At 34.8% G+C, this 56,254-nt stretch overlaps 2 protein-coding genes across 12 annotated transcripts in view; both read right to left on the bottom strand.

The window, feature by feature from the left end:
• Nucleotides 1-1,362: 1,362 nt before the first annotated feature.
• Nucleotides 1,363-48,935, bottom strand: LOC143236953 (DNA polymerase epsilon subunit 3-like). Of its 11 annotated transcripts, none has more exons than XM_076475676.1 (6): nt 33,903-33,993; nt 32,615-32,662; nt 28,147-28,264; nt 13,003-13,088; nt 11,377-11,495; nt 1,363-3,406 (listed from the first exon to the last, which is right to left on the bottom strand). In XM_076475676.1, exons 3-6 carry the CDS (start codon nt 28,210-28,212, stop codon nt 3,258-3,260), a joined length of 420 nt encoding a protein of 139 aa, XP_076331791.1. In that variant the 5' UTR covers nt 28,213-28,264; nt 32,615-32,662; nt 33,903-33,993; the 3' UTR covers nt 1,363-3,257. The 11 variants fall into 11 exon arrangements, with proteins under 11 accessions (XP_076331791.1, XP_076331797.1, XP_076331793.1 ...); XM_076475682.1 differs by having other exon boundaries at nt 28,147-28,217; nt 33,903-33,975; XM_076475678.1 differs by lacking the exons at nt 32,615-32,662; nt 33,903-33,993 and adding an exon at nt 48,792-48,935.
• Nucleotides 48,936-54,428: 5,493 nt separating this feature from the next.
• LOC143236330 (uncharacterized) overlaps nt 54,429-56,254 on the bottom strand; it is a 9,718-nt gene continuing 7,892 nt past the window's right edge. Inside the window, exon 4 of the mRNA XM_076474603.1 lies at nt 54,429-55,425. Coding sequence (XP_076330718.1) covers nt 55,237-55,425 — 189 coding nt within the window. The 3' untranslated portion in view covers nt 54,429-55,236. The remainder of the gene's footprint in view (nt 55,426-56,254) is intronic.

The raw sequence follows: 56,254 nt of genomic DNA, 5'->3' as shown, positions 1-56,254 counted from the left end.
TTAATAATTTGGCTGCTAATTTCTGGAAATTTAAGATTTTTTAAAATACATGTGCTTCATAATTAGATCTATAGCTCTTATTGCTTAATCATAGGTTAAATATTATTTTATCATATTTTATGTTCATTTTAACACTTTCTCTAAATAGTGTCTAATTTAAAATATATGTTAAAAATTATTCAGTGGAAAAAAAAGTTTTTCTCCAGTTGCATTGGTCATTTTACTTATCTGACAAGTAAAATCACTATTAATAAAATAACCAATCATATAGTTTTAAGAAAAACGAAAAACAAACCTCTTGATTCAAAACTTAAGTTCATGTATTTCCTGTCAAAATGTTGCTTATACAGTAATTATAGTAACTATCTTTTAAATTGGATGCTCCCAGTTTAAAAAATATATATACTAATGAATTTGAACTTCTTTTGTTTGTTTGAGGTAAAGCTAAATCATGAAGTATATGCAAGTTATAAAATGATACAAACATTAACCAATGTGAGAGATTCGTATAAATCTAAGAAGCAAACTATATCACTACAGTAATCTCACTTAAGTTATAAGATTAATGCAATTAAGAAATTACATTAATCTTTCAAGTACTATATTATTTTGCAAAATAATTTTGAAAACATTTTTGTTCAATGGAGATTAACAATATGTTGGCCGATAATAAACTGTAAATAATAGCCTAATATTCTGAAAAATCGAAATAATTATCAAAGAATAGAATTGTTTGCTTTATGCACACTGATTATGTATATTTATGTAATTTTTCTTGAGTTGGTAACCTGTGTAAAATCTAACTATTCTAACAGAAACAAGTAAAACTTGGGTGTAATACCTTTTATTTACTCTACGTCAGTTTTCCAGGGTTTGTGGAAACCAAAATATTTTGCAAACATCCACAGCATGCATATTTTATGTTCACTGTGGCTTCAGTATTCACCAAGTTTGTATTAAATTAACTTATTTCAGATGGTCAAAAGGAAATAGGTTGTAATATTCAATGTTCATTTATTGATAAACGAAAAAGAATTTGGATGTTAGTGTTTTTGTTTCTAAAACAAGTTAATTTTTTATTTAAATAATTTTAAATTACTTTTCATTATAGGGTCTACCAGGACCCCAAAAGAGTAGTTATGAATATTTATTACAGAAGACTAATGCAAGGTTAAGAACTTCAATATGGTTTTCCACTGCAGAGAAAATTCTTTGATCAGCTAAGAGCCAAGAAGCCACTAACATATCAAATGCTATGTGTTCATAACTAAAAAGAAGTTCCTCTTTCTACAGGTAGGAAATGTCCTTTGAGAAAGAAATATTCATACAATTAGAGTAGAAAAAATACACCCAACAAAGTTGAACAATCTTGATACCACTACCTCACATTTAATGAAAGATTTATCAATTAAAATAATAGATTCACATTATCACTACATTAAGATTTGGTAAATATTAATAACAGAAAATTTTAAGCTGTAAAAATATTTTTACAAAACATAATATTGTTATTTATACAAAATGTTTATTTATTCTACTTTTAGTACTTACAAAAAAAATAACTAACCTTGAAAATTTGGAGTAAAAGACACTAACTCTTGCTTTTCAAGATGACTTTAAAACAGTTATGCATGTCAAATTTATATAATGATTAATCAAAGTTAAAACAATCAATGTATTATTATACCTCTACTAAGGCTAAACAGAAAGTGTTATTTGAATCTTGCTTCTCAATACATGTGTACAAAAGACACACAAGATCGATAGGCTTGACTTTCTCCGAGTTAAACAGGTTACAATTAACACAATGCAAAGTTCATCATCCTGTTTGGCTGTCATTTTGACTGCCTAAAAATATTTTTCAAAAACTTATATGTTAAAAAAAATAAACAAATTGTCTTTATACATTCATCTTTAGTTTATTTATCTAAGGAATGCATCTGAAAATAACAAGACAATTCTGCACAGCCAGTGGGTTTGAGCTGTAGAACAGTTTACTTAAAACTATTTCACAACTAGTCTTCTGTTCTCTATGAAAGTTCTAAAATAAACTAAAGGAATCTATGATAAGATTAGAGTTAAATTATAATTTCAAACATGAAAAGCAATACAACGATGTTGAATGTCATTAGATAATGCAAGTTCATAAAATGGCTCATTTTATTACCTAATGCTGATATCAGGAGAACCAATAATTTGGTAAAGTCAAGGATCAGTAGAGTTTTCTATTCAAGTTGAAAGCATTTGGTCCATTAATAAATACAAACCAATTTCATAGTGCTTGCAAAAATATAACAAAGTTATGTCAATAATCATAAACTGTATAATCATTACAAACCTAACAAAATCCAAGTAAGAAAATTCTACACACTTTTCAACAAAGAAAAAAATATCATAACAGAATGACTTGCACTAGAAATAAATGTATTAGGTTTGCATTAATTTCATGTACTGCTACACTCATACTGATTTACTTATTGTACAAGTGTTATACAATAAAAAATAGAGACATATTTATGGATTAGGCTTTTGAAATAAAATTTACAATAAAAAGGGACTAATACTTGTCACAAAATTGGGAAAATTTCCAGTTAAATGATTATAAAAAAAAAAGTTTACTTAAAAGTATATATTTAATTACTGAATTTTAACAAACTTAAATACTTAAAATAATTTTATATTTCCTTTTTTGTTCTGAACCAACAAATAATTGTTAGCACATTTTTTTATTTTATTTTATTTTAGTGAATTTATGTTTGGTACAAGATAATGGTTGTAAATAATGGTTCATGTGTTACTGATAGCATTATCATTTCTCCAATAACTTTTATACATTACACATCTATATAATGCCTACGAAGTGAAAATTTCTTTTGCATTTCGAAAGTTTCTGATAGCGAATATTTCCTGAAGAGGGCCAAATTCAGAAAAATGGTCCAAAATAAAATAGAAATGAAAAACATTTTTTCATTGTCTTCATATACTGTTTTACACTGAATTGAAAGGGTCACAATGTTCTTATTAATAACACAGAAAAAAATCACGAAAGAACAAAAACAACCTAACTGAAATTTGTGCAAATACCCATCATCTGTATCAAAGAAATCTGCTACATGATATGATTACAGTCTGTATTCTGCTACATGATATGATTACAGTCTGTATTCTGCTACATGATATGATTACAGTCTGTATTCTGCTACATGATATGATTACAGTCTGTATTCCTGAACGTTGAATGAATACTTCATAAGTCATCAAAGCTCATCAGTGTTCTGATTTTCTTCCTCCTTCTTGTACACTTCCATTTCTTGCACATCATCTTCACTGTCAACAGTTCTATCAGATTCCATCTTCTTGTTTTTACTACTTGAACCACTCTTTTTAGCTTTTATTGTTCTTAAAGCTATATATACAAAGAATTACATAATTATACAAAATTATAAAACTTTTATCCACAACACTAACAAATACAATTATAAATGAACTTTTACCAGAAGATATGATAAAATTCTAATGATAATAATTACAATCAATAATAGTTTTGATTATGAGTAACAGGCACACTACAAAAACTTCCATAACAAGCTTTTAAACCAAGGACATCTTATGCAATTGGGTATATTTAGGAAAATCACCACTCCTATGCCCTTCAGAGAGAAAATGAAAAAGCAATTCATCTCTGGGCATATGCAAGTTTTAAGATTTTCAACAGGTCTTTATAAAATATTTCTAGTGATAACGTTCAGTAAGATTTAAATCCTAGGGACAGACAATTAGACTTTCATTGACCGTTAATTAGGAAAAACAGTCATAAAAATAAGCCAAATCTGAAAGATATTCCAATGAACATTTCCAAGAGATATTTCAGCAAATAGAAGATGGTACTTCCAATCAGGAGTATCTGCCTTCTTCAGATAACTCAAAGAAAGGTCACATTTGAGGATAGTAATAAGCCATTGTGGGATGGGCTGACCAGTGAATACAGCATTGTCATCCAAAGACAAACCCATTTATCCAACTGTGTCTGGATGCAAAGGCCAATAGGAACAATGTCAGACCCCATATTCTGAAAAAGCATGGCCCACTAAAAAAGGAAAACACGATCACAGTGAGGATGCTGTGGTGAGGATCAAAGTTCTAAAGACAGTAGCAAATGGTGGAGGAGGTTCATGACACTCATTGTACTAACTCTGGACTGGAGAAGTGTGGAAAGCCCCTGTACAGAGATGGATCTCTAGCATATAACATTGATCTGCTCCTCAATTGGTAGAAGTGAGGATGCAGAAGATGTTTAAATGCTCTTGTACACTTGATGTGTAGCTGCTTGACATGTGGAATGAAAATCAGCTTATAGTCAGACATAAGCCCCAAGAACTCTGCCTCAGTGACCATGGGAAGCACAACTCTTCCAAGACAGAGCTCGGGATTAGGGTGAACACCCTGTTTGCAGCAGAAGTGCATGCAAATGGTTTTAGAGCTAGTAAAGGTAAAACAAACTGTTTACTGTGGTCCACTTCAGTAAACAACTGAGGGCTGTCTGTAGCTGCAGCTCAATTAACCTCATGCTCAAATACTGACATGAGATGTGGAAGTCGTTGACATAGAGACTGTTAGAAACTGGAGAAGGAGAAATTCTTGATAACGAGAAACCCATTTGAAATAAAAATGGGTCTCACAATGGCTGGTATGGGTATTAACACTTTCACTGATAAGGAGAGAACAACATTTTGACCTTCCTAGGTCATCTTCAGGTTAACCCAAAGATGACCTAGAAAGGTTGAAACAGTGCTCTCTCCTTATCAATAAAAAAGTACTAATACCCATAACAGCCGTTCTGAGATGCACATAAAAGAGAGTTGTCTACTGATGGCATTAATCTTTATAATGAAAAGAATGACACTCAAGACAGTTTTGACAGATTCTATGTTCTTGTGGGAAAGAATGGGAATTTGTTGAACCCACAAGGACTTGAAATCGTCTGTCAATTAAAAATAAAAATTGGCAAATGGCCACACAACTCATAAGAATAGAGGTATAACAGGATGCCATATCTTCACGTATTATCATAAGCTTTCTCAAGGTAAAAAAATACAGAACTTAGATGTTGTCAATTTAGAAAGACTTCCTTAACTGATGTTTGAAATCGAATCAGGTGGTTCACTAAGAAGCGCTGTTATTGGAAACCACACTTGGTAGGTGAGAGGAGGATGCTTGATTTGAGGAACCAAACAAGACTAACATTAACTATTGTCTCTAAGATCTTACAGAAATAACTCCTCAAAACAACTGGTTGATAGCTTGAAGGAATTATGGGATCCTTCCCAGGTTTAAAGAAAAGGAGGACAACAGCATGGCACCAAGCATCAAGAAAAACATTCACTTGCTAGATTCAGTTAAAATCTATCAAAAGAATAGTAAGACAGGCAGGAGAGAGATAGTGCAGCATCTCACAGTGAATATCATCAGGTCTGACTAACATACTGCCAGACTGATGAAGAACAAGCTTGAGTCCTACTAGTCTAAAGGGGTGATTATACTCATAGAGACAATCAGCTAGAAAGGAAAGAGGTGATTGCTCTGCACTAGTCTCGATGGATAAAAAGATGGGGAATGAAGCAGAAGTGCTAGATGCACAAGAAAAGATTTTGTCAAGAGCATCAGTGATGCTCTGGAAAATAGCAACTTCCTGCCATCAGAGAGCAAGACTGAAAAGGTGACAAAAGTATACCACTCACTGATCTTGTCCCATGTAACTTTGGAACTGGTGGTGGAAGAGATGCTAATTGTGAATTTAATCAAAGATTCCTTTGGGTTTTGGCATCTTACCTGCCAAGCACATGTAAAAGCCCACTGGAAAGTTATGCAGTTTGAAAGTGTGGCAGGCCAGGTTCCACCACAGACAAAGATACCATGGAAAATGTGTCAAGGTTTTAGGAATAGACTGAGCAGCTGCTTGGACAATACAGTCAGTTATTGCTGATACAGTCATCTATCGATGGCTTACAGACAACGGCAGGATGAAGTTCCAAGAAAGCAGTGAACGAGGGCCAAGGGAAGCAGATCAGGTGGCATCAACCATCTCCAGTCTCTCCCAAAATAATAGGAAAATAATCATTGCTCTGTGGTTCACTGTCAATTCTCCAAGAAAAGTAAGGAAAAAGTGAAGGGGAGCAAAGAAAGAGATCAATAGCAGTAAAAGACTAACTAGTTGCATGAAAACAATTATAAACACCAATATTGAAGAAAGGTTGTGACCTGAGAGCACATTATATAAAGCGATCCCTTCCATCAATAAACACCTCCCCAGAGGGAGATAGCAACTGTTCAATAAAAGCATCAATGTCCAACTGATCATAGGTCTCTTCAGGAGACAGGTAGAGAGAACAAACAGTGATGGTACGACCCAAGGAACCACAGATGGCTACAGCTTCCAAGGGTGTATCAAGTGGCAAAGATAGAGCAGGCAAGACCGGGTCAACCAGCAATGCCACACCTACATGCATTCCTCCATTACACAACCCATCAGTGTGGTATAAAGAAAACTGAATAAAGATGATTATATTGGTAGGTTTCAAAAAGTTCCCTGTAAGGAAAGACACACAGGACAATAAGAATCAATCAGCACTTTGATGTTATACAGATTAGAAAGAAAACTTTGAGAGTTCCACTGAATTAAAGTGGCTATTTTTATTTATGCATAGGAGAATTGGGTGGAGAGCCCTTCTGTTTTCAACCACATAAAACTCTTTGTTCTCTTTAGTAGAAGAGGTCTATCGACCTCCATGGATCCTGCCCTGGGTTGGGTGGGCAGGACTCTCTTGGTAGATGAATATTCTAGTGACTGAGGGCATTAAATAATAATCATTTTGCACCTTAGGACCAAAGAAGAAGATGGACCTGAAAAAATGCCAGAAGCTGGAGCCAAAGGAAGTGGATCCAGAAAGTCACTGAAAGGAATGTCTGGGATAGAGATCGATGTTGATGGTGACTTGTAAACTCTCTTAACCACTTGAGGCAAAAGCTTGTTCACATGGTTTACAAACGACTCTGTTGGAGACACAAAGATCTGTTTGCATTCCCAAAGTATCAGTGGAATGGAGTGCAGCAACACATGTCCAAGATGGAGTGGTGGGCAGTAACTTTCAAGCCTTGAGATAAGAAATGTTGTGAATTGTTTTCAAATGCTGTAACCCTTTTTTCTACACCCACCTAGAGCAAGAACAAAAGTAAGAGGAGTGACAGCCACTATAATTAGCACAATGAGGATAAATTTTGCACTCATAGGCATTATGGCCCTTGCCACCACAACGAGCATACATCAAGGAGCCATGACACGATGTCTTCAAGTGACTGAATCACTGACATTGGAAACATTTGAGAGAATTTGGAATATATGGCCACACCTTGCAATTTAAATAACCTGCTTTAATGGTGGCAGGTTGGCATGGTGATGTAAACATCAAAATTAGGGCATTGGTCAGCAAAGATCTCTGTCTTGTGGACATTCTTCAAATCCTTCTCAACAATAGCATCTCATGATGTACTCAAAGTAGCACGAGGAGTAAGCTCAATGGATATATCCCCGATGGACTTCAAATGCAAGAGGAGTTCACTCCATTTTGGAGTGGATGTTTCAACTAATGTGTCCCCAGAACATAACTTTAAAGTGCCTTAGAAGAGCAGTAAGCCTCTCTAGTTCTTTCTGAATATAAAAGGGAGATTTGTCTGATAAAGAATGTAATATCAAAAAATAAGGTACAGGTGTTGAAACCATTGAAGATTGATGTTCAGAATCTTCAAGATGTGGTTGTTTTACTATGGTCTTTTTTTATTATTTCATTTTGAGTTGGAGATTCATAATAAAGAAAGAATATTTCAGTGCCCACTGACTTCATCCACAATGGAGCCCTAAAAGGGGATGCATAACAATGCCAAATAAGGACATTGCAGCAATTCCAGAGTTTGTGAGCACTATACCCAAACACCAGTATCAGACACAAAGTCCACAACACCCACTGAGAACATCCAACACTGGTACTCAGTTGACCCTAGCCCATGTAGACCAGCCGAGTGACCCTGGGGGGCCACCCTAAGGCTACCTGTCTACAGGAATTCAAGGCCAAAGTGGTATGTTAAGGTTGGACCCCTCAACCATCAGGATCCTCTCCTCCCCTTCATGGGTCACCACACACAGTAAATGTGGGTGGATGTTTAAATCCCAGAGGAGGTAAACTGAAAGTACAGAACTTTCTCTGGGAGGTCCCCTCACCATGTACAGGAATCCACACCGAGGGGTTTATCTGTAATAGACTAGGGAGAAAGAGCCAATAAACAACACTCATTGTCAATGCCTGTTCTACTCTAACAAAAAATAGTGGGATTGACCATCACATTTTATAATGTCTCCATGGCTGATACGATGATCATGTTTGGGAATGTAGTCACATAATCAGCACATATTGCTGCAATGATCCAAAAAATATATTAAGGTATGAAAGACTAGTGTGCCATTCAAAAGATTTACCATGGCCTATAGGGCAACTTGAAGATAAAGATATCTAATGGGGAGAGCTGAAATAGTACCATTTTGGAAAGATCAATACCTAATCCAGCAGATTACATGAGGGTGTGGTAACAGGTAGAAAGTGCCATAGAAAGAAATTTCCACATAGTGGTTATATCCTTCTTCACAAAATATAGCAAGGTGGACTCATGTTAGAACCACTGTCTACTACTAACAAAGGAATTTCATCATCAACCACATTAAATCTTGAATTCAGAAAACAGAAATATTCCTGATACAAACGAGTAGAGACAATGAAAAAACAAACAAGTCAAATCTTAAAGATGAAACTGATATAAATTTATGATCAAGCACAATTAAAGTTTCATAATCACATGAAGAATGAGTTAAAACATGTCTATGTACTAGAATACCAATCAAGAAAGTGAGGATTGTGCTGGAATGGTAAAGGAAGCTAGCTGCATTAGTACAGATTGTGCAGTATGACTGGTGTGCTGTTAACAAAATTTTTTTAGCAATGCTAAAAGGTTAAACTGGGATTGAGACAGCTTTGGGGTAGAAAGAGTACTACTAAATTGAAATTAACCATGTCATAACATACTTATAAAGAGAGTCAGGACAGTTTTGCACTACTTTAAGCATAATTACATAATTAAATTCAGTACTCTCTTAATTTGGTAAGGTCATACCTATATACAGACATTAAATATCTATCAACCACAATAAAAAAAAAATCAAATGAAACGGTGATAAAAGTTTTGATAACTTACAAACAAATATGAAATAAAAATCTAACTGCAAAACGTTTCAGTCAAGTGTCTTGATGAAAGAGCAGGTTGTAAAAGGTCGATCAATTATTAAATTAACTAACTACTTTGTCTATAAATCTGAATATTTGATGTAAAATATCTTGCAATTTTCAAAAGACCCTGGAAAAAAAAATCATAGTAGAAGACAGAGTTTACTTACATTTCTTTTTCCATGATTGTGCTGTAAACAATTATTTCTATTTTGTATCTACACTATTTGTTAAACTACAGATCCATAAAAAGGATAAGACTCCTTCAAAAGTGCAATCATTTACCATCAAGCTAAATAGCTGTGATAAAATCATTTGAGTTTTAGTACCATACTTTAAACATTATCTAGCCTTACATCTGGTATTGAGAACAGATTCTTAAACTCCTTTTCTTTTTAAAACTTTGAAATATTTATGTCACCTCATTAAAGTTTTAAGATATTTAAAGATATGATTAAAGTATATCTGATATTATATGAAAATTAACTTTTATTAATCTGTACTGTTGTAAAGGAAGCATCATTTCCCATCACACATACTGAACAGAACCTAGCATTCTCATATATTTTTATGACCCGAGATTAATATAGAATTTTTAGGGTAGGAATCAATTTCTTTTTGCTACAGTAATTATAAAATATTTTCATTAAACATCACTATCAGTATCAAAATTTAACATTCACTCAGTTGTGAACTTGGTAGTTTATATAACTATTATACAAAACATGTTTTAAATACAAGTTTTGACAATTGGGTATCTATTGCTGTGACAGTGAGTAAGCTATATAATCATCTAACCATTAATTAGTTAATTTATTTTCTAATTTCTATCTTCTGGCTATTCACTAGTTTTCATCTTACATATTTGTTGCTAATATGCTGCCATCTTCAGGGAAGTTCCAAGGAAGGACAATTTGTGTGGTATATGGTAGTGATCTGGATTCAATCCTAGGTTCTCTTGATAGAGAAACTATATATCCCGTCCACACAACTTATACCACTGGCATAAACCTTCTTGTGACTTCCCTGAAAATGGAACAGACTAGCAACCAAAATGTAGGATATAAGCTAATTAATAATTAGTATTTACTAATTTAGAAAAATGAAAATTACTTATTTATTAATAACTACGCTTATGTGTTCATATGATAATAAAAACAAGTTTTTAATTCATAGTAAAATGAGTACAGATAAAAAATTGTCAAACTAATTAATGTTTCTATGTGTATATTAGAGATTCATTTTCACAAAAAGTAAAACAGTTATCTTACAAACAAATCTACCCAGTTTTACTGAAAATTGCCATTTAAAATGAAAAATTAAAAAGTTTCCATTTTTCATATATATTCAAAAAAACAATAATCTGTTTGTGCATTTGCATGTTCTTTACTATGGAACATAATGAGATAAACCTCAATTCTAATTACATCAGTTATCCTTAGCTTTTTATTAAATGTGCTTAGATCTCTTGCCTAAACTTTCATTATGTTTATTATACAGTGCAAAAAGTCTTAATATATTCTGTAGCATTTCTACTAAACCAATGATTCTACAATAATAAAATGTTACAAAACACACCCAAGCAAAAGTAAATTATATTCAGCTTTAACTCTTTAATAATAAAGCACTGACCTCAAATTTTGATTGAACACAGAATATTTCCCAAGTAAATGAAACACATAGAAATCCTTATAAAAAACTAGCATATAACTGTAACTGAAAAATGAAGCCTTCAATGCTGATAACTTCCTAAGCCTAATCTAGAATAACTTAAAATTTGTTCAAAAGTTTCATTAGTTTCAGTAACCTATCTACAGAACTTGCACAACATGGTAACAAAAGGAAAAACTATTAGCTTATTGTGATAGGCTGCTAGTTGAATGTTAATTATTATTCACTTGTTGTCAGTCAAGATCAAAGTTTTGTCTGTCAAGAAATATATAACCAACGTTTCAGACGTACTGTCTTTAACTTTTAAATTTTCGATACTTAAATGTCCAAATGTATCCTATTATCTCTCTCTTTTTTTTTTAATTAAAACATTGTTTACCATTTAAGTTTTCTTGAAGGGGCTCCAAAAACATGTCAAATTCCATATCTTGTACTGCAGCCAAGACATCATTTCCTGAAAGTGTTTTCCTTTTGTCTTTAAGAGTAAAATTGTTGGCACTGTAACAAAGTCACAACACAAAAAAAAGCCACTTATAATGTTCAAACAGTCACTTTATCTTATTACTTACAGGCTTGGAACCATCAAACTAATTATACACATATAGAAAGTAAAATTAAGATAATAATTAACATATTTAACAGCTTTATAAACCAAATGAGAATTTAATAAGACAAGTAGCTTGTTTACAGGCTACTAGTAAAGGAACAGTTCTCTATAGCTACTGTTGGAAAGTGTTACTGTACCAAATTTAAACACATTGGATTTTGCAAAACAAAAACTTATGAGTTAACTAAAAGAAAATTTTCATAAATTAACATATTTTTGCTTTTATACTAGAAACTAATTATTATTGTTCATGTGTAGTTTTCAAAACTGATAACAACTGAGGCTACATTCCTATCTAGATTCTTTACTTATAGAGTTGAGTAAGTTATGAAAATATCAGTACCTCATTTTTTTTTTTATAAAAGACTTGGTTACATCAGTATATTTTACTTTTTAATAATGCAACCACTGAAAGATGATGGAAATCAATGTTGATCTCATATTAACTGTTCTTTCTTCATTTGAAAAATAAAATATTTATAACACATCAACTTATGCCAGAAAGTGATTCCAGTATAGTATCTAACACATAATTAGTTTGTGTTTTGAAAATACATGGGTGAACTGACTGAAATTTTAAAACATACCTGATGTGCACATATTTTGTTAAAGTATTCAAATGGTGTCATTGTTTTTCTCCACTTATATGAAAATTTCATCAGCATGAATAGAGCAGCAACAAAAGATTAACACATTTTTCAACTGAACACAGATACACAATATTTGCAAACACATGACACTAGCTAGAGAATACTCTATTTCCAAACATTATTTCAAAAGACACCATTTGGTGTGAAAAACTTTCAGTTAAAAGACCTATGATATTTAATTTTGAAATATGATCTTAAAACTTCATGAAGATCTAAAAGTTTTTAAATATTTCTAACTCACACTAAGTCCTTGTGAAAAAATTCTTTATGGTATATTTCATAAGTCAATGTTATCAGTAGCTGCAAAAAGTGAAAATATGTCTTACTAGCATATAAATGCCAGTTAACTTAAAAAACAGGCACAAAAGTTTGCAACTCAATTGAATAAAAACTGATGTATGGAAAATTAAAAACAATAACATTTATTTTGAAATATAACAGTAATATTGAAAACTTTCTTGAAAAACAAAAACAGTAAGAAAAGGACTTCAAGCTACTTGTAATAAAGTGATTATATTTCTTATGCATGAAAGAGATCATAAAACAATACAGTAACATTGGTTAACTTTATCATTATATAACTATTCTACAACCAAAAACACAATCATATTTTATGTTTTTTCTGGTTTCACAAATCTGAACAGGTTAGTTAGGGTGGTGTTGTTATAGAAATTTCAGTCTCTCTTTACCTTGATTTCAGATGAGATTTTTTCTGTTACAAAAATAAGTAAAAAAATATTTTACTCACCATGTTGTTGCATACAATACAAAAACGCTAGCTGCTTTCGAAAGGGCAGACTTTGCCTCCTTAGAAACATTTACACCCTCTGGCAGCTAAAACAGAGAAGTTTCTCAAGTTAGTCACTTCATAACTACATCCTAAAAATCATATGACACTATCAAATAACATACAGAAGACATTTTTAATGCAAAGTTAAGAAGTCAACCACTTGAAAACATATTTATCCTAAGCCAAGTAAAAAAAGAAACAATCAAAAAACAATGCCCTTTACAATGTAGATTCAATACAAATAGAGAATTAAGAAAAGATTTAATAATAACTGTTACATGCACTCACTAAATAACTACTGCATGAGTACAAGTTTTTATTAATGGAATAAAGCTTGAGTGATACTTATTGTAAATATTGTATTGTTATTAGTGCTCACTCATCACAGACATATGGCTATTAACTGCACAATACTAAGTATGTTGATATATTTAAATGTATATTATGAAATTGTATTTTCATGTCTTAGTAACCTTCCTCCAATTAGAAAGTACAACTACATGCCATGATCATATTCCACAGGTAATAGATAGGGTTTTAAGAAAGTGAAATGGCATTTTTTTAACCTTAACTGCATAACTAGAGGGAGTCTGTAAATACACTGCTTGTAGTAAAATACTTACCTGTCTGATTTATAAGACAGATATTAGAGTTTATTAGTAAAAATAACAAGGCTTTCATATGCTAAATGTCACATTGTTTTCAAGTAATGTTTTTCTCATTCATTTTTTTTAAATGTTGACTATCCAACATGCAAAAAAAAAAATTATTTTAAGATTAAAAATACTTATTTTAAGATTAAAAATACTTTTGTGCATCAAAAATTTTTCAAATTTCACATATCAAATCTTTATAACCTCCAGCTTTTTCTTTAGAAAAAAACAAAACTTGATATTTTTATGTTATTTTTAACAATTGTATCTCTGTACCAGTATCGCTAACTTTACCAACCTCATAACTACCATAAAAAATTAGAAAATATATATAAATTGTTTTTTATATTGTAGAATAACTACAAATTATAACATGAAAACATAAATGTTTAGTCTAAATATCTTAAATCTCATAATATTATACACATATTTTCATTATATTGACCTTTCAAGCATGCCTGAATAACATTATAGAAGTTGCAATGACATGCTGCATGCACACTAATGTTACTGAATCCAAGAATATAAAACTGACCTTTATAAAGTTACCTGACTTACCTATGTTCTAATGGACCAATATTTTGCAAAATAGTCATATTTCAATTATAATACATAATATATGTATATACAATACTACTCAGAAATGAGTTCTTAATCTTCAATTATTCTTCTTAATATGTAAACCACTAAATAAAGGTGTATAGAAACAATTGTCTCTTCCAGGTTCAAACATTTAGTTCATTTGCTGCTTGTCATAAGCTGCTAATCTTTATCAAATTTTCAGGTAGAGAAAGTAAAACAAAATAATTTTAAATTATAAATTACTATATCAATACAACTGAATTACACTAATTTATCAAATTTAGTAATTGAGCTGTATTTTGGTCTAAAAACTGATTTTTCAAACTCACTATTGTCTTATATTATTGTCTTGAATATAGCTTGAAAATATAGATACCCACACAAATATTTCATAGAGGCTGAGAAAACCAATAGGGGAACATTTGAGCTTTTCATTGGTTATAAACACACACATCATTAGGAAAAATAGGTGTATGTAAGCAAGCATTTTCAGAAATGGAAGAAGTAGGTGTGGCCAGATAAGTTTTTATTTTATATTCTAGATTGTAATTATTGGTAACTTGTGGATCTTATTCACAAGAAACTATAGCTCTACTAAAGTCAACAATAAGTTTTATAAGAACAATGAATATGACTGCTGTTTCTAATTCATACTATCCATTTTCTTATCCTTTCATGAATAGACCAGTTTCAAGTCACTATATATAAAGACAGATAAAATAGAAAGTTGTTAAAAAAACAACCAATTATGAGAATATTGATGTACAAAGGCCTAAATAAAAATTACAAATATTTGAATGTTTTTATATATATATATTTTTTATTTCCAAAGAGTAGTGGATTAATGTTTAAATGTGTTAATTGGCAACTTGCATATTTATTCAAGTAATTTTTGATGCCATATTTCTCAAGAGGTTTTATTACATTGTAAAAAGTATACCCAAACTATATTATGTTAAATAGTGTCTCAAGGAAACAAACAGTAAATGAGTTGTAAAACTTTTAAACAGGACAGAGATTCTGGCCAGTCACATTCAATATATGCATTCCAACTAAATTGACCTGTCCACCAAGTGGAGTAAAGTACATGTAGTAAGACTAGACTTGTATTGGAACTATCACACACACTATTATACCACAATACATACATACCACTGACATGTATTATCATTCATACTCATAGTTTGTAACTACCTTATTTTGTATTTTCCTGGAGAGAGGCAAAGCAAGTCTTATCTTATTTACTGTTGTTATGTCTTATACTGATGAAAACTTTCATAAAATTTTGTTTGCAGTTATCATAAATATGCTCTGTTTAATTCAAAGATATTAACATTTTCCCAAACCGAAAAAGGTATTTCCAGTAATACTTACCTTTGTTAACACTATGGCTACTATTCAATCTCCAGGATTTCCACTTTTTGTCCAACATAGCACTGAGAATACTTGCCCCAGTCTTTTATAAACCACTTGAATGCCTTAGACAAAGTCTAATTTGCAAATTTCTCCACCAACGTGAATGCTCCTTCTATATAAGTACTGTAATATAAGGACCTCATCCGGGTAATATAATCACTTTTTTCAAGACATAACTTTTAGTAGGGATGTAGGGCAGGAGAGTGTCAATGGAGGTAACTATTATTGTATTGGGAAAATGTTAACTTCCAAAACATACCATTCACTGACAATGTAGCTAAAATTTTACATTGAAAAGGTGGAGGAGTTGGTGCAGGCACAATCCATACAGAAAGTATTTGCATAGAATAGGAGTGTAACAAGAGAAAAAAAATGCTACAAGAGTGAAGGAACTGCACGACTTCCAGAACAGGTGTGCTTTTCGCCTGTAACTAAGTTCCTATATCAAATGTAGAATAGAATACGAATAATCATCAGTAGAGGTTTCACAACTTTGGGTTTTAATTAAGGGATTGTGATACATATGTCCCATAATAGTGTCTAGATCTATTGGATCACAATGTTATATATACATACACTTTTACTGGATTCCAATTTGTAGCCATACAGTGATGCATTTCTATCAGATGAACCCAGCTGGGTTGAGGCAAGTGACCTGCTGTTAAATTCATAACTCCTGTAACACGACATACTGAAAGACTGAAACAACTGGAATGAGCACAGTAAAGAAAATTCCAGATATGAAAACAAAGGTCTTGGAAATGTGTGTCTCCTTGATGAGAAAACAGAGATACAACCATGTAATCACCGGAACGTATCGTGACAATTTTTCTCCTCAAAAGAGACAGATCCTGAACCATTGCTGAATGTACTGTGAGAAGTTCAAGAACTTTGATATGGAGATTTGACTCACCTTCTATCTAAGTACCCTGGAACTCCTGACATTGAAGATAAGTGTCCTACCCAAGAAGTGATGCATCTACGAACAGGTGAATTTCAGGACGAGATGGTGGAATAGGTACACCAATAGTAGCTTTGCTCTTATCCAACCACTATTTGCAACTGATGTTGTTTCTTCTGCATAATGATACAGGATTATCCAAAAAAATCAGAGTGCATGATCTATTTGTTGTGTAGCAGCCACTGAAGGGACTTATTATGCACTTGTTCCAAAAGAAAGAAAGGCTTGATGGATGCCCACATCCCTAAAAGAGAGAGAACCATCTGTGCAGTAGAATTGTTCTTTCAATGTCTTGAAGCCTTAGAGGGGGTGGTTAAATGTAATTTAATGATGTGTGCACAGGCCCAAGGAATGCAAATGATGAGCAAATGTTCAAATATCTATCCAGAAGACATAAGATACTGATGAAAGACCAAAAATAGCCTAGGACTGCAGCACCTGAGAAATTTCTCAGAAGTTTTTGCTATGGGAATATGGAGATAAGAATCAGTAACACTGGAGTTGGTAATACAGAGGCCTGGTGTAGAGTACCATTATAGGGTGAGAAAAGATTCCATTGTGAAGTGAGGAGGATAAAAAAAATTGGTTAAATCATGGTAGATCGATGACTGTATACTAATCTCCTGTCTTCTTGTGTACCATGAATAAATGGGAATAAAATCCCAGAAAAATGGGATCAACCCTCTTTAATGCCTTTTTAACTAACACCTCTCTTGTGATCTGGGAATGAAGCTCCAGTTGCCATGGATCTATCTGATGTAAAATGAATGATAATCCATGAAGCCAGAATATGGAGTACTCATGCATTCATGGTGAAAAAACTCAATGTCCAAGACATGATGTAATCATGCACCCCCAACCCTGGGATAGTCACTTATGCTGTTGTTGTCAATCCACTACAGCTGAAAATTTTCAAGAATGCAGATGGACCTTATTAGGAAAAGCATTAGATCTGGAATCAGCAGAGGGGTGAGGAAACACTAGGGGGCCAATACTCCCAAATTAGAGTCACAAAGACGAGAAGCCAGCGATGATTCAGAAAAACGTATATGAACAGCATCAGTTTGGGATTCTAAGGTCTCTAGAACTACAGCATATAACATGAGACAGAGAAATGGAACTTCCCATAACTCCCTAATGGCATAAGACAGTAAACAAACTCTTTCTAACAAAATGTCTCCACCCAATAGATCACAACATCAAACCAAAGAAAGAATGAAATAAAATTTTCGTACTGAGGTTAACGTCAGCAAAATTCCCAAATCATCCTCAAATGGCGAAGGACATTAAAAAAGCTTCAGACAAAACTCACTAGAGTAAGACAAATCCAAGAAAACTGATCTGTTTAAAGTAATCATAAGTTCCAATCTAGAACTCCACAAGTCCAAAATAGGGTCTATCAATTGAACATCCAAACAGGCCTCCTCTTGGCAGCAATAAGCCAAAGCATGCTGATCCAAGAAACATGGAAAACAAGACATAGCTATCCTGCTTATTACTGAGTGGCAAATCTCCCAGCATGAATAGCAATATCAAGAGGAGGAGGAAAAACAAGTAGTCACTTGCCATCCTTTCTGCTAACAAGGAAGGAGTCAAATGTAATAGGAGAGATCCGCTAAACCTTGCAAACCCAAATAACCCACTAAAGAAAGGTGCAGGAGGCAACTACTCAAAATTATTGTCTATTGAGACTGACATAGTAAAAGAAGGAGCTAGAAAAAGCAAGCATAATTTCTCACCAGTCATTCCTGGGTCATTTACAAAAGTTACCTCAGAACCTCCTACAGAGACACCCTCAGTCTGCATGTCTCCATCTCACAATGGATCACATCATGGACACCTTCAACTGAGAGTAGCCCCTACATGGCTGTTGATAAACACTAGATAAAAGATGTGGAAGAGAAAAGATCTGGTTGATCTCAGCAGTAGAAAAATTAACTCCGGGAATTCATACCCATCAGTAAGTTTTTTTGGAAGAGGTTAAGTAATGTATAATTATAAATGAAAAGATAACTAAAGACACCATCCTTGATCAAATTCACAACATAAATAATAAATAATCACAACACTCCTGTTGATAGAAACCTATGCTGAATGCGTTGTAGAGAAAATATGATTTAATTATTGAGTTTAAGTGTTTATAGACAGTATCTAGATAGAAAGAACATTGAGTTGGTGAAGGAATGTGCCTAAGGCATCCAAGTGAGGTATAAAAGACTGGAGCAAGTGTTCTCAATGCTTAGATGGACAAAGAGTGGAAACTCTGAAGATCAAAAAATTGCCATAATGTGAATGAATGGTAAATATATTTTGAAATTTCCCACTTTTCTTATAATAGTTAAGCCTTCCCTATTTCTTAAGACTTGATTGGTTGTGTCCATCTAATGTTACCCTTACGCCTGTATATTAACCTAATAAAACATGAATTATTGTTTGAACTGTGATAATTAATGATTAAAATTGATTTTGATTTTGTAAATTAGATCATTTTAGTTCCTACCAAACATTTATCACTAAGAAGTAGGCTATATTAATTTTATTTTCATAAGCATTTATACTAGAAATTAATCTCACTAAATATTTGTGTTATCAGTGTTAATTTTTGTTGAGTATTCCTGCCTACTCATATATTTGCATACAGACATCATGCAATACAATGTGGTAATGTAATTGAATTGTATACACCGTACTGTGTTACCACGTATAGTCAATCACATTCAACTTCACTCCATAAAAATTTATATGCATAATGCAGAACATAGATGAGGTTTGTTCAGGATAAAATGTTTAGTGACTACAAGTGTTATTAGCCAATCACAAATCCTATCTTTTCCTAACATTTTCAGCCCCTTTTAGTGCATTGCAACATCATTTTTCTTATACAAAGTACAATGATTAAAAAAAAAAAATGCAAAAAATATTTTTTGTGGGGGTTCATATTTTCAAGTTTGTAGTTAGGGTATTCACAAATGATTTTGGTTAAGGATCAATGTTAACATTACATGTGTAGTGTGGGCATGGATACTGCGATACAGTAGATTGAATGCTACTTTGAGTAAGGGCCTGTTCAGGTCACTAGTTGTCCACTGGATAACATAGGGGTTTAAGTTAGTTGTATAAGGAAAATTTTAGTAGTCTTGGATGACAATTAAAATCGAACCCTGTATAAACCCTTATGAACAGTATGACCATTAGGAAGAAACATGTACAGACAACCACAATGATTCAGCTTTTACATTTCATGGCTTCACTACATCAGATATATTTACATGTAATAAACAAACCTGACAGTTAGGCTTAACATTTGTGATAAAAATCAAGAAAACTACAGAATTTTTTTTTTCACATTCCTTTTAATTTCCTAACAAGAACTACGCATTTATAAACTATTAAAAGACTCATATGGACAATTGATTTTTTGGACTATACTACTTACTAATTACCTCAAAATACACTAATTTTTGCAATTAAATATGCTACAAATCTGACTTTGTTTATAAGCATTGGTGAAACATTTGCAGTTTTTTTGGGCATTCCAAATGCTTTAAGTATTAAGAAAATATATAGATTAATGAGAGGCATGATGTACATTTAAAGGCATAAAAAATTATATAATGATTACTGATCAAGAAGAGAAAACTGATGATAAAAGTTTTTGTTTATACTATCTGTAAATGACATGACTGAGATCACAAGAAAGTCACAAGAGCCTCACTAAAGAAACTGGGAATTTGATTATTATTTACAAACTAATGCCACCATAGGAGTAAGAAAGCTGCTAGAGATGTTTATGTTATCTCGCACACAGTTACCAAAAAAGGATTAAGTCAGAACTTTAATGTAATATCTACATCAAAAGTGTGTGTAAGGACAAAAGTAAGAAGGCTGCTGATTTACCAACTTTATCTGTAACCAATGGTTTTATGGTTTTAGTTCTAAGAATTAAGATGAAAATAAAAATCAATTAAGTGTCAGATCTACTTGCAGGTAGCTGTGTACACCATTTGGAAGATCATAAGAAAATGAGAAAGATGAATATAAAAATCCTTGCTTGAAGCCAGTAGTTGGAGTTATTTGAGAGTTCACAGTGGTTACTGCCTTTACAATACAGTTTCCAAGGCCAACTAGCAGTAGCTGCAATAAAAAGATGAAATCATGTTTACAATCTTGTTGAACCTGCTCAATGTTTCCTGTCTAAGTTCTCTGTATCAAATTATTTCCATCTCTACTGCCATTGTATGAAGCTTCATATTCAAATTATTCAAGTGAGCCATTACGTCGCACAGAAAGTGCAAATCACACTGCTATGACAAAGTTTCAATTTCAGCAAGAAATGAGGATATAAATGACTGAACCAATATTGACTAATGTGATAATCAATGGATTAGTGTTAAATTATTTTATGAACATTATTGAGAGCATAACTGAAGAACATTTGCCAGTTTCACATGAAGAGTTTGACAGCTCTGATTGTTGATTGATTTAGTGTTTTATGGCACAAAGCAGCTAGGCTATGTGCGCGCCAAACGTCCGGTAAAAAGGTAAAAATAAAGTAAATGTAGTAAAATACATAAAAGGAAATGAAGGTAAAACAAAACATCATTGAAAAACAGAAAAAGTATAAAACCAATGTTGACACATAGTCTACAATGTTAAGAGAGAAAGCAGAGTAAAAGAAGTTGTAAAGTACTTACTCTAGCAAAATGGTCATGATCATAACCCACCAGGAAGACTAACAGGTAAGTTCAAGAACCACCGTTAGTCACCTGAAGTTGGCCTTTCCAGTCCTGGTTCCGGGTTATGTGTCATAGCAGCCATTATCAAAATGTAAAATAATAGAAGTTTTAAATGACACATAGCAAAATCATAATAATGAATAGCCAAATGTCCAGTAAAAAAGGTAAAAGTAAAGTAAATGGAGTAAAATTTGTAAAAGTAAATGAAGGTAAAAACAAAACAGCAATTAAAACAGAAAATGGCGTAAAACCAATGTTGACATCCAGTCTACAAAGTTGTAAAGGACTTCCTATATCAGAGTGGTAATGATCATAACCCACCAGGAAGACTAACAGGTAAGTATAAGAACCACCGTCAGTCACCTGAAGTTGGTCTTTCCAGTCCTGGTTCCGGGTCATGTGTCATTATAGCCAGTACTAAAAGGTAAAGTAGTAAAAGTGTTAAATAACATGCAGCAAAAGTATAATAACAACTCGCCAGGACAAATAACGAGTAGTTCAAACAGATAGTTTAAACAGCAGCGTTAGTCACCTGAAGTTGGCCTTTCCAGTCCTGGTGTCGAGTTATTTAATGTTCTGGCCATTTTCCAATGTCAAATTGAACTATAGAGAATGATACTGTAAAAAAGGAACCACAATTAAAAAGGTGTAATGAATAAATATGCAACACTAAAATGAGATTAAAAAGATTAATGGCCATTAAAAAAACTAAAAACTTTATCAAGGTGGACAGTGTCACCATCACCAATAACACTGTCCAATGTTACAGATAAACCCTGGGAAAAAACATGTTTAAAATATTGCCGTCGTTGAGAATTGTAACGATGGCAAGAAAGTAAAATGTGGCTGATAGTGATTTGAGTGTTGCATGAACTACACATTGGTGCATCAGTTCCAGATAAAAGAAAACGATGAGTTAAAAAACTGTGACCAATGCGTAGTCTAGTTAGAACAACTTCCTCCTTCTGAACCTTACGGAAGCTAGATGGACAAAGCCCAATATAGGGTTTTATTTGGAAAAGCTTGTTGTTGCGTTGCTCGCTCCAAGTGGACTGCCAGCTGGCACGGAGCCGAGCCTTGAATACAAGACCATAGTCCATGTACGAAATAGGCACAGTGGTGATAGTGCCAGAGCAGATAGATTTAGCTGCCGTGTCAGCAATCTCATTCCCGTGAATACCAACATAGCGTGGTATCCAGAAAAACTGGATAGAAGTAGCAGTTAATGAGAAATGGGTCAGTCGGTTTTGAATATCAGCGAGAACAGGGTATGAGGCAACATGTAGCAATTCCAGTGGCAGTATAAAACTAAGCGAGTCAGTATAAATAATGCAGTTGGAGTACTGCTCAGCTGCAATATGATCCAGGGCAAGAGATATGGCATACAGTTCAGCAGTGAACACAGAAGCTGTAGAGGGGATTCTGCGTGCAACTACCAAACCGCAGCAAGCCATAGCAGAGCCCACTGAATTACCTGATTTGAAACCATCTGTATAAATTGGAACGGAATGATTGTTTGAAAGATGTTCATTAAATAAAAGACGATACTTCCAATCTGGAGTATCTGCCTTTTTCAGATGACTGAAAGAAAGGTCACATTTGGGGGCTGTAACAAGCCATGGTGGGATGGGCTGACCTGTGGAATCTGCAGTCTTATCCAAGGACAGACCCAAGTCATCCAAATGCGCCTGGATGCAAAGGCCAAATGGGGCAATGGCAGATCGTCTGTTCTGAAAAAGTACAGCCCACCGAGGAAGGAAAACACATCCCCAGGTGGGATGCTTTGTTAAGGAACGAAGTTTTGTAGAATATTGTAAAGATAGTTGCAAACGGCGAAGGTGCAGAAAAGGTTCATGAGATTCAACGTATAAACTTTGAACTGCAGAGGTACGGAAAGCCCCAGTGTAGAGTCGAAGTCCTTGGTGATGAATGGGATCCAGCATCTTTAAGGCCGAGAGTCTGGCAGAGCCACAGACCATTGATCCATAGTCGAGTTTTGATCGAATAAGAGCACAATATACCTTTAACATTGAACATCGATCTGCTCCCCAACTGGTAGAAGAGAGGACACGGAGGATGTTCAGTGCTCTTGTGCATTTGACCTGAAACTGCTTTAAGTGTGGTATAAAGGTCAGCTTACGGTCAAAGATGAGCCCCAAGAACTTGATCTCAGAGACCACTGGCAGCAAAACTTCATCGATATGAAGTTCAGGATCAGGGTGAAAACCCCGTTAGCAGCAAAAGTGCATGCATACGGGTTTAGAGAGAGAGAAATTAAAGCCATTTGTCATAGTCCACTTCAGTACACGATTGAGGGCAGTTTGTAGTTGCCGCTCAATATATCTCATGTTTGACGACTGAAACGAGATGTGAAAGTTGTCGACATACAGCCCATTCGCAATAGTGAGTTGTTCAGTGATGGCATTTATCTTTATACTGAAGAGTGTGACACTCAAAACACTGCCTTGAGAAACTCCAAGTTCCTGTACAAAAGAACGGGAAAGTGTCGAACCCACACGAACTTGGAATCTCCTATCCATTAAAAATTTTTTAATAGACATGGGTAAATGGCCACATAACCCATATGTATGGAGGTCTTGCAAAACGCCATACCTCCATGTTGTGTCATAATCCTTCTCAATGTCAGAGAATATTGATACAAGATGTTGGCGGTTGAGAAAGGCTTCTCTGATTGATGTTTCAAGACGAATTAGGTGGTCTGTGGTGGAGTGCTGTCGTCGGAACCCACACTGGGTGGGCGAGAGGAGGTTGTTTGATTCGAGGAACCAAACAAGACGAGCATTAACCATCCTTTCTAACGTCTTACAAAGACAGCTCATCAAAGCAATTGGACGGTAGTTTGAAGGAATCTTGGGATCTTTCCCTGGCTTAGAGAAAGGTAAAATAATAGCCTAGCACCAGGCATCAGGAAAAACATTCTCCTGCCAGATCCGGTTAAAGACAATCAGAAGGACATCATGAGAAGCAGGAGATATATGGTGCAGCATGTCATAATGAACATCATCAGGTCCAATAGATGTACTGGCAGACCGATGAAGGGCCATTTTCAGTTCCACCAGTGTAAAGGGACAATTATAGTCAAAGAAACAGTCAGTTTGAAAGGAAAGAGGTGAATGCCCTTCCTGAGTCTTGATGGCCAAGAAGGTGGAGGAACAACCAGAAATGCTAGATACCCGGCAAAAGCTTTCACCTAGAGTATCAGCGATGCTCCAGACATCAGCCACCTCCTGACCATCAGAGAGTAAGATCGAGAGGGGGACAGAATTGTAGTGCCCATTAACCTTTCGAATCCTGTCCCACATGATCTTGGAACTGGTGGTAGAAGATATGCTAGTTGTGAACTTAATCCAAGATTCCTTCTGGCTTTGACGTCTTACCCACCTAGCATGTGCACGGGCCCGCTGGAAAGAGACGCAGTTTGAAAGTGTGGGATATCTACGAAAAGTATCCCAGGCCCGTTTCTGAGCCTTCCGTGCTATGTGGCAAACAGAATTCCACCATGGACGAGGATATAGTGGAAAACGTGTCGAGGTTTCAGGAATACACTAAGCAGCTGCTTGTATAATACAGCCAGTTACCACTGCCACACAGTCGTCTATTGATGGCTGATTTACGATGGCAGGATCAAGTTCTGCGAGAGCAGTGAAAGTGGACCAGTCTGCCTGATCCAGCTTCCACCGGGGCACGCGGGTAGGGTGGCATCGACCACGGCCAGTCTCTCTTAAAAGGATAGGAAAATGATCACTGACTAGAGGATTACTGTCAACCCTCCATGAAAAATGGGAGAATAATAAAGGGGAGCAAACCGAGAGATCAAAAGAGAAAGATTGTGATCAGAGAGCATACGCTCTATAGAGCAACCCCTCCCATCAATAACAGCACTTCCCCAGAGGGGATGATGTCCATTAAAGTCCCCCAGGATTAGAAAAGGAGACGGCAACTGTTCAATGAGAGCATCAAGGTCTGATTGATCATATGTCTCTCCAGGGGACAGGTAGAGTGAATAATAGTGATGGTATGACCCAAGGAAACACGAATGGCTATGGCCTCCAAGGGTGTGTTGAGTGACAAAGACAGGGTGGGCACATGCTGATCAACCAACAGTGCCACCCCTCCATGTACTCGTCCATCACACAGCCTGTCATTTCTGTACAGAGAAAACTGCTGAAAGGTGACTGTATCAGCAGGTTTGAGAAATGTTTCTTGTAAGAAAAGACAAACAGGATGGTAGGAAGCAATCAGCGTTTTGATATCATCCAGATTAGAACGTAAACCTCGACAGTTCCATTGTATCAAGGTGGCCATTTTTAATGACGGGTAAATGAAGTGGCTGGAGAACCCTTCTGTTTACGACCACATCTTTTTTCCTTACTGTCCTTAGTCGGAGGAGGTCTATCAACCTCTATGGATCCTGCCCTGGGTCGAGTGGGTAGGTCTTTGTTAGTGGAAGGGGATTCCAGTGACTGAGGATGCGAACGAATGATTGTTTTGCCTCTTGGGGTGGGACAAAAAGATGTATCAGAAGAAATGCCTGTATTTGAAACTGAAGGATGTGGATCTTGAGGTTTGTTGGAATGTATGAGAGGAACAGAGATGGATGTGGAAGTCGATTCATCAACCTTTTTAACCATGGAGGTCAAAAGGTTTTTCATTTGTTTTGAAAACGATTCTCTTGGAGGCACAGAGAGATCTGTCTGCACTCCCACTGTAGTTGTGGAATGAAGTGCAGCAGCATATGTCCGAGATGGAGTGGTGGGCAGCAATTTCCGAGCCTCAGGAAAACTAATGTTATGTATCGTTTTCAAACGTTGCACCTCTTTTTCCTCCAACCATTTTGGGCAAGAACGAAAGTAGGAGGGGTGAGAACCATTGCAGTTGACGCAATGTGGGTCCATGTCACATTCATAGGCATCGTGGTCTTTGCCCCAACAACAAGCACATGTCAGGGAACCACGACATGATGTATTTGAGTGGCCGAATCTCTGACATTAGAAACATCGGAGAGGGTTTGGAATGTATGGTTGTACCCTGAAATGAGATAACCTGCCTTGATGGTGGCAGGTGCACATGATGAAGTAAATGTCAAAACGAGGGTATTTGTTGGCAGTGTAACTCCATCTTTGCAAGTGGAGATGCACTTCACTGCAGAAACTTCTTGAGTGGAGAGACCAGCGAGAATCTCTGACTCAGGGACGTTCTTCAAATCCCTCTCAACAATAATTCCTCGTGATGAATTCAAAGTAGCATGAGATGTAACCTCAACAGGTATATCCAAAATTGCCTTTGAATTCAAGAGGAGTTCACTGCATTGGGATGTGGATGTTTCAACCAATATGTCTCCTGATCGAAGCTTCTTTACTGACTTTGGAGAACCAGCAAGTCCCTCTAGTCCCTTCTGAATAAAAAAGGGAGACAATTGCCCTAAAGATTTTTCCGAAAGATAATGTAATATAAGAAAATGAGGTACATGTGTTATAGATGTTAAAGATTGCTGTTCAGAGTCTTCAAGACATGGTCGCTTACCCATTGACTGTTTTTTCACTATTTTATTTAAATTTTTTGAAGGAGGATCCATAGGAAAAAAGAAAAATTTTGGTACCCACTGACCCCTACGAGGGGACGCATTACAAAGTCATGCAAGGACAATACAGCAACGCCAGGGTTTCATAAGCACTATACCCAAACACCAGCATCAGGCAGAATGTCCACAACACCCGTTGAGAACTTCCAACACTGGTACTTGGTTGACTCTAGCCCAAGTGGACCAGCCGATTGACCCAAGGGGGGCCACCCAAAGGTCACCCGTCTACAGGAATTCAAGGCCAAAGTGGTGTGTTAGGGTTGGACCCCTTAACCACCAGGATCCTCTCCTCCCCTTCACAGGTCGCCACGCACGGCAAACACGTGGGTGGATGTTTAGATCCCAGAGAAGGTAACCAGACAGAACAGAACCTTCCCTGGGAGGTCCCCTCACCACGTACAGGAATCCACACCAAGGGGAACAGCTCTGATACTGATTTATTTCAAGATATTTTATGTAGTCTGGATGTAACAAAATATCTTGATATAGTATTTTGAAAATATTTTAGTGTATGAATCTAAGTCTCAGAGTGAGATTCTTTATAGTAACTGTAAACTTCCTCAAGTCAGTGATTTGTGTGCTCCACTCTTCACTGCATTCTTCAACTTAATATAAATAAATTGTGTCTAATATAGTAATAGTCAAAGGTCAAACAACTCGCCTTCTCTCCTGCTATCACATCAATATGACCATACAGCCTGTTCAAGACACACTACAAATAACCATCTTCTGTAATGTTAGACACAGAGAGGAATTAATGTACACTTTTTCATGATTCTTTAACATGGTCCATTTCAAAAGTAAACAACAGGATAGAAAGAATAATAATTACTACAGTTTTTCTAAAGTTCTGAAGAATTAAATACAATAAGAATAATTTTGCACAAATTAGTTTTTAAATGTGATGATGAAACACTAAACTTTGTGATAAAAGTTTAGAACTTTTGGAAATTTTCCAGTGGAAGAGAGAAGAAATTCTCCAAATTCATTATTAATCCATAAAGAGATCACTAACAATCTATATTAAATTTTTATGCATGTATTTTTTATGTATAACAACCACATTTGTGAACAAGATCTACTGACATTTACTGAAATTTTTAACTTACTATATCATAAATTAATTGCTTGTGTTTGAGTTTTTCTACTTACAGCATCCTTCACAATTCTTGTTATCACACTGGTTGGAAGATTGAAGTCTTCAGGTCGTTCAGCCATTGATCCTGTCGATAACAAACAAAATGACTGTATGCCTCAAGCTACTCTTGTACTGTAAAGATAAGGAGGCAGGAAGAATAAATATTTCAAACACATGAAAATTCCTTAATGGTGAGTTTATGATACTAAGAGCAATTTGTATAGGACTACTGGTACAGACATACAACTGTGAATGTTAAGTTTAATAACTTCTGGCTCTTATAAAAATATACAAGTGTAGAAAGATATAACTAAAAAAAAAATGTAAACATTTTTTCCACATGGGATTTTCTGGACCTATATTTAAATAATCAAAAATAAAAATATAAATTTATATTTGCATACAGTATTTTTATAAACTTAAAAAATTAAAGATGTGTTCCCATTATTTTTTATTCCTGAGTAACTAATCTCATTAATATAGTTAATGTTCTTTACATAATAAACATTTCATCAAAATTAAGAGGAAAAAAAAACATTTTCAATCTGACTCTTAATCACTAAATTTAGCAAATAATATGATGAAATACAAACTACTAAACAAATTAGTTCATCACTTCAGTCTTCATTAAAAAGAAACTCATCTTACAATGGTATTGCATACAGAGATCTGGTATATACCAATGAAATTTTTAACAGTTGTTAAAATGAGAAGAGTTTGGGACAGTAGTTGTGATATAGGCAGTACTCATTTACTGGATGACTGAGCAGTGTAAAACAGAAAAGTGTAGTCAAAATACTGTTATACATCTATATAACTCAAATTCCTTATCAGGCAGTAAAGAATGATGTGGAGGGATAGTGAACCTTACTGTCACACATATACAAAAAATACTACACACTTATACTACTATAACACAACTTTATATACACACATACCCTTGTGCAAATTAATTGAAACAAGATGGAAAATTATGATTGTTTTCAATTTTTTCCATTTTATTTCTGAGAATCCAAAAATTACTCATAAATTAATACATGATATGACCGCCTTTATCTTTCAGAAAATCATTAATCCGCTTTGGCACCGAGTCCACGACTTGACTGAAATCTTTACTCATTTTTGGATCGTGGTGCCAAAGTAGCTTATCTTTCGTAGCACAGTCTTTTCCTCGAAGTCTTTCTTTACAAATCGCCCAAAGATTTTCAATAGGATTTAAGTCCAGAAAGTTTCCAGGCCAGTCCAGCATCTTTATTCGCATTGTAGTCATAAAATTCTTCACAAGTTTCGACGTGTGGTACGGAACCAGATCTTGCTGAAAAATGCCAGATCCATCTTGAAATCTCTTTTTCAATTCTGGAATGACTCTTCTCTGCAAAACTTCGATGTACTGTGGTCCTCGCATACCATCTACGATATGTAAACCTCCAATGCCATAGTAGCTGAAAAAGTCCCAAAACATCTTCTTCAAGGGATGTTTCATAAACTGATTGATGCGAGATTCTTGAAGTTTCTTACCTGGAGATCTGCGAACATGCAGACTTCTTTGACACTGTACGAAGAAATGAGTCTCTTCACTGAATAACACCTTCCATTGTTCTTGCGTCCAGTTCCTGTATTTCAGACCCCACTGATACCATTTTTTTCTTCATTGAGTTGATTAGAAGTTGTTTTTTGACTGGTCTCATGCCCTTCTAACACAATTTCAAATGACATAATATTCCTCAAAATTTCATCATATATCCCAAAAATAGATTGACCATACTGCAAAACACAGCTAATGACGCCGTCTGTGTGACAAAATGACTATTAAAGGAAATCAGCGGGTCCAGCGAGCCTACAGTGGTCGCCATACTGAAAATATTGTAAAATGACCAATTTTTTCAATTAATTTGCACAAGGGTGTGTATATATATAAATACATTTTCTGCTTTATATGTATGCACAAGATACATCTTGTTCACATAGTTCTTGAATACTAGCAAGAAATCACTGACTTGATGGTTAAAATGATTTATTTATCAATGCGCCAAAGTCATTTTATTCAGTCATCCTATAATGTGGGTTTACATCTGTATAAAATGTGATCCATATAACATAATCCAAATGCATTAACTTGCTTGCACTTAATGTAACTGTCATTTCTAAAATATTTGCCCAACTTATCAATTGACTCAAGCCCATTTTGTGGTACCTCAGCATCATCAATATATCCATAAATATCCAAGTTTACTGTCATCACAAAATAGAAACTGTACCCCTATCAACATCATTAATGTAAATAAGAAAAAAACCAAAGTACAAACATAAGAGTATAGACTCTATAGTAGCTGTTGTGTTCGATCATGCAAGATAAGTTCATAAATATCTTAATAATTTGACATTTATTTATCACTTAGCATTTGTACAGCACATGCCAGTTATTTCAGGTTGTTACTAATATCAAGAATAATAATATGGTAAAAAATTCCAATATGGAGATTTGAATTCCAAATATACAGATGTCAAAATTGTCGGGTCAAATTATGAGGATTTTGCTTGTTTGTTTATTGTTAAGAACAAAGCAACATAGGGGCTATCTGTGCTATGGCCACACAAGTACTGAAATCCAGTTTTTAGCATTATAAACCTTGAGATTTACCACTGTGTTACTGGAAGGTAAAGAACAATAAAGGAAGAATTTTAGAAACCATTAGAATGTTTTCCTTCATCAACTTATCAGGGAAACTACTACAATTAATGCTATTTCAGCTCTACTGTTTACTTCTAATATATAAATATCTGATGTGGTATGAGATTAAAAGAGAACATCTGGGTACACGTGAACAATGTACAAAGAGATACATACATACATCCCCCCCCCTTCCAGTGAAGATTGTATTTGTCCTAAGCAGTTGTGACAAAACAAAAACTTCAGAAGTTTAGGATATCATATCCCCATGAAACAAAAACTGTGTCCACTTCTCATCTGTCAATGAACTCTGTCTACACTTAACTAATTCTCCTGCTCAACCTACTCAAAAGACATTAAAAAGTTGACTACCCCAGTTTAGCTTGTCTTCGAACACTTAATAACAAGCTTCCGGTATGACAAACCAGACCTAGAAGCTCAAATTGAAAATTCAAGAACATTAATTGTTTTTCCTTGTAAAACAACTGTACTGTAAAGGGTACACAACATCAATAAAGATACATAAATTGGGATAGTTTATTTGAACAGATTAATGTCATCTCTGACATCATCTACAAGGGAAGAACTGCGAGATAAATTCTATTTTTATTTCATGTTTTTTTTACTCATTTCTTATTCCTTCTATCATTTAGTTTAGCTATGAATTTTTAGTTACCCTGAACTACCAATTCACCTCTTAGCTGATCATGCTGATTCTGAGTAAATATTGTGTATTTTGAAACTGACACATGCCTCCCCTAATGGTGACTTACAAGATATTATTAATGATGTGAAAGATTATGTAAAGCTAAGATACAAATTAGCTAGTCATGAGATGTTATCTTGTGGTCTTATAACTTGATGAAATCCCTGCCATGAGCTCCAAGTGAGTTCACAAGACAAAAAACTATTACCACTGATTATTACTCAATATTGTTGTTTAAACACAAAGTCATTTTGAAATTCAGTTTTCTTCTTTTGCTCTTTTTCCTGAATTCTTTACTTATTTAACTTATTTATTGAAATAGTTAATAACCTTGATATTTATGTTGTATTGTTCATCAACATTTGTAATACTTTTTGGGCTAGGCAAGTAATTAAGAACTATGCTTTTAGTAAGCAAGAAACTTTATATTACAACTGTTTGATAGTTTCACATTTCTGTGGTTGTCTTAATATATTTATCTTATTTTTTGTTCAATCCCATTTGTTTTTTCAGACCATTACAATTGCTCAATCAGGTTGAATGTGTTATTGCATATGGAGATAAGGAGTAATAAGATTTTGGTTCCAAATTTAACAAATGCAAATTTTGAACATATAAGAATTTATTTGTTTATGAGATTCTGATCAAGAATGGAAATTTTAAAAAATTACACACTGAACAATATTCAAAAGGTAACAGAATTAAATAACACTAATTTATGATTTGGGGGAAAAAATAAGCTAGACTCCAATAAAGATAGTTTTATTTTTTCTAACAATGTGATTAGTGTATGGAGCAAGTTCTTGCTTGCATTAATAGAGGCCATTTCCTTACAAATTTCTTGAAAACAAAAAATGCAATTCTAACTATTCTTCTGTAGCACCTCATCAAAATATTTATGGAAATGTAAGCAACTAAATTAACATCCTTTCTTTATACACAGATAACAAGCAACCACCACAGAAATGGGTCTTCTATACTTTTGCATGTTTATGTTCAACTAGTAGAAGAGAATCTTAATGTTATTGTTTTTATCATACATTTTTAATGATTTCTTATACTATAAGCTTATGTAGTTCCAATATTTAATAGTTTAAGTCTTTACTTTTTGTTGATCTGTACTTTTCCCAGCTGAGTTCCTTATACTGATTTGCTGAAAAGATTCAAATAGGGCCATTGATGTTATTACTAATTCTAAAATACTTGGGATGCAAAGATTTCATAGGAAAATAAAATCGTTTTTGAGATTTTAACTTATCTTTAAAGAAGGAATTCTTATAGCAGCTCTTATAGAGATATTCAATATTATAAATTAAGATGATCTTGTTACTACATCACATTTTTACATATATAATGGTGACTAGTTCACCCAAAAACTGGTTTTACTCTTTTAATTACAGGTGCATTTAAGTCACCCAGGCCTCATGCAATAGATACTTTTGCAGTTACAGTTTTATAAACTGTGTCATTAATCTTCTCAAGATTAATTGCCAAACTGATACGACTTTAATTCTGAAAGCAGACCTAGACTAGAACATGAATTTGATCCTAGGCATAATACTATTATGATGTTTGTGAGAAACTAGTAGCAATATTTAATATTCAATAAATCAGTTACTTGTTTTTCATAAATGAAAGAAAGTTTATAATATATAAAAACAGTATAAAAGATCTTCCTCATTACAAACTGCAAATAAAATAACCGAGTGCCAAGTGAAGAAAAAATTTCCTACAACTTTAAAACACCCTTCAGCTTTAAAACAAAACACACTGATTAAATCTCTTTACTAACTTAGTGTGTGTTTCCTTTAATAAACTAATATTTCAAAACTTCAGTTGTTTTAAAATTAAAAGCAGCATTATTGTTTGCATACAAAATCACCTTTACTTAGTTTACTCAGACTTTAGTCTTACCCACTGAGTAAAATAGTCAAATGAAATAATTCTACTTTTAAATACTAATACCTGGTTATAATCTGTAATTACATAATTAAGTAAATAAATTAATAATAAAATATTTATATTTTAAAATGCTAAAACCCAAAACTTTAAAAATTGTAAGTAGGCCTAAAAATAGAATATTATCACTATTAGACTAACTATTCCAGAAAGTTGTGTTTAATTGTACGAATACTCAGAATAGAACAGATTAATTAAACTGACGAAGACAAATTCACGACGTATGTAGACCAGAAATTTGTAAAATATTATTACTCACTCTAAAATCTGAGAAGTAAAAAAATTAGAGTAGAAGAGATTAATAAATAATCCAGAACCGCTGGTTTAAACTTAAAGGCCTGTGTTTTAAGTTATCCAAACGTTCAATCAAATTAAGACAGTTCAATGAAACATAAAACGAAAAAGAAAAGTTGTCTATTACAATTATAACTTACCTACACATTTACGAACAAATAGAATTTATCATCATTCACATGTGATGAAGGAACATCCCGTACGTAAATAAAATAAGCGCGAAATCGCTTTGAATAAAAAGAAAAACCTGCAAGGGCGTGAGATATGGATTTAATTATTAAATTGTTTAATATATTATAATATTTTATTATACTCACAAAATATTGTACTTAACATATAAAGAATGTACTTTTACCTCAGGAACCCGATGTTTAAAATGATGGGTAAAAAAGTTTGTTTTTTCATTTGATAACAAAATTCGTCGACACAATGATTCGTTTCATGATATCACGTTTTAATTGTTTGAATCATTTGGTGATAAGAAAAAAATTGACAAAGCATAATAACCACACAATGGAAATTTGATTTCACATTCGTCTTTGGTTAGTGTCTTATGGCGCAAGGCAACTAGGCTATCTGCGCCAAACATCCGTTAAAAAGATAAAATTAAAGTAAAATTCATAAAAAGAAATTAAGATAAAACGAAACAAAGTTTAATTTTAATTAAAAATATAAATAACATTAAAACAAATTTTTACATCTAGTCTACAGCGGAAAGAGAAAAACTACAGTAATACAAGTTGTAAAGGACTTTCTGTAGCATAATGGTAATTATCATAACTCGCCAGAAAGACTAACACGTAAGCTCAAAAACCACCGATAGTCACATAAGGTTAACCTTTCCAGCCCGGTTTCGAGTTATTTGATGTTATGGCCATTTTCAGAAAGTAAAGTTATAAAAGTTTTAAAAGACTTGAAGCAAAATTTTAATTGTAACTCGCCAGGATGACTAACGGGTAGTTCAAACAGCAGCGTTAGTCACCTGAAGTTGGCCTTTCCGGTCCTGGTTTCAAGTTATTTGACGTTACGGCCATTTTCTAATTCCAAATCGAACTAGATGTACTTTTGATTCTTAAAAGGGAATCACAATAAAAAAGGTCTTATGTGTAAATTAAAAAACTTGAATAGCATTAAAAAAATTAATACCCTTTAAAAAATTAAAAACATTTCTAAGGTGGACAGTGTCACAATCACCAATAACACTGACTGAGGTAACAGATAAACCTTGTTTGTTTGTTTTTCAATTTCGCACAAAGCTACTCGAGGGCTATCTCTGATAGCCGTCCCTAATTTTGCAGTGTAAGACTAGAGGGAAGGCAGCTAGTCATCACCACCCACCGCCAACTCTGGGGCTAATCTTTTATCAACGAATAGTAGGATTGACCGTAACATTGTAACGCCCCCACGGCTGAAAGGGCGAGCATGTTTGGCGCGACGGGGATGCGAACCCGCGACCCTCGGATTACGAGTCGCACGCCTTAACGCGCTTGGCCATGCCGGGCCGACGGATAAACCTTGAGACAAAACATGTTTAAAATGATGTCGTCGTTGAGAATCGTAACGACAGCAAGACAGTCCAAGATAAAAGAAAACGATTAGTTAAAAATCTGTGACCAATGCGTAGTCTAGTTAGAACAACTTCCTCCTTCCGATCCTTACGGAAACCATACGGCCAAAGTCCAATATAGGGTTTTATTTGAAAAAGCTTGTTTTCGCGTTGCTCACTCCAAGTCGACTGCCAACTCGCATGGAGCCGAGCCTTGAATACAGGACCATAGTCCACGTATGGAACAGACACAACAATAATAGTGCCAGAGCAGATGAATTTAGCTGCGGTGTCGACGAATTCATTCCCGTGAATATCAATGTGGTCCGGTATCTAGAAAAGCTGGATAGAAGTAGATGTTAAAGAGAAATGGGGCAGTCGGTTTTGAATATCGGCGAGAACAGGGTGTGAACTAACGTGAAGCGATTCCAAGGTCAGTAGAGAACTGAGCCAGACAGTATAAACAGTGCAATTTGAGTACCGCTTAACTTCTGTGTGATCCAGGGCAAGAAAAATGGTTTACAGTTCAGCACTGAACATAGAAGCTGTTCTGAGGGGATTCTGCACACAATCACCGAACCACAACAAACCATGGCAGAGCCCACAGAGTCATCTGATTTTGAACCATTTGTATAAATAGGAATGGAAGGATTATAATGGAAAATTATAAGGAGATTATCACTGCCTCGTGGATTATTCTCAACCTTCCACGAAAAGTGGGAGAATAGTGAAGGGGAGCAAATTGAAAGATCAAAAGCAATAAAGGACAGACTATGTGCAAGAAAATAAGTATAAGAACAGCTATTAAAAAGAGAAAGGTTGTGATCAGAGAGCATATGCTCTATGGAGTGACCCCTCCCATCAATATCAGCACTTTCCCAGAGGGGATGATGTCCATTCAAGTCACCCAGGAGTAAAAAGGGAGATGGCAACTGTTAATTGAGAGCATCAATGTCTGATTGATCATGGGTCTCTCCTGGCGACAGGTAGAGAGAACAAACAGTGATGGCACGACCCAAGGAAACACGGATAGCTACAGTGGTGTGTCGAGTGGCAAAGACAGGGTGGGCAAATGCTGATTAACCAACAGTGGCATCCCTCTGTGCACTCGTCCATCACACAGCTTGTCATTTCTGTACAACGAAAACCGCTGAAAGGTGACTGTATCAGCAGGTTTCATAAATGTTTCCTGTAAGGAAAGACAAATAGGATGGTAGGTAGCAATCAGTGCTTTGATGTCATCCAGATTAGAATGTAAACCTCGACAGTTCCATTGTATCAAGGTGGCCATTTTATTTATGTGTAGGCGAATTTGATGGAGAACCCTTCTGTTTACGACCACGTCTTTTTTCTTTACTGTCTTTATTCGAGGAAGGTCTGTCATCTTCTATGGACCCTATCTTGTGTTGATTGGGCAGGTGTTTGTTGTTGGAAGAGGATCCCAGCGAGTAAGGACGTGAACGAATGATCGTTTTGCATCTTGGGGTGTACTCGAGGAAATGCCTGTACCCGGAACCAAAGGAAGTGGATCTTGGGTTTGTTGGAATGTATGTTGGGAATAGAGATGGATGTTGAAGTTGATTCATCAACTTTTTAACCATGAAGATCTCAAGACTTTTCATTCGGTTTGAAAACGATTGTTTTTGGAGGCACAGAGAGATCCATCTGCACTCCCATCGTAGTAGTGAAACAAAGTGCAGCAGCATATGTTTAAGATGAATGGTGGACAGCAACTTTTTAGCCTTAGGGTAAGTAATGGTTTGAATCATTTTCAAACACTGCACCTTTTTTTCTTTCAACCATTTAGGACAAAAACGAAAGTAGGACGGGTTAGAGTCATTGCAATTGACGCAATGAGGATCTGTTTCACACCCATAAGCATCGTGGTCCTTGCTACTGCAATGAGCACACGTGAAGGAACCACAACATGATCACTTCAAGTGACTGAACCATTGATACTGGAAACATCTGAGAGGGTTTGAAATGTATGGCTGAACCTTGCAATTAAGATAACCTGCCTTGATAGTAGTAGGTGGACGTGGTGATGAAAATGTCAGAATGAGGGCATTGCTTGGCATCATCATTCCATCTTTGCGAGTGGATATATGCCTCACTGCAGAAACTTCTTGGGTGGAGAAACTAGCAAGAATATCTGACTCGGGGATGTTCTTCAAATGGAGAATTGTTATTGTTAGTCTCAGAGGAAATTAAGAGTTGCATATTGGGAATTATACTATGTGGTATTTCTAAACCATCAGTGGGAAAAAAAAATGAGAGAATCTAACAATATCTTGTTTGTTTGTTTGTTTTTAAATTTCGCACAAAGCTTCACGAGGGCTGTCTGCTCTAGCCGTCCCTAAATTAGCAGTGTAAACCTAGAGGGAAGGCAATTAGTCATCATCACCCACCGCCAACTCTTAGGCTACTCTTTTATAGCACAATGTAACACAAACTTTGTTCCTGGATATCATGTGTTATTTCTTAATTGCTTATGTTGTAAAAGTACAGAAAATGGCCATTATTCTTTTCAAACTTTGCTTTTGTGACCTGGATAATGAAATTTAGAAATTAACCAATTTATATGTAAAAACGGGCAAATTTGCACATTTTCATTTACATAAGGTCTGAATAAAACAACATATGAATCAAGATTTACATGTATTTACACTAAAGTTATACAAAAATGTTTAAAAGTTAGTAGTTTTTCGAGATTTGCGGCTGTAATGTAAATCACTTTCACGTATCAGCCTCCAAATATAGTGTCCCATCATGTTTTCGTTATACGCTCCGAGGTCACAAAAGCAAAGTTTGAAGAGAAAAATAGGTCTTTTCCATTTACTTTAGGCATATGCAATTGGGAAATAACAGTTTCTGTCCAGTAAAAATTGTGTTACATAGTGTAATACAAGCTTTGCTGTTGTTGTTTTGTATTAAACACAAAGCTACACAATGGGCTATCTGTGCTCTGTCCACCACGGGTATCGAAATCCGGTTTTTAGCGTTATAAGTTCGCAGACATACCGCTGAGCCACTGGGGGGCCGAGAAGCTTAGCAAAATTAACTAATGAAACATGGTTGCATAATATAAACTAAGCATGGATGCATTATAGAACTTTCCTTACTAATAATTTTTTGAGGATGTTCTTCGGATGACGGAAATAGTGTGTGGACTTTATATGTTAGATTTTTAAAATATGTCAAAAGTCAAGGTGCTACCCAAAAAATTAGTTAGATTGTAGGCTGGTTGGATGAGATAAAGCAAAAGGTTATTATTAATTAGGTGTTATGTTATGTAAGTTCATGATTAATGAAAAGTTATCTTAGGACATCACTTGCTGCTTCTTTTATATGTTATTGCAAAAAACTCCCATAGAAACTATAAAACAGAAAATGTATCTCTCTTCATGGACCCAAAATTCCTTATGCCAAATTTTGTGAAGATCCATCAACAGCGGGCGAAGTAGTTGTAAAAAACTCCATAATGCCCATAAAATCCAAAAAATTCGAAACTGAAAAACTGCGTGCATCTCTTCATGGACCCAAGTAACCCTCACACCAAATTTGGTACAAGTCCATCAATATTCTGCGAAATTAGTTATAGAACAGACAACAGACAGTACTGTTATGTATGTGAAATAAGAATAGAAATGTACATTTTGTAAATACATGTGATGATTATTTTCAAGATGTCAATGATTATGATGATTGTTATGAAATGTGTAATGTAGAGGAAAGTATGAATTCTTTGAATATTTACTCCGTTGGTGTAAACAAACCTACTGAGTATTGGTCTGTCATATTAAGTACCCCATATGAACAGGGTAAAGGTACAGTGTGTATGAAAATAGACACACAAGCAGAGTGTAATATATTGAGTAAACAGTCATTTGATCGCATGGCACCTCATGGTTCATTATCTTTGTCTAAGTCACAGGTAACCATAAAAGCATTTGGTAATCATAAGATCACACCTGTTGGAAAAACTACATTTACTGTTATTCACAAAAGCAAAATGTATGATATTGATTGTGAAGTTGTTGATGGTGATGTACCTAATCTTCTTGGAGGTGAATCTAGTACTAAGTTGGGGTTAATACAAAAAAGTAAATGCAATTAGTACTTTTGTACAAGGTAAATACTCGCATGATCGGAGTTCACAACATAGGCTACCTCCAGGTCCCGAGATTCCCACTGTTCAAAGCCCCCCTCATGAATCAACACAAGTACGCCCCCCCTTCGATTGATAAATCAAATAAGTGTACTAAAACCCAGACTCAGTCAGACTCCGAGTTCCTAGCCCGGGTTCCTAATATAAACAAAGTGCCACAGAGTATTCGTGAAATTTTGCTTCAGTATAAAGACAGATTTCCCACAGACAGAGTAGGCAAAATACCGGGAAAATGTACGTTGTCTATTGACCCAGATTACAAAGATGGCCCTGTGTCACAGGCTGCTAGGCCGATTCCTGTAGCGATGAGAGACGGAACCAAAGTACAGTTAGACTTTTTAGAGTCACAAGGGATCATTTCGAAAGTACCAGTTGGTATACCGACACCGTGGTGTAGTCAACTACATGTTGTACACAAGAAAGACGGAAACTCAGTGAGAATTTGCATTGATCCTAAGTTTCTTAATAAAGCACTACTGAGAGAATACCACCCTATCAATACACTAGAGGATGTACTTACCCGTATTAATGGAAGCAAGTATTTTACTGTCCTAGATGCGAACATGGGATACCATCAGCTACAGCTCGATGAGAATAGTCAGTTACTCACCGCTTTTAACACTCCGTGGGGTCGTTATATGTACTTACGTTTGCCGATGGGAATTAAGTCGAGTCCTGAATTGTACCAAAGAGCGATGGAAGAAATATTTCAGGAGCATAATCATGTGAATAACATTTTTGACGATATGCTACTCGATACTGTTACACTACCTGAACATTGTAAAGTGCTACGCAACACGTTGGAAACCGCTAGACAAAATGATGTGACATTTCGACTATCAAAATGTTTGTTTGGCTAGCCAGAGGTAGACTACACAGGTCATGTGATCACAGGCAACGGCATCAAAGTTTCTGATGAAAAAAGTGCGTGCAATACATGAAATGCATACTCCAACCAATCGCGACGAAGTAAGAACACTGCTCGGAATGGCTACGTACCTGTCCAAATACATACCTAATTATTCTGATTTAACTGAACCTCTACGAGAAGTAGTCAAGAAGAAGACAGAAGAAACGCATGGATTCTATTTTGATGTACCACAGCAGGAGGCGTTTTCAAAGCTCAAGACTGCTCTCAGCCAAGCTCCAGTTCTGAGATATTATGCACTTAATGAACCGTTGACATTGTCATGTGACGCATCACAAGGTGGACCAGGTGTTGTGATATTACAAAACAATCAACCAGTTGTCTGTGCATCTAAAACACTAACACAAACAGAAAGAGCATATGCACAAATAGAGAAAGAACTATTAGCAGTTGTATTTGGTTGTAGAAAATTTCATCACTTGTTATATGGCCGAAATGATATCACAGTGGAGACAGATCATTTGCCATTGGTCCGTATTCAAGACAAACCATTGGGACAAGTTCCGTTACGACTACAGAAAATGCTTTTAAAACTACAGCCGTACAACATCAGGTTAGTCGGAAAACCAGGTAAAGACATACCTATCGCAGATGCATTGAGCAGATTTCCAGTGAAAGATGAATATCCTGGCCTGGTAGATGATATGCGAGATTGTCAAGTTTTCGCAACTGAAGTCGCAAGTTTGTCTGCATTCACCAAAGAAAAGCAACAAGAGCTAAAGATTGCGACAGAAAATGATACAGAAATATCGAATTCTCAAAGAACAGATTGTGAAAGGATGGCCCGAAAATCGAGACGAGGTACCACCAGAAGCAAGGCCATATTGGGATTTCCAAGAAGAGCTGACAGTATATGATGATATATTATTCAAAGGAGAGAGAGTCATGATACCAAGGTCAATGAGACATAACATACTGAAACTCGTACATCAAAGCCATCAAGGAGTTGTGAGAGCAAAGCAGCTTGCACGTGACATTTTATTTTGGAAAGGAATGAACAAACAAATCGAAGACACTGTCTCAAAATGTACCACATGTCAAACAATGAGAAATGCACAACAAAAAAGAACCAATGATCAGCACACCTACACCAACGTTGCCATGGCAATATGTTTCAACAGACTTATTTGAAAACCAAGGAACACATTATCTAGTAGTAGTTGATCATTGCAGTGGATATTTGGAGATCAATGAATATGAAAAAGAGATCACATCCGAACAAACAGTTCAGAAGTTGAAGAAACTTTTCGCTACGCATGGCATACCTCAGATTGTGTATTCGGACAATGGTCCACAGTATGATGCTAAAGAGTTTAAAGATTTCAGTCAGATCTGGGGATTTAAACACCAAACATTCAGTGCCCGATATCCACAAGCAAATGGACTGGCGGAACGTGCAGTTCAGACAGCGAAAAGACTTGTTATAAAATCTCTGAAAGAAAAATCAGACCTGCATTTAGTATTATTAGACTACCGAAATACACCAAAAGATGCAAAAATTGGATCACCAGTGCAAAGGTGCATGAGTCGTAGAACCAGAATGAGGTTACCGACAAATGAGAAGTTGCTTATTCCACAAGTGATAAAGTGACGTCAGAAATCGACATTCAGAAACAGAAAAGTAAATCAAGATATGATCAGAATTCAAAACCACTGGATCTTGAAAAAATGTGTAAGATACAGACATGAAAACAAGTGGATGCCAGCTCAGTTATTAGGGCAAGCTGAGAAACCCCGAAGCTACATATTACAAACACCAGCAGGCAGGATGATTTGTAGAAATCATAGACATTTATCGCAAACAAATGAAGATGATGTCTATCACAGTGCTCGACAGAGATATCTTAGAAGAAAATCACAAGATGATTTGATTGCAGAAGAGTCTGTCCCAGAAAATGTGCCAAATATCCCTAAAACACCCCCAAGACAAAATATGTCTCAATCAGGGTCACCCAGAGCTAGCCATATATGTGAATCTCTACAATTGAAACAAAGTATTACACATGCTAAAAATAAAAATAAAATGCAAAATATTGCTCCTGCTCAAAAGAGTGAAATTGTAACAAGAACAGGTAGAATTTCTAAAGCTCCTACAAAACTAAGAGATTTTATTATGTGAATTGTTAAAATGAGCAAGAATGTTACAAGAAAAATGTAATACTTAATGATTGAGAATAAGAGTTGTAAAAGAAAGAATACTTTTGTATTTGTAAGAGTTAAAATACTCTTGTATTTGTGTAGTAATTTGGTAGAATTTTTTTACTTCATTTTATATATTATTATGTTGTTATATCTGATTGATATAATGTGTTATGTAGTTAGTAAAAAAAAAAAAAGAAGGTCCAGTTTTAATGTTAAAGAAAAATTTAATTTTCTGTGTATTTACACTTATCATATTAAAAGAAAAATACATTTATCATATTATCAAAATAGACATTAATAACAACATAGTTTATTATGTCTTTTGATGTTATAACTATAAGATATGTAAATCCAAATTTATGTAACAATAGTTAATTGTCTTAATTGTTAAAAAAAAAAGGGAGATGTTATGTATGTGACATTATTAGCCAATCAGCACTTAGTATTTTGTATGTGCGAGGCTATTCTAAATAAAGTACAGGAAGCTGCGGCACGTCTGAGTTTTGTTGTTACTCGATAACAAGCGTTTTATGAGAACCCAAAGACACAACAAGTACTGTTATATTTATATAAATTAGCTGTAGTATCCGTCCCCTGGATGGAAATTATGTAAATAATTCATGATTAATGAAAGGTTACCTCAGAACATAAAAAAATACTTCCCATATGTATATTTGTAAAAAATGCAAAAAACAAACTTTCACAACAATTGTAAAATATAAAACGTAAAACCGTAACTTTGCATGTATCTGCGCATGAGCCCAACCAACCTTCATGCCAAATCAGATGGAGATTCATCAACAGGGGGCAAAGTAGTGGTAAAAAATGCTTATAAAAACTGCAAAACTAAAAATGTGTATTACTCTCTCATGGACCTAATGAACATACATATATTGCGAAGTAGTTACATAGACACACTGTACAACAGACATTACTATTATATGCATATAGATGTAGTCTACTCAAACTGGACCGTTGATATTTGTGTGGTGCCTGGACCTTTGCTTTTTCTTATTTACATTAATTAGAATGATAGGGTAATAATAAATTACTAGAGTATGGAGATTAAAAATATTTTTTTCAATACAGTTATAATTATTTTTTTCTATAAAATGCACTAGTTGGGCCTCACTTAGAATACTTTGTTCCTGAAACTATGTTCCAAACTTAGCTTGGACAGCTGGACGCTGTGTTCTTATCCACAAAAATTAAATTATGGATAAGATATATTTTTTAAATTAAAGTCACCATTTGTATCGGTCTTATAACAATTTCTAGCACAGCATTTAAAGTCTTGAGATGTGTGATTTGACAAAATGAAATAGAAAATACCATTTAGCTATTGCATATTAATATTTAAAACTTGAAAATATTTATAATTGTATAAAGTAATTTTTTTTTATGGCAGAATCAACAATAACGATTAAATTAGTCCCTGCATGTTACAAAGTCAGTAACTGAAATTAATTAAATTAAAACCAGTTATTGAACTTTTTAATTGGATCACAACTGTAGTTTTTGCCCTTGCTGTTTTGATTTTGTTTTTTATATTGAATTTAAGAGAGAAAGAGAGAATTTAAATGAAGTATTTACTACTAAAAGCACGAGTTGCACATATGGTTTTTGCAAAATATTGTTAAAGGTGAAATTCAAACTGTAAAGTATTCTACAGGTTTGAACTTTGAAGTCTCAATTGTGGTATAAAACTAAAGGTTTAAACCCCATTTTATGAAGTATACAATCAGTCATGGACAAGTACTAAGCAATATGATCATTTTTTACAAGAAGGTATTATCTTGTACATCCTCATAAACCTCTATCATCTTGCAGTAGACAACCATAGAATATAAACCATTAAAGTATAGCCAATCAAATACTATTACCCCTTACCCCATAGCATGCATTAATCTTACATTTCAGAGATAACTGAAATAAATAAATTTTGCAAAATTAAATTTGACCAACAAAGAGGTAAAAAAGTGAATAAACTGAGCACTCATAGTTTTTTATAGTTTTTTCAACAGCATATTTTGCGTTCTTCAAAACAGAAAATGATTCTATAAACGCCTAAACTGAATTCACATTTCATCTTATTTCAGTAGCTGAACAATCAGAAAACAGATCAATGTAATCAAGAACTAGCCACTCTAAGAGTGACAACCACAAAGTTTCTGTACATGAGATAAAGCAAAACACAATGAAACTATCTGAAGAAAATTAGTAGTAGAGAAAGCAACATCAAGTGCTGAGTTTAGCACATAATCATCTGTAGGATGTTTGATGTAAGCACTCATATAATATTTTTTTAAGTTTCTAGATGCAAAATGTATACTATAGCTAGGAAAATGAGATATGAGGTACTTGCGTACCACAACCCATTCTTTCTTATCATGAACATGCCCTTAAGGCTAACTTTAATACCAATAAAAATTGTAATGAAAAATCACATTAAAATTGCAACCCTCATTGGAACATGGCTTAAATGCAACAGATTATCACAGGATGCACAACACAAAAAACATTAATTAAAACACAGTATTCAGTTTCTGAGGTAGGCAAAGTGTAAATGTATTTAAATAGTGTGTTGTGTGACTTTGTGATTATTAATAAGCAAATTAAAAAAAGGGAAATCTTTAGATTGAAATACAAAGTAAAATATAATTAATGTTCAAAAATTCAAGAGCACAAACATATAAAATAGAGCAAACTCTTCATATGAGTTACAGTACAGATGACATATACAAACAAATTTATCAGTTGATTAGTGTGACTAAATAATTATTCTAATATATACATGAGTAATATATGAAGTTGACATCAAAACCCGGTTTCTATTGTTATAAGTCTGCAAACATATCATTGTGCCACTAGGGAGAAGGTAATAGCATACTTAAAATGTGCTCATGGAATTATGCTGACTTCAACAAACAAGGAAAAACATAAAATAGGCAGGAGGCATGTAACATAAATCAACTTGGGAGAGAGAATTGAAAGAACTATTTCTCATACAACGTATGTAGAACAATATCAAGAAGAAGAAAACTATATGCAGTACAATACAATACAATGCATTTAAGCCAATATTTAGAACAAGCAGATATACTAAATTAAAACAACATGCTGAACAAAAATCAGAAATGAGATATTAAGATAATATCACTGGAATGTTTCAGTTTGAAATATTTAACTGAAACTTTAGGTAAGATAATGTTGAAACTGTGTATAATCTAAGAAAAGGAAACATATATAGATATATATACACACATATTTACCTATTTACAAAGTTAAGAGCACACGATAATATAAAGAAAAAACTTTGCTCTTTGTGAAGTTTATATTAGGAAAAATCCATTTAGATTTAGAGTGTTTAATCATGGCACAGCAAACACCTCTTTCATAATTCAAAAGTTCTCTATAATATATTCTGATAAATATTCTTGTTTGTGCAGTATTTAGAAGAAGAAATAATAAAAATGATCTTAATAATGTACAAAATACAAGTAGAAAGTACACATATAAAGATACACATATTTACATTTCTAAGATTTTGGCTGGTTGTAATTAAGGGTGTTGAGTAAGTTCTCAAGTAATTAGCATTTTTGTAATGATAGAATGTAAGTGATTTATTTGGTGTTTGCAAAACCGAAGGAAATGAAAACAAAAGAAAAGGCAGTTGTGTGATTGATAGTTAGTAGTTTGTAACTGCATCATGAAATAGAGCCTTTTGAAACAGACTTTGTGGGGAATACAGTATTATGGTATAATCATGGAATACATAAGCACAGTTATGTAGTGTTCTTCCTTTCTCAATTTTTTTCTTTACTGTATTGGTATATTACCATTACAATGGTTTATCACATGCCAGCCAAATCTTCACTGCAGAGGTATAACCAAACACAGGTTTTCAGACTATCTTGCTTTAGCACATATTTATAGGTGTATTTTATATAAAGTAAGGACTGAAAGCCTGCAAGGAAATACACATGCATGTTCAACATATGTTCATTGAAACTCATGAATATGATGTCTCTTAATAGTTACGGTGGTGTTCTAGGTATACAAATAACCATAAGGTTTTTGAGTTGCTGATATTCTATGTTATTTTGTGATCACCATATACTATTTTATGAGCCCATATCCAGTATATAATAAAATATTGTGCAAATATTCTGCAATGAAGTTTCATCTAGCAGTATAGGATAAGGTCGCAACTCTTTTTATTTTTATTTGTTTTTAGCAGTTGATCTCATATCTAGTGAACTGGCAGGTAACACGCCTACTTAAACTATTGAGAGTTATCTATTACTCCCAGCCATAGTGACTAAGGGATAGATGTAGCTACTTTATCAACACAGTCACAATGCTATACATTTAGGTAGCCTGTTTCTTCTCCAGTCTATGACTCATTATGAATAATCAGGGAAGATTTCATGTGTTCTTCTCTTCTTCTCTTGGATGAAAGTACTATTCAATACTTTCTTCATTATCATCAACATTTATTAACTTGTTTACTTTATACTTTTTTATGATGTTTCTATTGTAGAGGCTATCAGTAGAACACAGTTTGAGCTTATGAATTTGCTTCATGTGTTTTTGTGTTGCACACTAATTTCTTATTTTCACAGATTGAATCATTGTAAAGCAAGCTAGGGTCTAGTCCAGCCAGATCCACAGGGTTTTTATATTCTTCTAAAGTATACTAGAGTCACAATTAGTGTGCTTATTCAAACCAACAAACGTTCACTATTTTATCATATGCTGTCTTTTATGTCATGACTACTTTTCCCATCTGTTGACACCTGAATTTGCACATATTGATTTATACATGTTGCTACACATTTCTGTAACCCTGTTGAAGTTATGGCAAATCTTAAGCTGGTGTGCATAACGTATATGCACTAGGAGCTTAACATTACATCTAAACATTGAGATGATTGTACAACAGCCAGTTGATCATTACTTTGTTGCACTGCATGCCATCATAAGATACTACAAGTTATCATCTAAATCATATTGATTTGAGTTCAGAAACTCATAAAAATATGCTTTGCAACTTGGACGAGATGTTTAGACAAACTGTAAGACTAAGAATGATAGAATGTAGTATGAAACCTATCCATACCCAATGAAGTGCACAATTTCATAAGGAACAAACTGTTAAAGTTTAATCTGTAATTAGCATTGACCTCTTCTGGTGTTCAGAAACAAGTTAACTACTGCTCAACAAATTTGCCTCGACTGTTTGAGCCACTGTATCAGGCAATGAATACTCCTCAGCCCATTTAGTGAAGTAATTGATTAAGATCAGGATTTAATGGTTATCAAGATAATTTAAGAGAATGGACCCACAGTATAATCACCTGGAACGAAACAAGAACAATTTGTTGTCATAGCAGACATTTCTTTCTGTAAGCACCCTATTTCCTTGTGTAAATACAGCCATTAAAATTATCTTTGCAAGTTAGTTTGTACTTACTAACCCCCAGTATGTGTATTATGTAGAACATAAAGAAGAGACTTTGGAACCATATGTTGAATTACAAGTTTGGTACTGTGCTTGCCAGAGTTGTAGTGATAATAAAGCACTCTCTCCCTTACACTTTGGATCAATCATGCTATTACCAGAAGCTATTTCTCTCTGAATAACTTTAATCAATCTATAAGTTTCATGCTACACTTTTTTACACAACAAGTATTGTTGTGTTTCTTTTCTCAATACATTTGCTATCTGCACTTCTGCTTTGACAACTCATTCAGAAATGTACAGTGAAGTAATATTCTTGTAATGCTGTGATCCAACGTATGATTGTAACACCCTGTTTTAAAACATTCATCAGCCTCCTCAACATTGCAGTAAGTAGTTGTAAAAGGTTTTGGTGACAACACTGTTTTTCACTACACAGTTACATCATTTAGCAGATTGGGTTTGTGTATGCTACAACATGCTTCACATATGATTGTATTTGAAACAGATTTGGTCTTATTCTCTGTTGTTGCATTCGTATTCATGATAAACAGAAGATTCCTTCTCAAATAAACTAAGACTAATGAATGAACCATAGCATATTTTAATGATTGAAATGGATGTGCAGTGCACAATAAATCTAAATTGGGAATCTACCTCAGTTGGTTCTGACTATAGTGCTGCTATTGTTGAAATGTTGGACGTAAAGCATATATGATATCATATAAAGATAAGGATTGTGACTACTCGAATATATGCCAGCGAAAAAAATGTTACTTACACAAATAATGCTTCATTCTCACTGTCATCCTCATAATGGAAGTTCCATCAACTGCCTAAACTTCCGATACTGTGCGCCATCTCCTCACAAGATCAGTTACTCTCATTTATTTTGCCTTCTATATGCAAACTTTTTATTAAGCATGCTCCAAGCTTTCTACAATACCCTATTGGAATACAATCATTCCAACATGTGTTTCCTGCAGATCATCATGTGTCATTTATCCACCTATTAGAGCATAATACACTTGCGCAATGCATGTAGCTCCTTCTAGGCACCTCTACGAAGAAAAACTGTCACCTCTCTTTTGGCAACGCTTGCACTTGGGCATCTTTTATTATTATTATTTTCTTGTTCAGTGTTTGAGATATTATTGTTTTCGAAGTTGTTGAATTTAATTTCACGTATCAGGATTTGATTTGACATTATTTCAGTTTGCTTAGCGTTACTCTGGTCGCATTTCTCCGTTGTTTCAAATGCTTTCGTCGATTAATTCAACACGAATTCCAAATTTAATGTCACCACTTCGGAGTTCACGCCATCAACATACGCTATACCACACTTTCGAGTGCTGGCAACCTGAGGGGAGATTTATTTTCACTTATTCATTGAAAGATTGAACGTTATATAAATCAACCTTTATCACCAAACAGTGCCACTCTTTCTCCTGAGTCTGTAAAACCTATCAGGTTAACGAGGACTTTGATCATCTGTTTCCTTATGATTTTAACATGTCATACCTTACCCCCTGATGATTCTGTTTGGCCATGCATTTTTTTTTACTTTATTTCTCAGGTATGTGATGTTTTATCCCTTGCTCCTATACCTTATGACTCACGTCCAGGTTTTTATTATTCGACATTCCATTTATTTCCCCACCTCCCTTGTCCCAGGTATCTGCTTCCTTCCCTTCTCCCCGTGATCTTGTAACTTGCCATCATCTATCAGAGGCAATAAAGAACCTCCTCACCCAACAGGCTATTGAACCTATTCTACATCATTCATCGGGATTTTACTTCCATCTGTATGTTTTTCTCAAAGCCTCTGGAGTCTGGAGGCCTGTTATTGACCTTAGCCTCCTCAATCACTTTATTCATCTACCACACTTTACCTTGCAATCTTACCTCTCTCTTTGATGGGCTTTTTCTCCATGTCTACGAATGACCAAGATGGAGATCTCCAATGCCTATTTGCATACTTCCATCTCAGAACAATCTCATCATTATTTTCGGGTGTGGCAATTGAGGGGTAGTATACCAATTTTATGCCTTACCCTTCAGGCTGGCTTTGGCTTCTGTCAGGTGGTACAAGTTTTTACTCTTCATCTTTATGCTCTTGAGCAGTATTTTCATGCTTACATAGATAGATGGCTACCTCTGGCCCATTCTAAACAGGAGTTGACCCATATCCTACGCCTTCTAAAAGTTGCTCAGGTAGGCTAGTTTATCAAATCAGATAAGTGTTTCCTCCATCCTACCAAGTGCTTGTCCATTTGGATGTCTTTGTCAACACTTTCATTACTAGGGCTCAACCTTTTCCTCTAAGACTTCACTCTATGGAATTGTTAGTTTGTCATTCCCTGTCTGCTTTTTCACTTTCCACACACGAGGTTCTGTTACGTATGGGATGTGGTTTTCTGTGATTTCACTAATCCACTTTGGCCCTGCACACGTGTGAGCTCTGCACAATCAATGTACCCTTGCTTGGTATCCATTGGATGCTCCCATAACTCTTCCTCCTTCCCTCTGCACAATCAATGGAACCTTGTTTGGTATCCATTGGATGCTCCCATCACTCTTCTTCCTTCCCTCTTAGACGACCTCTGATAGCGGTTAAAAAAGACTCACACATTGACATGTGTCCCACTTCTTCCTCCTCATCTAGACTTGCATCTTGTTTGGATGCATTCCTTCAGGGCTGATATACATGGTCCGATCACCACGAGGCTTAAAATTGTTGGTGTTTAGAAGAACAATCTTTAGTATCAACATTCTAGAGCTCCTAGCCACTTGTTGGGCTTTGGATCACTTTCTTAACATTGCCAGACACAGTCTGATAAGGATCCATCCATTCTGACAATTCCGTGGTAGTGGCTCATATCAATCACCAAGGTGGTACCCACTGGAGATCCCTCTATTTTTCCACGTTGGATCTCCTATATTGAGCCAATGTGCAACATATTTCTTTAAATGAGTATTCTGTCCTCGGTGCTTTCAATATCGTGGCAGATCATTTTTCCCACTCCAAGAAGGCTTATCCAATGGAATAGTACCATCATCCTCATTTTTCAGTGGCATTGCAATCTGTGAGAAGTTCTTCCCACCAGTACTTTTGCTACTGCCTTCAGTCACCAATTATTTCTCTTTTGGTCCTTGGTTACTTATTCTTGGGCTCTGGTTGTAAATGTCTTCAGCCATTCAACCAGAATTAGGCTAACAAATTTCAATATGTTTATGCTCCCATCATACTGCTTCACTGGGTAAGTTCTCTGATCTATGCCACTCTGTGAAGGATACTTCTGATAACTTCCTACTAGCTAGCTCAATCATGGTTTTCTCGATTACTTCACCTACAATTATTTCCTCCAAATTTATTTCCCGTAATACCTGACCTCCTCCATCAACCCAGTCAACAGTTCTATATCTTGTACTTCATGTCTCTCAGCTTCAAGCCTAAATTTTGTCTGATCCTTGGTGAAGAGACCCGATTTTTCCCATCATATAACCTTTTATTTGGCTCAGTCCATCCATCCTTTCTCTATGGAAGAATATCAGTTAAAGTGGAAGGTCTTTTGTAAATGGGCCAAAACTCAGTGATTTATTGCTGCTTGCTCTACTGTTCCGAGTTTCTTACGTGGCTTTTCGACCAGGAGTCTTCAGTCTCCTCAATTTCAGGTAATTGGGCAGCTTTATCTTATACCTTTAACCTCTCCCATTGCTACAGGTTTTGCTATCACCCAGTCCATTTATTCTGGGTTCGTCAGCCTCCTTCGTGATCTGTCTTTCTGGATTGGGATATTAATGAGTTTTCATTCCCTTACTTTACCTCAGTTCGAACCTATATTCTCGTGTTCTTTGTTTCACCTGTCGTTTAAAGCATATTTTCTTCTCCTTCCATTTTATGAACATCGACAGTCCGACTTGCTCACCATCAATGTTACACATATACACACACTTTAACACTGGACCTGTATTATCTTTGCTTTATCCAGATCATTCCTTTCTCCCTAAAATCTCGGTAGCTCGGGAAAATAACTCTTTCCTTTCACCAATTTTCCTACCTTCTATTTCTCATTTCTACCCTATCCTGATCCAAATAGACTTCTATGTCCTGTGCATGCTCTTCGTTGTTATATTGCCCACACGGCTTCCTTCTGTAGTTCCTGTTTTCACCTTTTTATCACTTGGCAATCTCCTCATCAAGGAATCTTTCCACTTTTACTTTCATCAATTGAGTTCGTTATTTAATACAACTGGTATAGTCTTTCTTGTCCCCTTCCCAGCTTAATTTGTACTGTGTTACCTATAATCAAATCTGACGCGTCACGTTTTCTCTTGTTCCTCATCTTCATCGACCTCTGGAGGAAATCCTTCAATCAGAAATGTGGATCAACCCTAACACATTCATCTCCCATTATTTACATCATATCACGGTTTCAGCTTCCTTAGAACTTTGCTTTCTATCTCTAGCTATACTTCAGTCTTCAGTGTAACTCTGACACTGGGCAAGTCTTTTATTAAATATTTTCTTTCAGGGGTCCGATCTTTATACTATCAATACTGGAATCTTGCTATGTTATGAGTAGTACCTGACCAGATATTCCTTAACTCTGACCCAGATTGTACACCATGTTGAACTTCACTTTCTTCCCATGTATTGAGATGAGGTATTTCACAAGATCATTTGTGGGTGGATAACCTCGCAATATTTCCCTCATAAATTTGCTTGTTTTAGACCATACCACTCATGGACTTCATGGCAGAAGAGGATAGCTGCCCATCCATGTTATTCCTCGACTGAATAAATTGGTATGGCCTGCTTTTCTAAATAGGATTTTGTGATCACCCATTGCACCATCTCAGGTGTCAACATTCCTTCAAACTTTCAATACATTTTCACCCTCTTTTCTTCAAGTGGACTAGACTTCTTACCACTTACCAACTCCAAGCTGTTGGAATGGTTGACTATGGAGGCAACCTGTTGGATGGGTTTACATAACATGGCTACAACAGTTCAGTTCAGAGTAGGGCAATGGTGTTCTACTGATGTAAAAGAAGTGACCTCCTCCGAGTTGCGATTTAACAAACACGGAGTGAGACGTCCAAATGCAGTTCACCATTTGATTGGGAGCCCTCTTCCTACCATCGCGTGATTATCGGTACCCTGCGGGCTGGTTTTGGTTTTCGATTGAACCAATTAATGTAAATCCTCACACAGGTTTCAGGTTATCTATCTTTATCTTTCAATCCTCTTTCTGTGTTATGGGTCAGTGTAGAGATACACGGGACTATTCTGGTCCTATCTTGGTTCTTCCTTGTTTTCTCTTGTTACGTGGATGTTATTTTGCTTTTAGATGGTCACTACCTAATTCATGGCTGTGGGAGTTGATTGCTTGGGATAGACTTTCTTTCAATATTGGATGGCACATTACCAACTTGATATCTCAGAGTTATTCCTGTTAAACACCAAAGAATCAAAGCTGTTCTAAATTTCCTGGTTCTTGGGTTTGAAGTGGTATGAATGCACATAAACATTTTATATATCTCAAATAGTGACGAGCACACTCTCTTTAGAAAAATGCTATGAAAGCAGACCACCTATTGTAATAACATAGAAAGTCAGTTTCTACTCCAACAACCACCACAAGGATGACATGGAGAGCAATTTCTTGAATTATGTCTACTTTCTACTTTGACCCGTGACCCCATAACCGTCAATTAATTAATAATGAGAAACACTGTGGAAGGGTATTAAGAGGTGGGTGTTGAAAGTGAGTAGCAGAAAGCACGCCTTTTGCCAATACTTTTGCTTCTTCTGCCTGCTTCGACAAAGTCGTTGTGACCATCGCACATTGTATATACCGTATATCGTGTTCTTAAAACTTATACAAAACTTTTGGCGAGATATTAATAAATACTCTAATAATATGTTATAAATAAATTGTGCGAAAGGCAGGGTTTTGTATTATTTGTCATGGCATCCATCGACCTCCACATTATTTTACGTTCATAACCCGCCCAAGGCAGGAATACCTCAGCTTGTAAACAAATGTTTAACATCCTCTATCCTATACACATATTCATAGCAATATAGTAATTTGTTTCCATTTCAATATGCTTTCCTTTAACACACCTCACAGTTGGTGTACGTGTAGACTTAAAGTATGCAATCTGTACATATTTAGAAAAACATTAACAACAAAAACGCCTGAGTGTCTAATTTAACCCTTCAGTCTCAATTCAAGCAAAATACCAATTAAGAAACTATAGGAATTTTCTCAATGTTTTGTCAATATGCGTGTTGTTCATGGTATATTATTAATACATTTTTTTAGTAAATAAAGTATTGTCCTAATCATATTTTACATAGTTAATCCACCACAACAGTGAAAAGAAAAACGAATGTAAACCACTTTATTACAGCCTCATTTATGATCATTCGTAAAGTAACCGGTAGGTAAATATTTTTAGCACACTTACAAGAACGAGAAAACGAAATTAATATTTATGTGGACGATAATATATGACAAACGCATTTAAGAAAACGTTTCAGTCCTTATTCACGCAAAATACAGGAAGCAGTTCATTTTTGATTTATTAACATGAAGTATACAGTGAAATACAGATGCCCGGTACATACTGCCATCTACCACAGTGTTAGCCTATGTATGTGAATATACCTACAGATGACCAAACTTCAACAGAAATATGTATGAATGCTGTGCGTATGATAACGTAGTTTTATCCTGTGTTAGGTAACCTAATGCAAATTTTAACCATTTATGTTTTATGGTTTTATACAATGTGTCTTTAAATAAGAATATTTGTTTAATGTTTTTTTGTTTAGTTTTGTACTTGTTAATGAAGGAGGTGCGTTATGACTGTACTTTTCATCATCTTGATCTTATGCAACATTTTCTTCCTCTTCACAATTTCTTGAATTGTGTTATCCCTATAACACTAAGGTTGGGATACATAAACATTTCAGAGAGGATATGTTTTTTTTCTTTTGTTTATTAAATGATATATGCATGTGAAAGTGCCACAACTAATACCGAAGGAAGGAAAATATTTTGAACGTAAGGTTTCATGTTCTAACATGTTTTTTAAAGATCTAGACATATCTAAAGAAACAGAAAAATTAAAAAGTAAATTATATGAACATTTTTGTTTAAACGGACAGACTGTGGATTAGAATTTTAAAACAGTTGGAATCGCTGGAAAAACTAATGACTTGGCCAGTAGTCATGACTTGGATATCCCGTCACACTAAAGATCCAGTCAAGGTAATTCTGAATGTAAACGTACACTCCAAGTACATCAGATTGACCACAATCAATCCCCCAAAAGACAATCCCGGCCAAACCGTATGTTCCGTCTTTTCTCCAACACATCAACGGACCACCGCCATCATCCTGTGAAAAGATTTATATCATTGTAGATTTTATATAATAGCTTTCCATTGTAACGAAAATTTTAAGTTTAATTGTTTCTTATCTAAAATTGTATACTAACTAACTTAAACTTGTATTTAGTGGTTTTTACTTAAAAAGTAATATACACTACCGGTTAGGGTTAGCAACAGTACCTAATGTCCTGACAAAATATGTCAGTGTACTATAGGTGGTGAGTAAAAATCAAACATAAAAAAAAAGTTTAAGTACTATCCTAAATTATGTTGATGATATCATGTTATATACTTCATTTAACCAAAGATAAAGTTGAAAATATAATCTATGACGTACAGAATTAATTATCTACTATACCCTTTCTTGTGGACTGAAGTTTCGTTTATTCTAGGCTTATTACCACAGTTATAGTTGGCATACCAAATAATCACAGTCAGACCTCTTATAATGGCGAGGTGTATATAATGTAGACTACTATACGGTGAGTTAAAAAGAACTAAAATGCCATTTAAAGCTAACAAAATATTCAAATATTAACATTTTTGGACTTTTCTGTGAAGTTTTAATATCTTATATTCCCCTTAATATTTTTAAACCTTTACAATGCACGAACAAAACGTGTTTTTTGAAGTGTTTCTCATAAAAAGAGAAATATTGCATATTTAACAAATTAATAATTTACAGTTTAATGATGTGCTCTAGATGCGCAAAATAAAAGTTCTGTGGTTTTTACTGTGTACTTGAAAAATGAATATTGTTTGTAATTGTATTTATTTATAAGCTTCTGTTGTAATCAGCCTTCATTAGAAAATGGCCCGCCATGGCCAAGCGCGTA

The sequence above is a fragment of the Tachypleus tridentatus genome, chromosome 13, assembly GCF_004210375.1.
Source record: "Tachypleus tridentatus isolate NWPU-2018 chromosome 13, ASM421037v1, whole genome shotgun sequence".
NCBI lineage: Eukaryota > Metazoa > Arthropoda > Merostomata > Xiphosura > Limulidae > Tachypleus > Tachypleus tridentatus.
Note: the sequence above shows the minus strand (reverse complement) of the source record. Positions and strands in the feature narration are given on the sequence as shown.

Coding starts and splice junctions, on each gene's coding strand:
- LOC143236953 (XM_076475678.1), bottom strand. CDS start 28,212: ATGGCTGAACGACCTGAAGACTTCAATCTTCCAACCAGTGTGATAACA. Junction 13,089..28,146: donor CAAGAATTGTGAAGGATGCT/GTAAGTAGAAAA, acceptor TCTCTGTTTTAG/CTGCCAGAGGGTGTAAATGT. Junction 3,407..11,376: donor CCTTCAAGAAAACTTAAATG/GTAAACAATGTT, acceptor TTGTATATATAG/CTTTAAGAACAATAAAAGCT.